This window comes from Mobula birostris, chromosome 6 (assembly GCF_030028105.1).
Source record: "Mobula birostris isolate sMobBir1 chromosome 6, sMobBir1.hap1, whole genome shotgun sequence".
NCBI classification, from domain to species: domain Eukaryota; kingdom Metazoa; phylum Chordata; class Chondrichthyes; order Myliobatiformes; family Myliobatidae; genus Mobula; species Mobula birostris.
The window spans coordinates 23,854,674-23,926,762 of NC_092375.1; the positions used below are offsets into that span (position 1 = coordinate 23,854,674).

The window sequence follows — 72,089 nt, forward strand, 5'->3', positions numbered from 1 at the left end:
AAGTAATTTTTTCCACCGAAACTGTATACATGCTCTTGTGCATATGACAATAAAGTCAACTTCTGCCTGTTACGTACCCCGTAACGGGTTCAAGAACCAGCAGAAATAGAAAAACACCTGGAGTCTGGTATTGCTATTCACTAAAGCTCGTTTACTAGTAACTACGCAATACAGTAATATAAATTCAGACATATCAACCAGGTTAGCAATGATTATATATAAGTGTGAAAATAATAGAGCCAAGCTTCTTTGAGCTTAGGAGCTAATTAGATACAGTCTTACGATGATAGGTAAAGCTCAGTTGGTATTATCGAGTTGAGTAGTGTTGGAGAGAGAGAGAGGTGTTTATTTCTTCAGGTAAGCAGATGTCGTCAATTCATTGTTGTCCTCCGAAATCCTTTAAAAGTCACCGAATGTGACCACAGCAAGGAGACCATCTTCTGTGGGTAAGTTATCAACCCAGGCGAGGGTTGGCACACTCATCACTTCCCACCGGTCACCCCTTCTCCACACTGCGAGAGCCACTGATCGATTCTCCCGATCAATCCTCCAAAAACCCACCCCTCTGTGGGCACAACAAAGCTCATCCAGTGTCCAAAACTCTATGTATCTGTGTGTCAACCAGCTGACCTTGTATTTATCTCAGCAGCTGAACACCAGCTGTCCATCACATAATGCCGCCCTCGGTTACCATGGCGACTCACCAGCTGCTCGTTGCTCTCTCTCTGTAAGACCTGACAAGCAGGCAGTGTCCTTGTATATTCAAAACAAGCATTAGAGTTCATATAAACACCATCTCAAGGCAGGCTTCATCCCTCTCTCTCTCTGTAACAGCTCAAACAGTATCCAAAAGTCAGTCGCATTCACCCGACATTTTAAAGTGACAGTCCACAAAAAATATGAACCCAAGGGGTACAAAATATGTCCTTTAATGCCCCTTTAGGAATTCTAGTCTGTTGACTTCACAATATTTATGTATTACCTTGTATTGCCTTGTACACTTGCCAATGTCCATGTTGGCTTAGTTTTGGAAGTATCTTTATTTTTCTCTTTGGCAATATATGCTGAATGACCACTTTATTACATCTACATATGTACAGCTCATTAATGCAAATATCTTTTCTTTTCCAATATTTTTATTAATTTCTACATTGAAGAATACAGAGACCAAGAAAATATATATTATAAAACAAAAGAAAAAATTTAATAATACCAGATACATTATATTGAATTGCATTAACGAACTCCTTACCCTATATTCATATAGATTAGATTAATCTGTATGTTAGAATATAAACAATTTTATATTTAAAAAAATCTATACCCACTACCAAAGTCGAAGCTGTTTGGAAAGAAAAACAAACCTTATCAGATAATAAAATATGCTATTAACCAGCTTCTGTACTTTAACGAGAAATCAAAGATTATGAAAATAATTTAAAACTGGCCCCCACAAATTTTGAAAACCTTGGTTAGATTCAGAAATTGAACAACAAATCTTTTCTAAATTTAGGCATGCCATAACATCCCGTAATCACTGATCATGGTTAGGCAGAACAGCATCCATCCATTTAAACAAAAACGCCCTCCTAGCCATAAGAGAGATAAAAGCCAGAATGTTCAGATCAGATTTCTTCAAGATGATATCTTTCCCTCCAACAATACCAAATAAAGCAGTCAAAGGATTAGGCTTAAAATTTATTTTAAAGAGTAAGAAAAAGTTTGGAATACTTCCTTCCAATTTTTTCAAGACTTGGACATGTCCAAAACATATGAATATTTGAAGCTTCTCCATTGTTACACCTATCACAGTAGGGAGATATATCCCTATAAAAACGAGATAACTTATCCTTGGTCATATAAACCCTATGAACCATTTTAAATTGTAGGAGGGAATGATGAGCACATAACGATGAAGTATTAACCAATTTAAAAATGTCATTCCAAGTTTCTTCAGAAATTGAAGTCTGTAAATCTTGTTCCCAAAGATTTTTGATTTTATCTGAAGAATCATTTCTCATTCCCATCAACATATCATAAATATTGGATGTTGAACCATTATAAAAAGATTTCATATTAAGAATTTCATCTAATAAGTTATCAGGCCTATTAGGAAATGTATATAATTGAGATTGCAGAAAGTCTTTAATTTGTAAGTACCCAAAAAATGGGGTTTTGGTAAGCTATAATTAGTCGACAGTTGTTTGAACGAAGAAAGATTTCCTCCACAAACAGATCCTGGAAACATGTAATGCCCAATCCATCCCATTGTTTAAAAACTACATCAGTCATAGAAGGCTTAAAATAAATTTAAAATGGGACTAGAAAGAGAAAATCTCAATAGACCAAAGTGTTTTCTAAATTGTATCCAAATCCTCAAAGTCTGTTTGACTACCACATTTTCAGTTATTTTACTTAAGGATAAAGGAAGTGAAGATCCCAAAAGAGAGATAATAGAACATTTATTAACAAGAGTTAGCTTCTAAAGAAACCCACCCTGGGCAGTCCTCATTATTAATATAATATAACCAAAACATAAGATTCCATATATTAGCTGCCCAGTAATAAACCCTAAAATTTGTTAAAGCTAAATCTCCATTCTTTTTAACTTTCTGGAGATGGACTTTATTCAATCGAGGACGTTTATTTCTCCATATATAGGAGGATAAAATAGAGTCCAGAGAGTCAAAAAAGGATTTAGGAATATGAACGGGTAAAGCCTGAAAAAGGTATATAAAATTAGGTAAAACATTCATTTTAATAGAATTAATTTGACCAATCAATGATAACGAAAGGGGTGACCAATTTGATAATGTTCTTTTTGTATAATTTAATAAAATAATTCTTAGTAATTGTGACACCCAAATAAGTAAATTGGTTTCTTACAATTTTAAAAGGAAGGTTAATATCAGTTAATACCAAATTATTCAAAGGAAAAAGTTCACTCTTGTGTAGGTTCAATTTATATCCAGAAAACTGACTAAAACAAGGGAGTAAAGAAAGTACAGAAGGTAACAAAGTTTTGACATTAGAAATGTAAAGCATTTATAGAGATACCATGAATATTTTTAGCTTCACGAATTATTATAGCCAAAGGCTTCAGTACGAGATTAAATAATAAAGGACTTAATGGACACCCTTGTTGAGTACCTCATGAGAGTGAAAAAAGGGAGACCTGAGATTATTAGTAATAACGGTAGCGATAGGGTTCTCTCTTTATGCAGATGATCTTTTGGTTTATATTTCGAATCCTGAAGAATCTATTCCTAATCTTTTGGAATTATTAAATGATTTTGGAAAATTTTCAGGATATGAACTTAATTTAAATAAAAGTGAATTGTTCCCTTTAAATGTTCCTGTTTTTATATTTAATGATATTCCATTTAGAATTGTGAATTCTTTTAAATATTTGGGTATAAAGATCTTTATAAAGCTAATGTACTTCCTTTATTAGACTCTATGAAACAATTACTTTCCAGATGGAATCCTCTTACACTTTGTAAATAGGTCATATTCATGCCGTGAAAATGATGATTTTACCTAGATTTTTATATATTTTTCAAAATATACCTATTTTTCTAACTAAAAAAATGTTTGATCAAATTGATTCTACTATTTCGTCCTTTATTTGGAATAATAAAAAACCAAGAGTTAATAAGTTTCATTTACAAAAATCCAAAAAAGACGGTCGACTTGTGCTACCTAATTTAAGATTGTGTTATTGGGCTGCTAATATTCGACAACTATGTTTTTGGTTATCTTGGCTTGATAAGAGCCAAAATCCAGCTTGTATTGATGTGGAATTAAAAGCTATTAAACAAATTCATTTAACTTCATTATTAGGAGCTCCGTTACCTTTACAACTTGCTAAAATTCCCAATTTAAATCTCTACCCTGTTATTAAACAGTCCTTACGGATTTGGTTTCAGTTTCACAACTCTTTTAATTTTAAACAATTTAAATAGTCCAGCCCTGTATTTCAAAATTTGCTATTTAAACTTTCAATTACTGATCCCATTTTTCTTTTATGGAGAAATAAGGGGATCTGTTCTTTTGCAGATTTATTTAGTGATGATCGATTGATGACTTTTGAAGAGTTAATTAGCAAATATTCTCTCTTTCATACACATTTCTTGCAATATTTTCAGTTTAGACATTTCTTACAAAAATATTTTTCTACGTTTCCGTATATGCAAGAATCTGATTTGTTGTATACTATTTTGAATATGTATCCTTTAGTGAGAGATTCCATTGGTAGAATTTATAAATAATTTTAACTACAAAAACATAACCTCTCACTAAAGATTAAACAAGATTGGGAGAGAGAACTTAATATGACTTTTGTTAATGAAGATTGGTTGTGAGTTCTGAAAATGGTTAATTCTTCTTTGTTATGTGCCAATCATTGTTTAATTCAATTTAAAATTGTTCACCGTTATTATTTAAGAAAGGAAGGGCTATCCAAAATATTTCTTAATATAGACAACTATTGTGATAGGTGTAAAAATGAAGTAGCTACTTTGTCACATATGTTCTGCTCCTGTTACTCATTTGAAATCATTTTGGAAATCTTTATTTTCTACAATTTCTAAAGCTTTGAAAATTAATTTACAACCTAATACATTGACTGTCCATTTTGGAATAATTCCGCATCATGTTCAGGGTATTTCATTTTCAAACCAACGTGTAATTGCATTTGTTACATTGTTGGCAAGAAGGGCTATTTTATTGAAGTGGAAAGATACTTCTGCTCCTACACTAATTCAATGGTTTTCCCAAGTAATGTTATGCTTTAGTTTGGAAAAAAAAATTAGAAGTAGAACTTTTGATCCCCGATTCGATTTTGAGAGCAGGTGGGGCTCTTTTTGCCAAATATTATCATTTAATTTGAATTAATTTACATGGTTTCCTTCCAATTTTATGTTATATAAATGTGATTTGGTGGTTGCTGTTTTTTCTTTATATATATATATATATATATATATATATATATAGATGATTGTAAGATGTATTGCTCCAGGAGTTGGTTTCATTTTTTTTCTCTTTTGTAGTTAGTGAGTTTTTTTCAGTCATTTGGGGTTCTCTTTTTTGCTTTTTTTTCTTATATAATTTTTTTTCATTAGCATATATAAGTTCTTTTCTTCAGCTTTAATTATATATATACTAATTTGTTGAACTTTTGTATTTTATATCTGTAGAAGATTATATATCAATAAAAAAATTTTAAAAATTAAATGAGAAATGTAAAGCAGTAAGTCATCCGTATAAGGTGAAACTTTGTGGGTAGCACCCTTCCGTAAAATACCAGTGATATCATGAGATTCTCGAAAAGCAATAGCTAAGGGTTCTAAGGCCAGGTCAAAGAGCAAAGGACTCAAAGGGCAACCTTGTCTGGTCCCACGTCGAAGTTTAAATGGTTTAGAATTCTGAGAATTAGTAAGAACCCAAGCAGAAGGAGATAAATGCAGTAATTTAATCCATTGAATAAAGTTGGACCCAAAATTAAATTTTTCTTTCTTTTCTTTTTTAGTCAATCTTTTCATTAGTTTCATAATAATAAACATAGCATAGTATTGATACAAAGTTATTGGGAGTACATTGTTATAAATGACGTAGTTAAGTATAAGCCCAGTTGACACTTCATGTTAAAACTCCCAATCATACAGGATACAGATGAACAATATAAAACAAAAAAAACTAAAAAAAATATCATGAAAAAGGAAAAAAATTAAAAATATAACCCCCCCAAAAAAACTAACCTAAACAGTGTTAATCAACTAAACTAAAAAAAAAAGACATGGGCTGTTATGTAATATCATAAAAAAATAGGAACCATTAGTATCGACGACTCTGTTCCTCTCAACAAATATTACAAAGAAATATTTGTCACATGTGCATGGAAACATGCTAAAACATACAGTGAAATGCCTGCAGTCCAAGGATTGTGCCGGGGCTGGTCTCAAGTATGGCCTTGCTTCTGGCCCCGACAATCACCTGGCGGTAGTTCTACTCCCTGCGCATGGCTGTTCACTGGGACGAAATTCAGACTGAATATATTTTGCAATCACTAAATATAGATTTGGAAGAAAACAGTTTAAAAGTCCCAGAAAATGTGCATTGCTCACCTACAAGAAGTAGGTGGCTAGAGGTAAAATATTGTTCTGTTTGAAATTTTTGCAAAATAGACAATTCCTATATTGAACCTACACCTAAATGCAAACTACTGAACCCAGTGGAAAATTTTCATAATGTTTGAACTACATTGAGCTTCTTTTCACATGCATGGGCTATCAACAGCTATTGCTATTCATTCACTAGTTTATTTAATGTTTGCTATAACTAACAGCAGGATATGTTCTGTTAATGCATGGTCAAGGCCTCACTAGCTTTTTTCAGTCTCTTCAGGCGGTTGGAGAGGAACTGGCGCTTCTCGAAGATACCTGCCTCTTCCATCAGCAACATCTCAATCTGATCCCTGCGCTGCAGCAACAGCAACATTTTACATTGTAGCTTGTCTGCCAACTCCTGCAGCAGGTGAAAGTTAATGGCCATTGGCACTATATCAGCCAGTCGGTTCAAAGCAATCTGAAATATAAAGTGGATCCACCATCAACCTTCTGCAAGTCTTTGCTGCAGGTGAGAACTGAGGCTTTTAAAGATTGGATTTTTAGCTTTATTTGTCACATGTGCATGGAAACATCAAAACATGTAGTGAAATGCCTGCAGTCCAAGGATTGTGCTGGGGGCAGTCTCAAGTGTGGCCTTGCTTCTGGCGCCAACAAAGCATGTCTCCAACTCACTAACCTAACGGCCTGAGCACCGAGAGGAATCCCATGCTGTCACAGGGAGAATGTACAAACTCCTTACAGGCAGCAGTGGAAATAGACCCAGATTAGTGATCAATGGTGCTGTAAAGCAATTGCACGAACTGCTGTGCTACCAAGCCACCCTTTTGAAGTACCTTGTGTACTATGGGTGCACAACATTGTGGTATTATGACGTACTAAGGAAAAAGTAAGAGAGACAATACTCTGTACTACATTAACCAGGTTTATCAGAGTCTTATTTCCTGGTGCCAGAGTCTTTTTGCAGACTCAGGCGACTTTTTCCAGTTCGTCTGCAAAACAGGTTATCCTTCCTCTTTTTTTCAGTCTCTCTTTTCTTCTCAATGTGTCTGGGGTCCTGTTGGAGTCCGTGATCTACAGATTTAGCTCAGACTATGGTTTTCTACGCGCAGTGAATTCCTGTTTTCGGACTCGCCGTGTGGCCTGGTGTTTCGATATCTCCAGGTGCGGCCTGGAAGAGGTGTGCCTTTGGGTGTAGCCCTGTGGACAACCTGAAGGCCCCTGCACTCGATCCCTCTCTTTCTCTTGATGGTGAGTAAAGGTCAGTCGGTCCTCGAGTCGGGGAGCTCAGACAAGCAACATGGCAGATTGTAACATCGAAACAGTGAGCTGTTCGTCTCTCCTCTTTTTGTTGCAGGAGCAATAACTCTCTGCCACTTGCTAATGAGAGGGAGAGCCTGTCTGAGATGTTGAAGTGTTGGGATGGACAGTAGTTTTGATGGACTCCAGATTGTGGCTTCTGGGGGCTTGATATTGCGTGTATGGTGGGGGTGGGGGGGATTTGATGCTTTTGCTGGACAAAGTGGGAGGAGGGGGAAGGGGGGGGTTGATGCTTTTGCTATTGCCTGTGAATGGGGGGGGTGGATTGGGCTTTGTGGTTCTAACATTTTCTGCCTTCATTCTTTGGGGTTTTTTTCTGTTCTGTGTGACTATCTGTGAAGAGTAAGAATTTCAGCCTGTATATTGTATACATTCTCTGATATTAAACTGAACCACTGAATCAGAACAGTGTTTCATAAACCTTCTCAACAACAATCCAACCACACATTTAGGATGGGTGAAGAGGTTTCTGCTAAAAATAACTTGGGCATCTTTGGTCTTTAACAGCAGTTTATTTTGTTCCTGGAAGCACTTGCTGCTCCATACCGTTAGGCTGTGGTGACCTTTGCCCTCCTCATGTTCAGAATGCTGTGTACATGCAGAGCAATCAATCTAGACCTACTGAAGGGAGTAGCACTGTAAGATTATTGTTAAAAATCTAGTTGTATTAGTTGGCTAGCTCACCTTAAAATAGGCCTTCAAATGAATTGACATTCTGGTCATTTCTTTGTTTTTAACAAAATCCTCTGGGCTTTCCTCGTCTTCATCTGATTCTTCATATGCGTCCTGAATCTCCTTCAGCTTTTTGCAGTAAATGAAGTCCTGAGTATAGATCAGGCTTTCCATTTTGAACAAAGTCTTCAGCATTTTCTCCGCTTCCATTTCCTGCTCCTCCTGAATATCATCGATCATTTTCTGCAGAATACAGGTTGTTTGTAAATATTGGTTGAGTACCCCTTAACCAAAATGCTTGGGCCAGAAGTTTTTTGGATTTTAGATTTTTTTTTGAATTTTGGAATATATAATTAAATAGCTTGGGACGGCCATAATTTCCAACTCTGAATTTATGTGCTACTAGTAAGCAGTCTTTGTCTTACACTTGTTCATCACACGTCCTGCTGCAGCATTAGATTTTCATCAGCGGCAATCTTATCAATAAATTTCTCTGCTGTTTCATGATCAGCATACACTTTATCACCACAAATCTTTAAAAATTTAATACTGTGCCTTTTCTTAAATTTTTGCAAAGAGCTTGTTGAATATTCACAATTACCTTCAATTTTCAGTTTACCATGATAGAATTTTGCTTGTTTCATGATCAGCATACGTTCACTCTGACTCAGCGTTTTTCTATTTTTCATTATGTTCTGTTCTTTACAACTGTGAGGTCCCTTTTCAAAGCTGTCTGTGGTGTGCAGACATCTCCACAATGTCTGGGAACCTTCCCAGCACCTTGGGGAATTTACCATTTGTGACATCATGTCAACACACAAAAAAACTTTGGACTTCAGAGGTTTTTGGATTTTGAATTTCAGATAAGGGGTACTCAACATGTACTTTGTTGGTACTCTACAGATGGTTTGTGTCAGTGCCAGACTTGGCTATGGGTCAAAGTCCACTGCCGGTGTTATCCACTCCCACTCAAGTTAGTCCTGGACTTGGAGAGTGTTGCTTCTACCTGAGGTATACTGAGTGAGAGATGTTGGTGCATATATCACCCTCCATTGCTGGGCCATGTGGAACTCAACAGCAGAGTCTCAACATGCTGGGATTCCCCTTCATTATCCAGTGAAAGCTGCTTCTCCCAGACCTCACCAGGCGAGCATGGCTTCAGATCACTACTTTCTCAGTGATAGGAATGGGGATTCTGCACTACCAATTACAGGGGAAAAGGTAGATAGCAGTGTTGTTTTAGAACTTATTTCATTTCATGTTACTAGTACCATAAGATGTATGAGAAGTAGGCCATTCAGCCCATCATGTCTGCTCTGTCATTCAATCATTCCTGATTTATTCTTCCTTCTCGACCCCAGTTTCCTGCCTTCCCTCCAGAACCATTGACATCCTTACTAATCAAGAACCTATCAACCTCACTTTAAATATACCCAGTCACCTGTCCTTCACAGCCACTTGCGATAATGAATTCCAGAGATTTACCAACTTCAGCCTAAAAAAAACCCTCATTATGTCTGTTCTAAAGGGATGCTCTATTCTGAGGCTATGCCTTCTGGTCCTAGACTTCCACATCCACAATATCTATGCCTTTCAATACTTGGTAGGTATTTGATAGTTGATTTTCTGTCCCCTTCGATGATATTGCTTTCCCACATGCTCTTTCAAAGTGCATTATTTACATCTCATTAAACTATACCGAGCAAGACTTTTCTCTCTAAAACTACAACTGTTCTTTTGAGTTACTCTAGTTGCAAACTGAAGAATACACTGAGGTATATGGAACGAGCTGCCAGAGGAATTAGTAGCGGCAGATAAAATTGCAATATTTCAGAGACATTTGGACAGGCACATGGATGGAGGGAGATGGGTCAAGCACAGCCAAAATGTAACACTCCACACCCGAATTAAATTCCACCTGCCATTCCTTGGCCCACTTTCCCAGTTGATCAAGATACAGCTGTACCTTGCATAACCTTCACTGTCCACTATAATACCATTCTTTTCAGTCGTGATGAAGGGTCTCGGCCTGAAATGTAAACTGTATACTCTTCTCCATTGATGCTGCCTGGCCTGCTGAGTTCCTCCAGCATTGTGTGTGTGTGTGTGTGTGTGTGTGTGTGTGTGTGTGTGTGTGTGTGTGTGTTAGTTACTCAGTTTTCCAGCACCTCTTGTTTGTACCATTTGTTTTTTTTGTCATCTAAAAAGCTACTAAGCATGTCAACTACATTCTCATCCAAATCCACAACAGTGGGCTAGGAATCGATCCTTGTGGCACATCACTAGGCAGAGTTTTACAATTTTCCAGGTGTTTCATTGTTACCATTACTTAGGTTGTTTTTTTTAATTACTCCATATTTTGTTTAAATTAGCTGAGTTTCAATTCTCCAGTAGCTGAGGTGAGATTTGAACTCGTGCCATTAGATCACCGATCCCAACCTCTCGAGCTGCTCAATTCTTTCTAAATATTACCAGTCATTTTCCCTGGGAGATTCTGCTTTCCAGATTCAGCATCCTCTAATGGATTTTAGACACATCACTTGTTCCCAGCCCTTCGCCAATGGAAAAACAGATGTCAACTATCCACGTACCTGGACAGATCTCAGTAGGTTCGGCAGACCTTCAAAGTGCCATAAACACATATTTTTAAGCACTGACTGGACCAGGCCTATAAAGAAAATAAGAGTGAAGTCAGTCAGAGAATTATAATGTCTTGATTCTGTTTTAAATGACTTACAAGTAAATCCTGCTTAAAAGGCAAAAGCACTCGCACTCAATGGCCACTCTGTTAGGTACACCTGTACGCCTACTCGTTAAAGCAAATATCTAATCGGCCAGCTCAATGCATAAAGCTTGCACACATGGTCAAGAGGTTCAGTTGTTGTTCAGACCAAACATTAGAATGGGGAAGAAATGTAATCAAGTCACTTTGACCACTGAATGCTTGTTGGTGCCAGACCGGGTGGTTTGAGTATTTCAGAAACTACTGATCTGAGATTTTCACACACAGCAGTTTCTAGGGTTTACAGAGAATGGGCGGCAGATCAGTGTGCAAACACACCTTAATGACAGAGGTCAGAGGAGAATGTCCTCTGAAACTGACAGGGAGGTGACAGTAACTCAGATAACGACGCGTTCAACAGTGGTGTGCAGAAGAGCATTTCTGAATGCACAACATGTCAAACCTTGAAGTGGATGGGTTACAACAGCAGAAGACCACAATAATACACTCACTGACACTTTATTAGGTACAGGAGGTGCTTAATGAAATAGCCACTGAGCGTTAGTCCAGAGATAAATATAAACAACATAGGATCATTCATTTGAACTTTAGAGTTCTAATGGCACAGCCTGAACATTTGGAAATGATGAACACAATAGGTTCTGCAGATGCTCGACATCCAGAGCAACACATGCAAAATGCTGGAAGGACTCAGCAGCTCAGGCTGTTCTGTCTATGTACTGGGATAAACCATCGACACTTTGGGCCAAGACCCTTCATCAGGTCTGGAAAGGAAAGGAGAAGAAAGCAGATAAAAGAAGTGGGGAGTGAGGGGAAGGAGTACAGGTAGGCAGGTGTCTGGTGAGACCAGGTGAGGAGGAAGGTGGGTGGGTGTGGGAAGGGAATGGAGTAAGAAGCTAGGGAGTGATAGGTTGAGTAGTAAACGACTAAAGGAGAAATAATCAGATAGGGGAGGACAGTAGACTCTGGAAGAAAGGGAAGGATGAGGGGAACCAGAGGGAGGTGATGAAAGAAGAGGTAAGAATGGAGCCAGAATGGGGAATGAGAAAAGAGAAAAGGAAAAGAGGGAAGAAATTACCAGAGATTAGTGAAATTTCAGGGCCTGAGCTCCGGAGTTCTCCCAGTATTTTGCATGTGTTGCTCTGGATGTCGAGCATCTGCAGAACCTATTGTGCTTATGGTTTTCAGCCGCTTCCAAATGCTCAGGCTGTGCTGTTAGAATTCTACAGTTCAAATGAATGATCCTGTGTTGTTTTTATTTATCTCTAGACAAACGCTCAGTGATGAAATTCCTCTCATCAGGTTCCCCCTTCTCCAGCCATAAGACCATAAGACACAGGAGCAGAATTAGGCTATTTAGCCTGTTGGGTCTGCTGCACCATTCTATCATGGCTGACCCCAGATCCCACTCAACCCCATAGACCTGCCTTCTCACCATATCATTTGATGCTCTGACTGATCAAGAAGTGATCAGCTTCCACCTTAAATATACCCACGGACTTGGCCTCCACTGCAATCTGTGTCAGAGCATTCCACATATTCACTACTTTATCTCTTTTACCAATCAACTTCCCAGCTCTTTACTTCACCCAGCCCCACTCCCAGTTTCACCTATCACCTGGTGTTTCTTCCTCTCCCCTCCACCATTTTTTCCTGACTCATCTTTTTTTCTCCAGTCTTGATGAAGGGTCTCGGCCTGAATCGTCGATTGTACTCTTTTCCATCTGATGCTGCCTGGCTTGCTGAGTTCCTCCAGCATATTATGTGTATTGGTTAGAAAAATTAATGTTGAATCCATCGATTTGGAGGCTACTCAGACGGGATATGAGTTGCTGCTCCTTCAGGGGGCAGGTACTCTCACCATATTTAACAAGGACTTAAGCGAGCACTTGAAATGCTGTGACATATAAATCTACAGTGACAGTCCAGGACAGAGATGTTATTGTGGTTAGGTTCTTGATGGCTAACACAGTCCATTTCTATAATGTATGATTCTTTGAGAAAGAGGCCATTCATCCTTTCAGCTTAATGTTGGCAATCAGTTTTGTTTAATCTCTCCACTCTTTTGTTCTATCCTTGTGAATTATTCACTCTCAGCTGACCATCCAATTCTCCTTATAAGGAGTAACTGACAGTTCAAAACCACTGTGCAAAATTGAAAATCCTTACATTGCCTCTTATATTTTCCCCTCAATAACCTGAGATCTTCCACCCCTGGTCCTTGAGCAATCCCCTAATGAGTCGGTTCCCCACCATGTATTCCTTCTCGCCAGTCAAAATCCTGCTCCCTCTATGAAATCTCTTCTCACAACAAGTACAGGATTCATCATTGTTCATTGTCATTCTTCAGTAAGTGACCATGGAATGATTGTTGGTGTCAGAAGAGAATGGCCAGACCAGTTCCAGCTGACAGGAAGGTGGCAGTAACTCAAATAATCATGCATTACAACAGTGGTGTGGAGAAGAGCATCTCTGAATGCACAACATGTCAAACCGTGCAAATGGATGGAATACAGCAGCTGAATACCACAAACATCTAGGAATACACTCACTCAGTAGCCACTTTATTAGTACCTCTTGTACCTAATAACGTGGCCACTGAGTGTACAGATGAAGCAAGGCATTATTACATGAGTGTTCAAAGCTTTTCTGTTTCATGGTTATGGCTTGCTGTCAGTTGTACATATTACCTGATATTTCTTTTAACATGATTAGACAGTAAGGTTGCTTCTTCAGGATCAGACTCTTGGCGAGTGACTCAAAGATCTTGTAATTGGTAAATCCAGGTAATTCTCTCCCACGGGACATTGCAAAGTATTCTGTTACTGTAGCTTTCATCAGCTTTTCGGCTGGAAAGACAGAAGATTGGAGAATAAAGCCTTTTTATGGCTTACTTTTATATTTTGACTATTGTTTTCTTTAAATTTAAAATGTTTGGTGAGCCTGACCTCTGTTCTTGCCCCTTCCCACAAGCAAATCTATACGTCTTTGGAACGTAAAAGGAAACTAGAGCACCCTGCGGAAACCCACGCAGTCACGGGGAGATGGTACAAAGTTCTTACAGGCAGCAGCAGGAAATGAAACCCATCACCAGTGTTGTAAAATATTACACTAGCTTCTAACTACCATGACACCCATAACAGTAACTCATTGGCCTTTGGGCTCACAGAAAGCTTGGTAAACTATCTGTGTGCACTTTCAAGTGCATACCCCATAACATTATGGATGTCAGTTTTAATACTTACACTCAGCCTGGTCTGAATTAAGCAGCTCATTCCATTCGCCAAAAGCCCTACTTGCCATGCTGTACAGTCTATCGTTATCACTGTAGTCCTTTGTGTACTCTCCTTTTGTTACATTAACAACGTCCTCAATATAGCCTCTAATTTTCTGCAATTGATGCAAAAAGTAATTTCTCAGTTGCATTTGGGCACCACACTTGTACCAGCACTTTCCATTCCCTTGACAGCTTTACAACAATCGTCCCCATTACATGCATTTTGTGATTTCTATTGTAGGTTTTCATTTATAAAATGACAGAGACATTTTAAGTTTAATGCAAACCATAACAACTGACTATATTGTCAACCAAACACAGAACATACAGCGCAGTAAATAAAACTCCGCATCGTTACATCAGACCATCCTCTTAAAATGAACCCCAATTCAATGTCGGTGCCTATGAATTATGTGTAGGTTTCTAGCCCTTACTTTGCTTATGTTCCTTTTCATGCATTGGGCAGCATTTTTTTTTGCTGTTTCCTTAGCATTTGTCTGTTTTTTTAACGAGCTGAGTTGCAAGCTCAACACTCAACACTCAACCCAGATGAGAGGTGTGCAAGGAGCCAGGCAGATCCGAACCCGGTCCTCAAAGTCCAGTGCCGAAGCCACTACACTATCAGCCAGCATAACCATACCCCTGCCTCCCTTACATTACCCTGAGCAATTGCTTGAGAAAAATATGTCGTCACAGTGGAAGGTAACACTTTCAGCACTTTATAGAGTAGGTAATTCCAAAGATTCATAATCCTCTTTCTGAAGAAATTCCTCTTAATCCCAGTCTTAAAAGGAAACCACTTATTCCCATTTTCTAAATTTCCACCTTGGGGGCAACATCTTCACTGCAGCTACCCTGACAAGCCTACTCAGAACAGATAAAGCCTTGTACTTTATTGTTTACCTGCGCTGCACTTTTTCAGTAGCTTTCATATTTTCTTCTGCATTGTTACTGTTTTACCCTATTTTAGCTCAGTGCACTGTATAATAATTTAATCCATATAAACAGTACGCACATAAACACAGGAGATTCTGTGGATGCTGGAAATCCAGAGCAACACACACAAAATGCTGAAGGAAATCAGCAGGTCAGGCAGCTTCTACGCAAGGAATGGATAGTCCACGTTTCGGGCCAAGTCCCGACAAAGGGTCGCAGCCTGAAATGTAGACTGTTTATTCCTCTCCATAGATACTGTCTATCAGCCTGCATGAGCTGTATGGGGCCTCCAGGGAGGGGTAGCACCTCTGGTGAAGGGGCTTGATGTGTCCATTCTGGGGCTGCTCATTCCCCACTGGACACCCAGCTCTCACCTTTGGCTCCTAGTAGTTATTGACATGTGAGAGTGGTCACACCCTGGTACAGCGTTTCGACAGCCAGGTGAGGGTAAGTCAGGGGTGGGGGGTGTCTTATACCCCAGTGAGATATGGACATAACTGCCCTAACATTCAAAGTCAGCTCCAGCATGGCAGACTGAGTGGATGAGATCTACACTGAGACCCAAAGGCCAGGATTTATAGCGCTCTGTGGAGAGCAAGGGCAAAGGAAGATTCCAGTGTGACAGCTATTCGTACCACTGGATCCGGATGTCCGAGATTAAGAGAGTGGAATCACCCCAGTGCCATGGCTTTTCCACTTGAGAACTCTCCCACACAGGTTTCTCGTCGCCTGTGAATGCGACAGACAACTATCATCAGCCTGCACACAGCCTATATCCACTCATCCCCTGTCTGTTCATGTGCCTGTCTAAGTCCCTCTTGAACATTGACACTGGCAGCCTTCTCTGGGCACCTACCCCTCTCTGTGTGAAAAAACAACTTGCCCTCATAAATCTTTAAACATTGCCACTCTCACGTTAAAGTTATGCCCTTTAGTAGCTGATATTTCCACCTTGAGGAAAAAGACCATCTCCTGTTTCTACTCTCTGGCTAAAAAAATTCCTCCTTACCTCTGTTCCAAAGGGTCGCTCCTCAATTTTGAGGCTGTGCCCTCTAGTCTGGATACCCCCACCACAGGAAATATCCTCTCCTCGTCCACGTTATCGAGTCTTTTCAACATTTGGTAGGTTTCAATGAGATTCCCCTACATTCTTCTAAATTCCAGTGAGTACAGGCCCAAAACTGCCAAACACTCCTCATATGTTAACACCTTCATTCCTGGAATCATCCTTGTGAACCTCCTCTGCACGCTCTCCAATGACAACACATCCTTTCTGAGGTATGGTGCCCAAAACCATTGACAATACTCTAAGTGCGGCCTGACTAGTTTCTTGTAAAACCTCAGCATTATCTCCTTGCTTTTATATTCTATTCCCCTTGAAATAAATGCCAACACTGCATTTGCCTTCTTTACCACAGACTCAACCTGTAAATTAACCTTCTGGGAGTCTTTCACAAGGAGTCCTAAGTCCCTCTGCACCTCTGATCTTTGAACCTTTTCCCAATTTAGAAATAGTCTGCAGTATTGTTCCTTTTACCAGAATGCATTGTCATACATTTCCCAACACTCTATTCCAACTGCCACTTTTTTGCCCATTCTTCCCATTTGTCTAAGTCCTTCTGCAATCGCATTGCTTCCTCACCAATACCTACCCCTCCACCTATTTTCGTATCATCCGCAAATTTTGCCACAAAGCCATCAATCCCATTATCCAAATCATTTTCAAACAAAGTGAAAAGTAGCGGTCCCAACACTGACCCCTGAGGAACACCACTAGTCACCGGCAGCCAACCAGAAAAGGCTCCCTTTATTCCCACTCACTGCCTTATGGCTGTCAGCCATTCTGCTATCCATGCCAGTATCTTTCCTGTAATGCCATAGGATTTTATCTTGTTCAGCAGCCTCATGTGTGGCACCTTATCAAATACCTTCTGAAAATCAAAGTAAATGACATCCATTGCCTCTCATTTGTCCACCCTGCTTGTTACCTCCTCAATGGACTCTAACAGATTTGTCATGCAATATTTCCCTTTACATAAGCCATCCTGACTTTGACTTATTTTTTCATTAGTCTTGAAATACCCCAAAACCTCATCCTTAGTAAAAGACTCCAACACTTCCCCAATCACTGAGGTTAGGCTAACTGGCCTATAATTTCCTTTCCTTTGCCTTCCTCCCTTCTTAAAAAGTGGAGTGACATTTGTAATCTTCCAGTCCTCTGGGACCATGCCAGAATCAAGTGATTCTTGAAAGATCATGACCAATGCATCCATTATCTCTTCAGCAACCTCTCTCAGGAGGTTATGGAGTGTGATGCTTGGAAGTGGGCACAACTGAAAATCAAAGCACTACGGATGGTGAAAATCTGAAATTATAACAGAAAACACTGATAACACTCAGCAGATCAGGCAGCATCTATGGAAGCAGACAAAGAGCTATATTTGTTCTCTGAAAAAGGCTCTTTGGCCAAATATATTAAAAGTATCTTATGCTACCTGACCAGCTGAAAATTTCCAGCACCTTCTGCTTCATTTCATTACTGAACAATATCTGACATCACCACCATCTTCTTCCCAATGCTAAAAGGAAAACATGCAGTGTAGATTATATTGTTGGTATAGTGCCTCTTAGTCCACTGGGACAAAAATAATTTATCACAAATTAAATTATAAATGAGCTCACTGTGAGCCTACAGGCTGAGTCTTGAGAGAAGTTCTGAACGATTGCCTTCTGTTCCCTAGCTCTCCTGTCAGCCTGACTCCTATCAAATCAAAATGGCTCAAACATTTTTGTCACAAAGCTAAACGTTTTTTTGGAGAAGATCCCTGAGTGAGTTGTCTATTGTGAAACACCCCGGTTTCCTTGGCTGCGCAAGTCAAGGGAAGACAATCTCCGGCCCCGCTAAACTCGTGAGATTGAGGTGCACCTGATCCCACCCCAAACCCCGGTTTGTATGGATGCCGTGTCATCTGCTACTCCGTTACAAATTAATGCCACGAAACAACAAACGGTGCACTGCATACGATTAAAGGAATTATGTTTATGAATCGTAACTGAAGGGGTAGTAAAGAATAACAAAAAGAAAAGGGCCCGTTCTAATTAAACAGTGAAATGTACACAAGTTGGAGCTCATCTTGAACTTCTCTGTTACTCACACGCTGGGCCCTCGGTCCATGTGAAAGCACACACCACCTTCCGAATGTCACTCGCAATCCATCTCGAATGTACGGGTCTCCCACCGGACTGTGTGCTACGACCGGTTCTCCCCAGCGTCTTCTCTCTTCATCTCCTCTCCAACAAAAGCATCAAGCCCATCCTTAGTGTCCCTCACCAGAGAAACCTCCCCATAATCTGACCATCCTAATTGGATGGCACACATTTCTCCTGAGCTCTTACCTTCGACAGTCGCTGAAAACAAGCAGCTCGCACAGAACAGCACAAAACGAAATACATACAGCATAACAGGAAAAAATATGAACCAGGCCATTACAATTGTACTTACATCAAGGAGAAAGTCCGTCTTTTCCTCATCATCCACAGGCACTCTCTGTCCAAGCCTCTCCAATTCCTTATTGGTATCGGCAATTTTGCGCTGAATTTCATTCTGAATATTTGGTAACGTTTTCTTCATTGTGGAGAGAAGTTGAGAACATGTTATTATACGCTACAAAACTATCCTGAGCAGGCAGAGTTTACCCTCCAGTGTCTCCTCTTTAACTGAGAAATTGCTCCTAAAACTTATTTTCGTCTCCTGGGTAGCATTGATTTCACCTTTTTTCGGAGATAAATTTTTATTTATTTAGCGAAGGTTTCCTAACCTTGGATCCACAGACCTCCAAGTGTGGTCTGACCAGGGTCCTATATAGCTGCAACATTACCTCTCGGCTCCTAAATTCAATTCCACAATTGATGAAGGCCAAAACACCGTACGCCATTCGAGAAGAAGCAGAAAATAGGATATTCTACTGCTTTGAAAGAATTAGACAAAAACAATATAATCATAAGGTCATACAATACAGAAACAGACCCTTCTGTCCATCAATTTCGGGCTATCTACCAGCACCCATTTTCACCACCCTGCACTAAACCCATTACGCTCCCATCAACTCTTGAATATTCTACCATTAATCAATATTACCTGGCCAATTAATATCCCAATGCACACATCATTAGGATGTGGATGGAAGAACAGGGAACCCAGTGGAAACCATACAATCAAGGGGAGAACTTGCAAACTCCACACAGACCACGTCTAAGTTTGTGATCAAGTCTGAGCTCGAGAAGCTGCGGGTCAGCAGCTCTAATAGGTACGATGCCGTGCCACCCAAAGTCGTTCAGCCATGAAGTCATACTGCACTTACCAGGTCCTTCGATCCATCAAGTCTGTACTGCCCATTGTACCCCTGCTTACAACGGATATACTGATAGGATGGCTACTCAGTGTAGGAAGTAGGAATGAAGGGAATGTTACTTTGGCAGATTATGAGAAAGACCATAAAACATAGGAGGTGGGGGAGAGAGAGGGATGGAGGGGGAGAGAGAGGGATGGAGGGGGAGAGAGAGGGGGAGAGAGAGGGGAAGGGAGAGAGGGAGGGAGGGGGAGAGAGGGAGAGGGAGAGGGGAGGGAGAGGGAGGGAGGGAGAGAGAGGTGGGAGGGAGAGAGAGAGAGATGGGAGGGAGGGGGAGAGGGGGAGGGAGGGGGGAGAGAGGAGGAGAGAGAGGTGGGGGAGGAGGGAGAGAGGTGGGGAGGAGAGGGAGGTGGAGGAAAGAGGGAGGTAGGGGAGAGAGGGAGGTGAGGGGGAGAGAGAGGTGAGTGGGAGAGAGGGGTGAAGAGAGATGGAGAGGAGAGAGAGTTGGGGAAAGAGAGAGAGGTGGGGGAAGAGAGGGAGGTGGGGGAAGAGAGGGAGGTGGGGGAAGAGAGGGAGGTGGGGGAGTGATAGGGTTGCCAACTGTCCCGTATCAGCCAGGACATCCCATATATTGGGCTAAATTGGTTTGTCCCATACGGGACCGCCCTTGTCCCATATTTCCCCCGCTAGGGTAGAGCGTTCTTATGAAACCGTTCGTAAGCCGAAATAGCGTAAAGCGAAGAATCAATTACCATTAACTTATATGGGAAAAATTTTTGAGCGTTCTCAGACCCAAAATATATCTACGAAATCATACCAAATAACACATAAAACCTAAAATAACACTTAACATATAGTAAAAGCAGGAATGATATCATAAATACACAGCCTATATAAAGTAGAAATCATGTATGTACAGTGTAGTTTCACTTAACAGAATCAGGAAGTTTAAGCCAAAACCGATTTGTAGAAAAAAATCAGCACGTACACGCATGCGCACACAGGTTCCCGTGCAAGGCTTCATGGTCATGGTAGTCTTTCTCGGGGTAAACACAAGAGTCCCGTATTTGACTGCTACTTTCGTCCCTTATTTGGGAGTGAGAAAGTTGGCAACCCGGAGAGAGGCGGGGAGCGAGGGAGGGAGAGAGATGGGGAAGAGGGAAAAACATATCACGCAAAGCATCAAGGCAAGCAACAGCATTCAGAACGAGAGTGAGTCCATAGACCCAATGCACGGAGCAGCCAGAGTAGGCCAGTAGCCTCAGCCTCAGTTCCTCACACAGCAGGGCAACATTCATGAAGCTAGGGGCATTTTACAGCTGCCTGTTAACCTACTAATCCACATTGTGTTGGGATGTGGTAGGGAACCCTACAGTCACAGGGAGAACATGCCGACAGTGCCAGAGGTCGGGTTTGAACCAGGTCTCTGGTGCTGTGAGGCAGCAGCTCCATCACCGTGTCATTTTGCCACCAATAAGACAAAGAATTAGTCTATCCAGCCCAACAAGTGGCTGATTTATTATCCCATTCTCCTGCCTTCTCCCCATAAACTTTAATGCTTTTACAAATCAAGAACCTATCAAACCCTGCTTTAAATATACCTAAAGACTTGGCCTCCACATTCATCTCTGGCAATGAACGAGCTGCTTGCTGCACTGTTTTTCATGGTTTTACAGCTACTGTGAGTACAATACAGAGTTTTATACTGCATAACCTCCAAAAGGAACACAACCTCATCCTGGCTTGGAGGCTTGCATGCCTCAACAACCCGGAGAGCTACCTTGGCTGGAGTCTGGCCTTTATGCTTTGGCTCTTGGTAGGGTCACCAATGCCAAACAGGTCAAAGGGTAGAGGACAGACTAAGAGTGGTCCACTAGTGCTCCAGATTTGGGGTTTCAGTTCAGGGCTAACAACCCTGACTGGTAAAACAAAATTGTTACGGAAACAGCAATGAAGATCCCTTCTACATCTGAGTGCGATGAAATTCCTGAGTCTTGCATGACTGACAGTAGAGAACACTGAGAGGAAGCTACTGACATGATGAAGGAAGCCCTGGACACCACCAGAGATGGAAGACTTAAATGCCAGCAGTGTAACAGGCAGTAAGTTCAGTATACTGAATGAAATAAAGAGTCACTGACCTGAATGTGCATTACCAGTTCTGTCGACAGTCTAGCAGCCACGCACTGTATTGTCGCCGCTTTGTCGTCCAAGAGTGTTCTAAGAAAAAACAAGAAGGTAAGAGAAAAACATCACAACTGGATTCCTGTGACCACTTAGGTGAGATCATAAAGTCTGCAGATCCAAAGCAACCTACAGAAAGTGCTGAAGGAACTCAGCAGGTCAGGCAGCATCTGTGGAAATTAATAAACTGTTCAAGTTTTGGGCTGAGATCCTTCCTTATTAATTTGTTAGTCATTCTTTAACCCATACAGTTGCCTACTACAAAGACATGATGTGCTTTAATATTCAATATTTGATGTTCCTTGTAATCTTCCCTATTGAAACAATAACTGAAAATATAATGACAAAGGAACAATAACAACCATTTTGTCTTACCTAAAAAACTTATTTTGCTTGAAAAAAGCTTTCTCGTTCTTTAAAGCCTCAGCCAGTGTCAAATTGTCATTAATATCCTGTTGTCCACGGCATTTGACAACCATATAACCTTTCTTCAAAGTAACAACCTCGTTATTCACCAGTTTAAGGATGTTTATTTCTGTTCCCTTGTCAATCAGGTCAGGTTTAGTCAATATACCTGCATATATAAAAAAACAGCAAGACTTCTGTTACAAGCAGCAGAGTCATGGAATGGCAGAGAAAGGCCAATTCCTGAATGATGTCTATATTTCTACACATCAAATCCCACACCCTTGGATCTTCCATCACCACTGAGTGGATCCTAGTTTAGAGTTGATTCTGGGTGAATACCTTCATGTGGATTTTAACGTACTTCTGACCAACTTCAAATTCTTTTCAGGATTCTGATTGGATGTTAGTTCAACAAGCAGCACATCAGCTAGACTCACAGTCGCGTAGTGGCTAGCAAATGCTCTTACAACTCAGGGCATTGGAGTTTGGAGTTCAATGCTGATGTCAACTGTATGGATTTTGTACATCCTCCCCATGAATGCATGGATTTCCTCTCACATCCCAAAGACAGACCAGTTAGTAGGGTAATTGGTCATTGTAAATTGTTCTGTGATTAGGCTAGGGTTAATAGGTGGGATGCCAAGTGATGTGACTCATTGGGCCAGAAAGGCCTGTTCAGTGATGTATCTCTAACTTATATATACTCCGTGACTTCCTTGTTCATTCATCCCTCGCCACTGATCTTCCTCCTGGCACTTATCCTTGCAAGCAGAACAGGTGCTACACCTGCCCCTACTCCTCCTCCCTCACTACCATTCAAGGTCCCAAACAGTCCTTCCAGGTGGGGCAACACTTCACCTGTGAGTCTGTTGGGGTTATATACCGTGTCTGGTGTTCCCAGTGCGACCTCCTGTATATCGGGGAGACCTGATGTAGATTGGGAGACCGCTTTGCTGAGCACCTACACTCTGTTCTCCAAACAAGCGGGATCTCCCAATGGCCATCCATTTTAATTCCACTTCCCATTCCCATTATGATACGTCAATCCATGGCCTCCTCTACTGTTGCAATGAAGCCATACTCAGATTGGAAGAACAACACCATATATTCCGTGTGGGTAGCCTCCAACCTGATGGCATGATTTCTCGAACTTCGGTAATGCTCCCCCGCCCTATCCTTCACCATTCCTCATCCCCTTTTCCCTCTCTCACCTTATCTCCTTGCCTGCCCATCGCCACCCTCTGGTGCTCCTCCCCCTTTTCTTTCTTCCATGGCCTTCTGTCCTCTCCTATTAGATTCCCCCTTCTCTAGTCCTGTACCTCTTTCACCAATCAATTTTCCAGCTACTTACTTCATCCCTCCCCCTCCAGGTTTCACCTATCGCCTTGTAGTTCTCTCTCCTCTTTCCCACCTTTTAAATATATTCCTTATCTTTTTTTTCTCCAGTCCTGCCAAAGCATCTCAGCCTGAAACGTCAACTGTTTACTCTTTTCCATAGATGCTGCCTGACCTGCTGCATTCCTCAAGCATTTTGTTGTGTTGCTTTGGATTTCCAGCATCTGCAGATTCTCTCTTGCTTGTGACTGTAGCACCTTCACCAGTTTCACTGGCAGTTCATTCAATGATACACACTACCCTCTGCGTAAAGAAGTTGCCCGTCATGTGTCCTGTGAACCTTTCCCCTTTTATCTTAAACCTACACCTTCTAGTTTTTGATGCCCTTTCCATGGACTGTGTGCATTCACCCAATCTATACACCTCTAACATCATCTGCGGTGAAGGGGAAAGATGACAATATCACGGCCTATCAAGCAGAAAGAGAAATGTTGAGTTGAATGTTACAGGTTCACAAGATTACATCAGAACTTGAGGAAAATGGGGGAAAACACTGTCTTTGACCTCCTAAACACTTCCAGTGAAGCCCAATACAAACTGGAGACTCAGCCCTCAGGCCTCCGTATTGGATTGATTTATTCCATGTAAGTAGTCTACCAAGATACAAAGTCATCCATCTATCAGTCACAGCAAGGAAACAGGCCCTGCAGCCCAATTCCTCCTTCCAACTATGAAGCCTTTCTGAGCTGGTCCCATTTGCTTACAAACAACCCATGTCCATTTAAACTTTTCCAATCTATGCACTGCCCAAATATCTTTAAAACACTGCAATTGTAATCTCCTCTGGCAGCTTGATCCATACTCACAGCACCGTCTGTCTGAAAAGCTTGCTTGTCAGGTCCCCACTAAATCTTCTTCCTTTTCCTCAATCCTTGGCCCTCTAGCTTGAGACTCCCCTGCCCTGGGGAAAATGACTCTGGTCCCTCACCTTATCCATCACATGCCCCTCATGAGTTTGTATACCTGCATCAGGTTACCCCTCAGCTTCCTACATTCCAGGCCTATCCACTCTCATTATAACCAAAGACAAGCAGCCCCAGCAAAACAAAAGCTCAAAATATCAGCAGAGGCAAAGTTCAGATTACCAGCATATTGTTGCTTTCTGTTTCTCATTCATCTCCCTCCGGAAAGATCAACAACGATCTATTAACTAAACAGCACTCAAAGCAATTTCCCTCAAGAGGACCACGAACTTGTCATTGGGTTTGGAGGCTCGTATGCCTCAACAACCCAGAGAGTAGTGTTGGCTGGGGTCAGGCCTTTATGCTTTGGCTCTTGATAGGGTCACCCATGCTAAACAGGTCAAAGGGTAGAAGCCAGACTAAGAGTGTTCTCCAGGTTCGGGGGTTCAGCTCAGGGCTAACAACCCTGACTGGTAAAAAAAAATTGTTACGGAAATAGCCTCTACATCTGTCTGTGGCAGTATGGACTGACAGAGATGGGGGACCTTCACTGCTGCCTTAAATACCAGTGCATAATGGGTAGTAAGTACCCCAAGCAATTGTGTCTCACAGTACGAGGAACATGAGATCTTAACCTTGCATGCTGTCTGTGTGGAGTCTGCTTGTTTTTCATGTGACAGGGAGATTTCCCACTGCAAATTCCATGCAAACAGAATTGATGCTTGGACCCTGGAGCTGTGAGACAGCAGCACCAACTACTCTGTCATCACAGAATTATCAGCTTGAAGCCGGCCTAGGCCAGATAGGTCAAATGGAATTGAGTCATCATAAGAGATTCCCTTTTTGTCCCATCCTTTCCTCCTTTCTGTGCCTTAAAACATGCTTGTTCTCTCACTTTTTCTCCATTCTGAAGAAAGAAGATTGACCTGCAACATTTGCTGACCTGACCTGCTGAGTACATTAACCATTTTCTGTTTTAATTGCAGGGGGAAAAAGATTATCCAGTAATTTTCATGCTCTTTTCAGAACATCTAGATCACTTCACAGCAAATGAAATGCTTTGGATACAATAATAGTAAACATGGTAACTTATTCACACACACTAAGCACTAACATCAGAGAAATTATTGCATGTCTGCAATACTAGCCCTTCCATGCACAACCTACTTCCTTAGCTTCACCAATGACCCTTGTATTTTCAACTATATGTTCTTGTCCTCAGACATTTCCTTGTACAATCTCTCCCTCACTCAATTCACCTTTAAGACATCCACAGAACATACCTCCATGACCTGAGATCTCGTTGTAAGACTCACTGTCAAATTTTCTTTGATGAAGTTCTATGATAATGTGTTAAGGGACCATATATGGCTATGCAAACCCTTGATGTTTAATCGGAGGCTTGGTGCACTATTAATACAGCAACCTTCGAAAAGTGGGAAGATTTTTTCTTACCCAGTGTTCTTTCTCCAGTAGGATCAGCTTCCTGGGCCATTTTCAAGGCCTCTGTGGTCGCAATGTCAACATTACATGGTATGACAACAAGGTTAATAGTCTTATCCTCCTTAATGTAGGAGCCAATTAGTTGCTTAATCTGAATGAAGAATGAGGAAACTTAATTCATTCAACAAATTGATTGATTGATTTAATATTTACAATTTTTCTCCATCTCTTTAAACAGAAATGCAACAGTCAATGTCCTCATGGCAAAGAAGAAGTTCAACAGTATGATTTGTTATCTTCCAATGTTAGTTAGCATATTGGAAATTTTTTCTGTTTCTTGTCCAGATTGGGACCAGTTGGGTTTAGCTGGAATGATTTGAAGAAGGCACCCCTAATGAAACACTAACAGTTCACTTCTGGACAGAAGGAGAAGATGTCGCCATTTTGGAATAAATTGTGTAGCTGAAATGTAAGCAAAATATTTAGAAAGTATCTAAAAGTGAATGGAAAAATGCAGAGCATGTGACATAGAAGATCAATATCAGAAAAGCAGATAGATGAAGTAAAGAGTTAACAAAAGGGGTATTAATTCCCAACAGAGATTGAGAGATTGCTTTGCCGAGCACCTTTGCTCCATCTGCCACAAAAAGCAGCATCTCCTGGTGGCCACTCATTTCAATTCTACTTCCCATTCCCATTCAAACCTGTCAGTCCATGGCCTCCTCTACTGCCGCAATGCGGCCACATTCAGGTTGGAGGAGAAATAACTTATATTCCACCTAGGTAGCCTCCAACCTGATGGCAACACATTAAATGCCGTCTGGGTAGCCTCCAACATGATGGCATGAACATCAATTTGATGAACTTTTCGTAATTCCCCCCTCCACCTTCACCATTCCCTATTCCTGCTTCCCTCTCTCACCTTTTCTCCCATCAACACCCTCTGGTGCTCCTCCCCCTTCCCTTTCTTCCATGGCCTTCTGCCCTCTCCTATCAGATTCTCCTTTCTCCAGCCCTTTATCTCTTTCACCAATCAACTTCCCAGCTCTTAACTTCACCCTTCCCCCCCACCCAGATTCACCTATCACCTACCACCTTGTACTTATTTCTCCCTTCCCTCCCCACCTTCTTGCTCTGACTTTTCCCCTTCCTTTCCTGTCCTGATGAAGGGTCTCAGCCTGAAATGTTGACTGTTTACTCTTTTCCATAGATGCTGCCTGGCCTACTGAGTTCCTCCAGCATTTGGTGTGAGTGGCTTTGGGTTTCCAATATCTGCAGAATTTCTTCATATTTGTATTGACTGTTTCCCCAGTTGCTTTCTGGCCTTCTGAGAACTTATGCATTGTCTAGTTGAGAGAGAAGAAAAGAGCAAGGGGGCAAGACATAAAGTGAGGAACAAGAGAAATGTAGAGAAAGCAGACAAGAGGAATGGAGAGAGATGACTAGTAGGAGTGAAAGAAGAGGAACAATATGTGAGGACAAGTTTCACCTACAACACAAGGATGAGTGGGAAGAAAGAATAACAGATATGCTCAGGTGTGAAATAAACTCTCCCTTTAATTTGCTGTAAATAGAAAGTTCAAGTAGCTGACTGGGATCCAGAGATTACATTGTCACATAATAATTTCCTACCGCACAGCCAGTTTCTGCCTTACTTGGTCTCCAATATCCCGTGGCTGGTTACCAACAGCAACCCTAGTGATGCCTGGAAGGTCAATTAACGTGAGGTCGGGTACGTTGTCGGACTCCACCTCCAGACTGATGAGCTCGGAGCTGATTCCCAGGTTCCCGCCGGCCATGGTGTCCTGAGCTGTGACCCAAAAAAACCCATTATCAGATTCACTGCACAACTACAAGGATTCTGCAAAGAGACACATCCCTCTGGTGGCAACCTCACCAGACAAGTAAAGAACATGAAGACTTGAATTCAAATCCTGCTGAGACAGCTGTGGAGTTCAAAAGGAGACAAATAAGTAAATCAGGAATCAAGAGGCTGGTTCAGCCGCATTTATTTGGGGAAGGGAAAGCCCAGGTCTGACCTTTAAAGCAACATGCCATCATACACCAGGGAAAAGGCCCTTTGGCCCACAAAATCAAGGTTGGATAACTCAGGGTTGTTTTCTCTGGAATGGCAGAGGCTGCATGGAGCCTTAATGTAAGTTTATAAAATTACAAGAGGCAAAAATGAACAACTAGTATCTTTATCTCAGGATCAGAAAGTTTCATACCAGAGGATAGGCTTTTAAGGTGAGAGGGGGTAAGTTGAAAGGAGATGGGTCGGTCAAGTATTTTATTTTACACAGAGAGTGCAGGGTTCCCAGAATGCAGTGCCTGGGATGATGGTTCAGGCAAACAAGATAAAGGTGTTTAAGATGGTGTTAGATAAGCAAGTGACTATGTTGAGAATGTTGAAATATGGGCCAAGTGTCGACAGAAGGGAATTCGTGTCATTAACTTCAACTGTTTGGCACAACATCGCGGGTGGAATGGTCTGTTTGTGTGCTGTACTGTTCTCTGTTCTATAAGTCCATGCTGACCATCAGTTACCAGTTTACATTTACTTTATTGCATAGAACATAGAACAGTTCTGCACCGTACCGACCCTTTAGGCCACAATGTTGTGCCGATCTTTTAACCCACTCCAAGATCAACCTAACCCTTCCCCCACATAGGCCTCCATTTTCCTTTCACCCATGTGCCTACTAGTTTCTTAAATATCCCTGGTGTATCTGCCTCAACCACCACACGTGGAAGGGCATTCCATGAACCCATCACACTGTGTAAACACCCCACCCACCCTAAAATAATGTCCTCTTGTATTAGCCATTACCTGGGATAAAAGGCACTGGCTGTCCACTCTATCAACACCTCTTTTCATCTTGTATGCCTGAGGCTCAGAATCAGAATCAGCTTTCCAATCACTGACACATCTCATGAAATTTGTTGCTTTGCAATGTGTGCCCCATCACTGAACTGATCCCACAACCTACAGACTCAGTTTCAAGGACTTTTCATCACATGTTCTCAATATTTGTTGCTTATTTATTCATCATTATTACTTGCTTATTTTTGCAGTTGTCTTCTGCACACTGGCTGAATGCCCAGCTGGTGAAGTCTTTCACTGATTCAATTATGGTTATTATTAGATTATCGATTTATTGAAGAAAATTAGCCTGCAAGAAAATTAGTCTCAGATTCGTATAAGGTAGAACATAAACAACATAGAAAACTACAGCACAATACAGGCCCTTCAGCCCACAAAGCTGTGCCGAACATGTCCCTACCTTAAAAATTACCTAGGGTTACCCACAGCCCTCTATTTTTTTGAGCTCCATGTACCTGTCCAGGGATCTCTTAAAAGACCCTATCGTATCCGCCTCCAACAACATCGCTGGCAGCCCATTCCACGCACTCACCACTCTCTGCATAAAAACTTACCCCTGACATCTCCTCTGTACCTACTTCCAAGCACCTTAAAACTGTGCCCTCTTGTGCTAGCCATTTCAGTCCCGGGAAAAAGCCTCTGATTATCCACACGATCAATGCCTCTTATCATCTTGTACACTTTTATCAGGTCACCTCCCATCCTCCATCGCTCCAAGGAAAAAAGGCCGAGTTCACTCAACCTATTCTCATAAGACATGCTCCCCAATACAGGCAACATCCTTGTAAATCTCCTCTGCACCCTTTCTGTGGTTTCCACATCCTTCCTGGAGTGAGGCAACCAGAACTGAGCACGGTACTCCAAGTGGGGTCTTACCAGGGTCTATATCACTGCAACATTACCTCTCGGCTCCTAAATTCAATCCCATGATTGATGAAGGCCAATGCACCATATGCTTTCTTAACCACAGAGTCAACCTGCGCAGCAGCTTTGAGTGTCCTATGGACTCAGACCCCAAGATCCCTCTGATCCTCCACACTGTCTTACCATTAATACTATATTCTGTCATCATATTTGACCTACCAAAATGAACCACCTCACACTTATCGGGGTTCAGCTCCACCTGCCACTTCTCAGCCCAGTTTCACATCCTATCAATGTCCCGCTGTAACCTCTGACAGCCCTCCACACTATCCACAACATCCTCAACCTTTGTGTCGTCAGCAAAGTTAGTAACCCATCCTTCCACTTCCTCATCCAGATCATTTATAAAAATCACAAGGAGTAGGGGGCCCAGAACAGATCCCTGAGGCATACCACTGGTCACCGACCTCCATACAGAATATGACCTGCCTACAACCACTCTTTACCTTCTGTTAAATGCCTTGCTGAAATCCATATACACTACACCTACTGCTCTACCTTTGAGTCACAGCCTCAAAAAATTCAATCAGGCTTGTAAGGCACGACCTGCCTTTCATAAAGCCATGCTGACTATTCCTAATCATATTATGCCTTTCCAAAGGTTCATAAATCCTGCCTCTCAGGATCTTCTCCATCAACTTACTAACCACTGAAGTAAGACTCACTGGTCTATAATTTCCTGGGCTATCTCTACTCCCCTTCTTGAATAATGGAACAACATCCGCAACCCTCCAATCCTCTGGAACCTCTCCTGTCCCCATGGATGATGCAAAGATCAACGCCAGAGGCTCAGCAATCTCCTCCCTCACCTCCCACAGTAGCCTGGGGTACATCATTTCCGGTCCTGGTGACTTATCCAACTTGATGCTTTCCAAAAGTTCCAGCACATCCTCTTTCTTAATACCTACATGCTGAAGATTTTCAGTCCGCTGCAAATTATCACTACAATCACCAAGATCCTTTTCCATGGTGAATACTGAAGCAAAGTATTCATTAACTACCTCTGCCATCTCCTCTGGTTCCATACACACTTTTCCACTGTCACATTTGATTGGTCCTATTCTCTCACATCTTATCCTCTTGCTCGTCACATATAATGTCTTAGGGTTTTCCTTAATCCTGTCCGTCAAGGCCTTCTTATGGACCCTTCTGGCTCTTCTAATTTCTTTCTTAAGCTCCTTCCTGCTAGCCTTATAATTTTCTAGATCTCTATCATTACCTAGTTTTTTGGACCTTTCATATGCTCTTCTTTTCTTCTTGATGAGATTTACAACAGCCTTTGTGCACCATGGTTCCTGTACCCTACCATCTTTTCCCTGTCTTATTGGAACATACCAATGCAAAACTCCACGCAAATGTCCCCTGAACATTTGCCACAATTCATCCGTACGTTTCCCTGAAATCATCTGTTCCCAATTTATGCTTCCAAGTTCCTGCCTGATAGCTTCATATTTCTCCTTACTCCATTTAAATGCTTTCCTAACTTGTCTGTTCCTATCCCTCTCCAATGCTGTGGTAAAGGAGATAGCATTGTGATCACTATCTCCAAAATGCTCTCCCACTGAGAGATCTGACACCGGACCAGGTTAATTTCCCAATACCAGATCAAGTACAGCCTCTCCTCTTGTAGGCTTATCTACATATTGTGTCAAGAAACCTTCCTGAACACACCTAACAAACTCTACCCCATCTAAACCCCTCACTCTTGGGACATGCCAGTCAATATTTGGGAAATTAAAATCTCCCAGCACAACAACCCTGTTATTATTACACTTTTCCAGTATCTATCTCCCTATCTGTTCCTCGATGTCCCTGTTACTATTGGATGGTCTATAAAAAACACCCAGTAGAGTTATTGACCCCTTCCTGTTCCTAACTTCCACCCACAGAGACTCTGTAGACAATCCCTCCATGTCTTCCTCCTTTTCTGCAGCCATGACACTATCTCTGATCAACAGTGCCACGCCTCCACCTCTTTTGCCTCCCTCCCTGTCCTTTTTGAAAGAGTTGGTGGCTGAAGAGTTGGTGCAGGGGACAGGGGTTCAGATTTCTGGATCATTGGGACCTCTTCTGGGGAATGTCTGACCCGTACAAAATGGATGGGCTGCACCTGAACTGGAAAGGGACCAATATCCTGGCGGGCAGGTTTGCGAGAGCTGTTGGGGAGGGTTTAAACTAGTTTGGCAGGGGGGTGGGAACCAGAATGTGAGTGCAGAGATGAGGGCAGAAGGACAAGGGCATGATGCTACGTGTTCTGAGTTGGTGGGGGAGGACAGGCAGGGACAAAACATAAATGTAGCCAGTTAGAGGGGTTGAAATGTGTCTATTTCAGTGCTAGGAGTATTAGGAATAAAGAGGATGAACTTAGAGCATCGATCAGTACGTGGAACTACGATGTTGTGGCAGTTACTGAAACTTGGCTGAAGGAAGGGCAGGATTGGCTGATGCAGGTACCGGAGTTTAGGTGTTTTAAAAGGTATAGGATGGGATGTAGAAAACAGGGTGCGGGTGGTGGCGGGAGTAGCATTACTGGTGAGGGATAGTATCATGGCTATAAAAAGGGAGGACGCTGCAGAGTCGGTGTGGGTGGAAGTCAGAAATAGGAAGGGATCAATCATTGTGCTGGGAGTAGTCTGAAGGCCCCCAAATAGCCCTCGAGATACTGAGATTTTAGAATGGTGCAGGAAATACAGGGTTGTAGTTATGGGTGATTTCAACTTCCCTCATATTAACTAGCACCTCCTGACTGCAAGGGGGATAGATGGGGCTGAATTTATCAGGTGTGTTCAAGAGGATTCCTAACACAGTATGTGGGCTGGCCGACGAGAGGAGAGGCCATACTGGATCTAGTTCTGGGTGATGAACCTGGTCAGGTGGCAGACCTCTTGGTGGGGGAGCATTTTGGTGAGAGTGACCACAACTCCCTTAGCTTCAGCATAGCTATGGAAAAGGATACAAACAGACAAAATGGGAAAATGCTTAACTGGAGAAGGGCTAACTATGAAGGGATGAGGCAGGAACTAGTGAGAGTAAATTGGAAACAGATGTTCAAGGGTGAAAGCACAGAAGTAATGTGGAGGAAGTTTAAGGACCACTTGTGCTGGGTTCAGGATAGGTTTGTCCCACTGAGACAAGGAAAAAATGGTAGGAAAAGGGAACCGTGGCTGATGAAACATGTGAGGCAACTTGTCAAGAGGAAGAAGGAAGCATATGTTAGATATAAGAAGCAGGAAGCAGGAGGGGTTCATGAGAATTATAGGGTAGCTAGGAAGGAGCTTAAGAAAGGACTTGGGAGAGTTTAAAGGGGGCATGAGAAGGCCTTGGCATGTAGGATTAAGGAGAACCCCAAGGCGTTCTATGTGTATGTGAAGAACAGAAGGATGACAAGAATGAAGGTGGGGCCACTAAAGGATAAAGAAGGCAACATGTGCCTAGAGGCGGAGGAAGTTGGGGAGGTCCTAAATGAATACTTTGCTTCAGCATTCACAAGAGAAAAGGATCTTGATCAGGGTGGGGTCGAAATAGAACAGGCCTGTGCGCTGGACAATGGGGAGATTAAGGAAGAAGAAGTGTTGGATCTTCTTAAAAACATCAAGATTGATGTCCCCAGGACCGGACATGATATACCCCAGGTTGCTGTGGGAAGTGAGAGAAGAGATTGCTGGAGCAGTAGCAATGATCTTTGAATTCTCTTTGGCTGCAGGGGAGGTGCCAGAGGATTGGAGAATGGCAAATGTAGTTCCCTTGTTTAAAAAAGGCAATAGGGATAATCCTGGGAACTAGAGACCTTACATCGATGGTCTGCAAACTATTGGAAAGGATTCTTAAGGATAGGATCTACAAGCATTTGGAGAAGTACATTTTACTCAAGGATAGTCAACATGGCTTTGTGAAGGGAAAGTCGTGCCTCATGAGTCTAATTGATTTTTTTGAAGAGGTAACAGAAGAAATTGATGAAGGTAGGGCAGTAGGTGTGGTCTACATGGATTTTAGCAAGGCATTTGACAAGGTCCCCCACGAGAGACTCATCCAGAAAGTCATGAGGCATTGGATCAGTGGAACCTTGGCTGTTTGGACAAAAAATTGGCTTACAGGAAGAAAGCAGAGGGTAGTAGTGGAAGGAAAGTATTCTACCTGGAGGTTAGTGACTAGTGGAGTGCCGCAAGGATCTGTCCTGGGACCCCTGCTCTTGTGATTTTTATAAATGACCTGGATGAAGAGGCAGAAGGAGGGGTGAGTAAGTTTGCAGGTGACACGAAGATTGGAGAAGTTGAGGATGGAGCTGTAGGTTGTCGAAGGTTACAAGAGGATATAGACAGCATGCAGAGTTGGGCAGAAAAGTGGCAGATGGAGTTCAATCCAGATAAGTGTGAGGTGATGCATTTTGGAAGGACAAACCAGAAGGCTGAGTACAGGGTTAATGGTCGATTACTTAAGAGTGTGGATGAACAGAGGGACCTTGAGGTTCAAATCCATACATCCCTCAAGGTTGCTGCACAGGTTGACAGGATAGTTAAGAAGGCCTATGGGATGCTAGGCTTCATTAATAGGGGGATTGAGTTCAAGAGTAGAGAGGTCATGTTGCAACTCTTCAAATCTCTGGTGAGACCGCACTGAGAGTATTGTGTTCAGTTCTGGTCACCTCATTATAGGAAGGATGTGGAAGCTATGGAGAGGGTGCAGAGGAGATTTACCAGGATGTTGCCTGGATTGGAAAACAAGTCTTATGAGGCAAGGTTAGCAGAGCTGGGACTTTTCTCTTTGGAGCATAGAAGGATGAGAGGGAACTTGATAGAGGTCTACAAGATTATGAGAGGCATAGATAGGGTGGATAGCCAGTATCTGTTTCCCAGGGCACGAATAGCAAACACCAGAGGGCATATGTACAAAGTTAAGGGAGTGAGGTTTAGGGGAGACATCAGGGGCAAGTTTTGTTACACAGAGGGTTGTGGGTGCCTGGAATGACTTGCCAGGGATGGTGGTGGAGGCTAAAACATTAGGGGTATTTAAGAGCCTCTTGGACAGGCACATGGATGAAAGAAAAAAATAGAGGGTTATAGGGTAGTGTGGGTTTAGTACTTTTTTTTTAAGGAATATATGGGTCGGCACAAGATCGAGGGCCAAAGGGCCTGTACTGTGCTGTAGTATTCTAGTGTCTTCTAGTATCTAAAGCCTGATATATATATGTACTTTGATAATAAATCTACTTTCAGCTTTAAAATGACAGCAAGCAGAAAACGATAGCAACCACATTGCTGCTTCCTTCTGCAGCCAGCGAGGCTGATGGAAAGAATCTTGATCAATTTCTGATGTTGCAACAGTTGATCAGCACTTAAGTACTATTCATATCTCTTTATAAGACAGAAAGAGGCCAGCACTCAAACAATTGTATTCCAAGAATTATTTCCCTGTAACACATTTTCTCTCATCAACCTGCACTGGCACCATAGCCCTCCATACACCTCCCATCCAGGCACCTATCCAAACTTTGAAATTGAGCTTTCATTCAGCATTTGTGCTGGCAGCTCGTTCCACACTCTCACAACCCACTGAGTGAAGAATATCCCCTCATGTTCCCCTAAACTTTTCACCTTTCACACTTAACACGTGATCTCTGATTGTAGTCCCACCCAACCTCCGAGGAAAAATCCCACTTGTATTTACCCCTCATAATTTAGTATACTTCTATCAAATCTCCTTTCAATCTTCTACATTCCAAGGAATAAAGTCCACACTTATTCAATCTTTTCTTAAAATTCAGATTGTCTAGAACCAGCAACATCCTCATGCAGCATTAAAAAAATGTGATGAGCATAATAACACAATAAATATAAATACAAATGCAATCCTAAAAACCACAAAGCACAAGTAACTGTTATACACTGTGCATGGGGAATGAAGGGTGCTGAGGGGCTGAGGAAAGGAGTAACTGAAGTAGAGTTAGTGATGATGGGGTGTGGGTTAGCGTTGGAGCTGTTGATCAGCCTGATGGCTTGGGGAAAGTAAATATTTCTGAGTCTAGTGGCTCTGGTGTGGATGCTGCGTAGCCTTCTCCCTGATGGGAATGGGACAAACAGCCCATGGGCAAGAGTTAAGGAGATCAAGAGAAAAAAATGATGAGAACATGAGTCGGGCTTGAAGTATCGGTTCCCTAATTACAAAACTCAGAATTACTGTACATAATTATAATTATACTGTATATGATTATAATCAAACAACGTGGAATAGACGAGGCATGTCATAGATGTGATCCAGCAGTTACACAACTTCAACTGACCTTTCAGAATTTCTTTGCCCACTTCAGATGGGCCCGACAGTTCTTTGCTGTAGTTGTTGTAACTGATTTTGGCCGTCCATGTATTCTGCATCTCGGTATGCTTCAGCTTCAGTTCCAAAGGACATCTAGTCACAATACCTACCAAATAAACAGAAATGACAGTGTCAGGCTTGCAATAATCAGAAAGGAGAAGGGCATTCACTGAGGTTGGGGTGGGGCAGGATGTGGGTGTCAGAGGATGAGTACTTTTGGTCTGCTACTGACTGTCATTTTTGTTACTAAAATAGGATTAATACTAACCAAAAATGAAATGAATAACTGACTTCCTTATTTCCCTTTAGAAATCTTCAGGCATAACCTATTCAGTCCCTCAAATGCTTACTAGCACTCAAGGTTATTCCTGTTGTTTTATCATCTCTAGTATATTATTACCAACAAGAATCTACCAGTCTATAACTGAGGGATAAGTTCCAGCTTTCTCACTATCCTTACCACAAGAGCTTTTGCAGATGCTAGAAAACCGGAGTAACACACACAAAATGCAAGCCGGGCAGCATCTATGGAGATAAACAAGTAATCAATTATCAGGGTGCAGGCAATTATAGTCTATCCGTGTCCATGACCGTTCTTGGCAAATGTTCTTACCGATGTGGGTTGCCATTGTTTTCCTCTAGCTGCAAAGAGTTGTAGAATTAGTCAGCCCTATCATGGGCACGGACCTCCATAGTACCCAAGACATCTTCAAGGAGTGGGGTCAAAAAGATGATGTCCATCATTGAGGACCCCACCACCGAAGACAGCTCTCCTCTCATTGTCAGCATCGGGAAGGAGGTACAGAAGCCTGAAGGCGCACACACAATGATTCAGGAACAGCTTCTTCCCCTCTGCCATCCGATTCCCAAAGGAACATTGAACCCATGAACACTACCTCATTACCTTTCTATCTATTTCTGTTTTTGCATGACTTATTTAATTTAACTAATATATATACACACACACTGTAATCAATTTTTTTTACTATATTATCACATATTGCATTGTATTGCTACTGCAAAGTTAACGAATTTCATGACATATGACAGTGATATTAAACCTGATTCTTATCTGCCTTAAGTAGATAGCTTTGGTAAACCTAGACTAAATTTGTTCAAAGGGACTGAGTTCATTGTTTGGGTACTTTTCTTACCGCTGCCTCTGGGTAGACCGATCCCAGAGAGTGCCTCAAGGACGGAGCTTTTTCCAGAGCTTTGATCTCCAATTACTGCGATGGCTGGAAGAGACAGATCCTTTTCCAAACCCAATGCTCTCAGCTTGTCAATGAGGTCAATGCAAGGTCGCACTCTCTTTTCATATTGATCGTACAGCACTGCATCGCTTTCCTGAGGCAAGAAACATTGGACCATTGAGTGAGGTACACTTCATAAAGTAATTTTTCTCTGTGCCAAAAGATGAACTTGAAATCAAGTAATAGTGTTCATAACCTCGAATTATCCCAAAGAACTTCACTGGCAATAAAGCATCTATGCAGTATTGTGGATAGGACAGCATGGCAGTTATGAATTTGTTTGTGGAGAGCTGGGCCACTGATGGTGATCATCTAAAGGTCATGGGTTAAAGATGAAAGGTGAAATGTTTAATGGAGCATGAGAGGAAACTTCTTTACTCAAAGGGTGGTGAGAATGTGGAATGAGCTGCCAGCAGGAGGGGTAAATGCAGATTTAATTTCAATATTTAAAAGAAATTTAGATATATATGTAGATAGGAGGTCTATGGTCCGGACACAGGTCAATGGGACTAAGCAGAATAATAGTCAAGCACAGACCAGATTGACCAAAAGGCCTGTTTCTGTGTTGTAGTGTTCTATGACTTGATCATGAAGTTAACTTTCACCATTTTAGCTGGGTGTATAAATTATGAGTGAGGAGACAACTTTAAATGTAAATTTTAATTCACTTCTAGATAGAGTATTAATTTATTTGGAAAGCTCCAAGTTCAATATATATTTCACTCATTGCTTACAACCTTCCCTCATTGGAACATAAGAATATAAGAAAGTAGGAACAGGAGCCAGCTACTTGGATCTTTAAGCCTGCTGCACCATTCCGTAGATCATGGCTGAACTGTCCCAGGCTCCATCTCCTCTTCTGCACCACTTACCCAAAGTTCTCAGTTCCATGACCTTTCAGGAAAACCATCCCACTCTACTTTTTAAATATCACAGCTCAAACGCAATCTATATTAATTGAACTTGATCTCTAGTGGTTTAGCCTTCACAACCTTCTTGGGTAGAGAATTTCATGCATTTAATTTGTTCCTCTACATGTTAGTTTTAAATGACTGCTCCGTAATCTTGTAACCATGTTTCCTTGTCTGAGATTCTCTCATTAAAGGATTCATCTCAACATCTATGCTAAGGATTGTATAGATTCTTCTAAGTTCCAAGAAATGTAGATCTAATTTCTTTAGTCACTCTCATCCTAGAAAATGGCCCGATGAGTCGTTTTTGGACCACCTTCAATGTCAGTATATCCTTTTAATAAATAAGGGGACTAGAATTATGTACAGAGCTCCAGGTGTGGCCTCACTAGCACTATATGCAATTTCAACAACACTGCTTTATTTCTAAACTCCAACCTTCTTGGAATCAAGGTCAGTGTTTCATTTACCTTCCTATTCATATGGTGCAACTATCTGCTCATTTTTGCAAATTGTGCATGAGTACACTGAAACCTCTCTGCACTTCTTCCACCTTCAACGCCTCGCCACTGCTTTTGGAGTTGTCTTTCTGAAGTGCATAACCTCACACTTTCCCACACTCAACTCCATTTGCCAAGTATTCACCCATTCAACCAGCCTGTCTGTATGTAGTTGCAGAGTTGTGATATCTGCTTGTTACATCCTCAATGAGCTTCAGTAAATTTGTCAGACGTGATTTACTTTTCATACATTAACTGGTATGTTGCTGAACTGTGGGAAGAAACTGGAGCACAGGCAGGAAAACCACGTGGTTCACAGGGAGAACGTACAAACCCCTTACAGCCAGCGCCAGAATTGAACTCTGAACTGCGATGCCCCGAGCTGTAATAGCATCATGCTAACCACTACGCTGCCATACCTATTTATTTATTTATTTATCATCGTTATTATTATTTTGCTTTTCTTTTTGTATTTGCACTACTTGTCATCTTTTACACATTGGTTGGTTGTCCATCTTTGGTTGTGCATAGTTTTTCATTGATACTATTGTGTTTCTTGGTATCTACTGTGAATGCCCACAAGAAAATGAATCTCAGGGTAGTATTTGGTGATGTATATGTATTTTGATAATAAATTTACTTTGAACTAAGTGAAATCCCAATAATATTTGCAGACCCACCAAATTATTAGCATGTGTGTCCATTGATGGAAGATAGGAGTCCTTGTTCATCTCCTGAAAGTTTTGTACATGGCTTTGCTCTGAAAGACAGAAGGGGAAATGCAACAGACATGGTCAATCAACATTCCTGAGAGTTAAGCAAGTGCTTTCTATCATAGTCTGATAATGGAAAGGATGAGGTCAGAATATATGCCAAAATTATTTGGAAATATGTCAGAATTATATTAGTGGCTAGTGTACTGGAACAAATCTCCCAAGCCAGGAAATGGTGACCAAATGACATAAGATCAAAACTCACCAGTTGCAGCTACATTTAACATCACTTACTTAAACCCACAAGTGGAATTTGCTATTCTTACTCTCTCCTTCTTCTCAGCAGTCTTTTGCAGTGAATAATGACTCCAAGTCAAGGTACTTATGCGTGTATTCTTTGTGTGAGACAGCTCTTGGAAACCAGCTAGCATGTGGTCCTGATGGAGTGAGGTTTTTGTCCAAGTTGATGTACCCAATCTACACATTGATAGGCATACGTAAGTTCAAATAAGGTTCCTTCTCCATTCCTTCTTCCCAGAATGCTATGACCCTGCCTTGGGCACCTGGATCCTGAACTTCCTGGGGACCCGAGTCACCCCAACCACAACCTATTCCAGCTGCTACCATCCGGGAAATGGTACCGCAGCATAATAGCTAGGACCAACAGGCACTGGGACAGCTTCTTCCACCAAACCATCAGACTGATTAACTCACGCTGATTTGAGTGTAGTTCTATGCTACAGACTGTCCTATTAATTATAAATTATTATAAATTACTATGATTGCATAATGCACATTTAGACAGATGTAATGTAAAGATTTTTACTCGTGTATATGAAGGATGTAAGAAATAATGTCAATACATTCATTTATTCATTAAAAATGTGCTAATTAGGGTTAGAATTTGAATTTAATTTGAGATGGTACTAGTAGCCTGACAGATATTTGTAAAATTCATCATCATTATGTGCTATGTCATATGACAAAGGCAATCCTTGTATTTGACCATAATTGTTCTTGGCAATTTTTTCTACAGAAGCAGTTTGCCACTGTCCTCTTCTGGGCAGTGTCTTTACAAGATGGGTGACCCCAGTCTTTATGAATACCCTTCAGAGATTGTCCTTGGTCACATAACCAGGACTTCAGATATGTATCAGCTGCTCACACGGCCATCCACCACCTTCTCCCATGGCTTCACATGGCCCTGATCTGTGGGTGGGGGGGTTAAGCAGCTGCTACACTTTAAATAAGGGTGATTTGCAGGCTAGCAGAGGGAAAGAGAGCCTTACTCCTTCTTTGGTAGAGATTTATGTCCACCCTGCCACCTCAATGTGTAAAATTATTGAGAGGCATAGATAATTGGGGCAGACATTGTCTTTCTCCCAACATGGAAAAGTCAGATACTGGAGGTCCGGGCTTCAAGGTGAGAAGAGGAAAGTTTAAATATTTGTGAGGCAAGTTATTTTACACAGAGAGTGGTAGATGCCTTGAACACACTGCCAGGGTAGAGGTAGAAGCAGATATGGATTATGGAATAATCCACATCGATTTGGATTCTGGAATTGATGGCTTTGTGGCTAAGCTTGCTGATGATATGAAGATAGGTGGAGGGGCTGGTAGTGTTGAGGAAACAGAGTCTGCAGAGAGACTTGGATAGATTGGAAGAATGGGCAAAAAAGTGGCAAATGAAATACAATGTTGGAAAGTATATGGTTATGCACTTTGGCAGAAGAAATAAACGGGCAGACTACTATTTAAATGGGGAGAGAATTCAAAGTTCTGAGATGCAACTGGACTTGGGAGTCCTCCTGCAGGATACCCTTAAGGTTAAACTCCAGGTTGAGTCGGTGGTGAAGAAGGCAAATGCAATGTTGGCATTCATTTCTAGAGGAATAGAGTATAGGAGCAGGGATGTGATGTTGAGGCTCTATAAGGCACTGGTAAGACCTCACTTGGAGTACTGTGGGCAGTTTTGGTCTCCTTATTTAAGAAAGGATGTGCTGACGTTGGAGAGGTTACAGAGAAGTTTCACTAGAATGATTCTGGGAATGAGAGGGTTAACATATGAGGAACGTTTGTCCACTCTTGGACTGTATTCCTTGGAGTTTAGAAGAATGAGGGAGGACCTCATAGAAACATTTCAGATGTTGAAAGGCATGGACAGAGTGGATGTGGCAAAGTTGTTTCCCATGATGGGGGAGTCTAGTACGAGAGGGCATGGCTTAAGGATTGAAGGGCGCCCATTCAGAACAGAAATGCCAAGAAATTTTTTTAGCCAGAGGGTGGTGAATCTATGGAATTTGTTGCCACGGGCGGCAGTGGAGGCCAAGTCACTGGGTGTATTTAAGGCAGAGATTGATAGGTATCTGAGTAGCCAGGGCATCAAAGGTTATGGTGAGAAGGCGGAGGAGTGGGACTAAATGGGAGAATGGATCAGCTCATGATAAAATGGCGGAGCAGACTCAATGGGCCGAATGGCCAACTTCTGTTCCTTTATCTTATAGTCTTATGATAGCTATGAAGAAGAGGCATTTAGCCAAACTTATGAACAGGCAGGGAATGGACAGCTATAGTCCATGTGCAGGCAGATGTGAATAGATTAATTTGGCATCGTGGTCCGGAGCCTAAGATTCTGTGTCTGTGCTGAACTATGCTCTTTCTCATTTCCTAATATCCCAGAGTTAGGCCTCTTCTCAGATTCCTGCTATCTATGCATCATATTTCAGATCTACTTAAGTATGCTTTGGAATGTTTTGATTATTATTTTTCTCTTTCACTTTCTGTATATCAAAAGTTAAAGTGAAATGTTTGCATCGAATTAAATCAGCAAGGATTGTGCTGGTGGCAGCTCTGGCAGCAATATAGCACACCCACGACTGAATAACACAAACCCGTCGGTCTCTTGAATATGGGAGGAAATCTCACATGGTCATGGGGGAGAATATACAAACTTACAGACCGTAGTGGGAATCAAACTCTGATCTTACAGTGGGCACAGTAATAGTTACGCTATCTCCTCTGGCACCTCTCATTAACAAGGTTTTTTCACCCACAGGACTGCTACCCACTGGATGTAGTCTATTTTTTGTTTTTTGCACCATTCTCTGTAAACTCTAGACTGAAAATCCCAGAGATCAGCAGTTTCTGAGATACTGAAACCTCCCCCATCTGGCACCAACAATCATTCCACAGTCAAAGTTAGTCATTCTTATGTTTGATCTGAACTTCAAATGGATCTCTTGACCGTGTCTGCATGCTTTCCTGAGTTTCTGTCACATGATTGGCAGGTTAGATATTGCATTAATGAACATAAGTACATGTGTACCTAATAAAGTGGCCATGGGGTGTAGGTTCCAATATTGCCACTAATCAGTGGTAATCTCATGATTGATTTAAGCATTCAAACAACACAGAAATAGGTTTTTTGTTGTAAAATATGATGCTTTGAAAACGAGGAAAATGCTCTGTCCTGCATTGACAAAAACCTCGTTGTATCAAGTTCCATCTGTTCTAGAACCACCTGGACTGTACATTTGAAGGTTGAATGTCAAAAATTACTGATGCTGTACATTTAAAATAAAGCAGAACATTGATCTTGCATTTCTCCAGGCAGCAAGCCTATCGGACTTGTGTTCCCAGCTGCCCTCTCATCCCAGTGCTGATCAGGTCTGAGCTGAGAAAGTGAGAGATTGGTGAACATTAGTCAGAACATAGAACAGTACAGGACAGGAACAGACAATTAGGCTCACGATGTTGTGCCAAACCAGCTAAAAATCAAATCAAAAACACCTGAACACTATTCTCTCATACCTACACAATGCCCATATCCCTCCAATATATCCTCTCCCACCATACCAGGCAGTGCATTCCAGGCACCCACCAGTCTCTGGGTAAAAACCTCACCCCTCACATCCCCTCTCACCCTCAGTGCATACCCTCCAGTGTCAGACATTTCAGCCCTGGGAAATAGATAACCCCTGTCTACCCTATACCTCTCATAATCTTGTAAACCTCTGTCAGATCTCCCCTGTCTTTGACACTCCAGAGAAAACAACCCAACTTTATCCAGCCTCTCATGATCACACATGCCCTCTGAACTGGGCAGCATCCTAGTAAACCTCTTCTGCACCCTCTCCAAAGCCTCAGCATCCTTCCTATAGTGGGGCAACTACAACTCACATATGCCTCACATATTCATAGACACATACACACATTCTATCATAAGCCAAGTAATGAATAGGCAACTGTCTGTGCAACAGAGACATGCTCACAATAATATACATTCATTGGACAATTTATCAGGTATAGGGGGTACTGACTAAAGTGGGCTCTGAGAGTACAGTATGTTCAGGGTCTTTTTGCTGCTGTAGCCCAGCCACTTCAAGGTTCGACATGTTGGGTTCTTCTGCACACCACAGAGTCATAGAAAAGTACAGCACAGAAACAGGCCCTTTGGCCCATCTAGTCCATGCTGAACAATTTAAACTTCCTACTCCCATTGATCTGCAGTGGGGACATAGCCCTCCATACCCCTACCATACATGTCACCTGTCATCCTTAACCCATGACCTCTAGCTGTAGTCCCATCCAACCTCAGTGGAAAAAGCCTGCTTGCATTTACCCCTCATAATTTTGTGTACCTCTAAAATCTCCGCTCCATATTCTGTGTTCCAAGGAATAAAGTTCTAAACTATTCAATCTTTCCTTCAGGTCCTTCAGTCCCAGCAACATCCTTGTAAATTATTTACATCTTATTTACATATTTCCTGTAGGTAAGGGCCAATGTACCAAAGGTTTTCTTTATGATCCTAGCTACCTGTGACACAACTTTCAATGAATTGTGCACCTTTATTCCCAGATCCCTTTGTTCTACTGCACTCTTCAGTGCCCTACCATTCACTGTGCAAGACCTACTCTAGTTGGTCCTACCACTGTGCGAAACTTTGCTCTTGTCTGCATTAAATTCCATCTGCTATTTTTCAGCCCATTGTTCCAGCTGGTTCCAGATCCCACAGCAACCCGTGATAGTCTTCCCCTCTATTCACTACACCCCCAATCTTACCGTCATCTTCAAATTTGCTGATCCAGTTTACCACATTATCATCCAGACAATTGATATAGATGACAAACAACAGACCCATCACCAATCCCTGTGGCACACCACTAGCCACAGGCCTCCTGTCAGGGCGGCAACTGAATACTGCCACTCTCTAGGTTCTCTCACAAAGCCAATGTCCAATCCAATTTACTACCTCATCTTGAATGCTGAGTGACTGGACTGTCTTAACCAAACTCCCATGCTGGAACGTGTCAAATGCCTTACTAGAGTGCACGTAGACAATATCCACTGCCATGTCTTCATCAACTTTCCTGGTAACTTCCTTGAAAATCTCTATACCTACCTTAATCACACGGATGACACTCAGATTTTTAAAACAGTGTCAACAAGTGACTATGATCCCATACAATCACTAAACACCTGTATTGAATAAATCAGTGATTGGATGAGCCAAAATTTCCTCCAGTTAAACAGTCCAGCTATACCAAAACCATGGCGAAAGTTGTATCAACAGACGGAGAAACAGCAGTGTTCGAGCTCCTAGCTGGTGTGCTGCAAGGAGACACTCTGGCACCCTACATCTTTACAATCGTCCTTGATTACGCTCTGCGTCAAGCTACCAAAGATCGTGACAAGCTTGGTTTTACCATAAAACCAGGACAAACCAAAAGGGTCAGACCAGTTACGCTCACAGATCTTGATTTTGCAAATGACATAGTCCTGCTCTCTGACCAGATGGAGGAAGCACAGCAGCTACTGACATAAGTGGAAATTGAGTGCAATAAAGTTGGACTTCATCTAAACGCTAAAAAGACAGAATACATTGTGTTTAACTGTGACAAAGGTACTCTCAAGACCGTAAAGAATGATACCATTAAGAAAGTCTTTGACTTCAAGTACCTTGGGTCAAGAACGATGAGTTTGGAGAAGGACATAAAGATATGGAAGACGCTGGCGCGGAGGGCTATGAACGAGATGAAGGAAATCTGGAAGTCGAACCTGACCAGGGGGCTTAAAAAGAGGATTTTCATAGCAATCATACAGTCCATTCTCACATAAGGATGCGAGACGTGGACACTCACCAAGACTATGCAGAAGTCTCTAGATGTTTGCTGTACATGAATGCTCTGGATGGCTCTTGACATGAGTTGGCAACAGCACATGACAAACACCGAGCTTTATGATGACCTACCGATGCTCACCACTAAAATCGAGGCGAGAAGACTGCAACTAGCGGGGCACTGTCTACACCACCCCGAGCTACTTGTCAGCCTAGTCATCATATGGGAGCCCAAGCATTGGAGGATGAACCCTGGGCGCCCTCCCAAGACTATGGTCAACACGCTCCTAGAAGACAGTGGCGCGGCTAATGTAGATGAACTGAACACACTGATGAGGGAGAGGGAGAAGTGGAGAGTCCGTCATCGTGCCCAATGCCGGACCCTAGGCCTGAGTCAACGTAGTAGTAGTAAACAAAGAGAAAACTGAAATAATTGTTTTTGGTGCCAAGAAAGAATGATTAAAAGTCAGTGCGCACTCACAATCCCTGTAGTTACAGACCATAAACCAAGCCAGATACCTTGGTGTAGTGATGGACTCGGGGTTAAATTTTAACTGCCACATTAAGACAATTACAAAGTCAGCCTACTACCGTCTGAAAAATAGAGCCAGAGTTAAAGGGCTTAAGTCACAACAAGATCTGGGAAAACTCATCCATGCATTTATTTTTAGTAGGCTTGACTACTGTAACGGTGCTTTCACAGCTCTCTGTGGAAAGTCCCTCAGACAACTGCAGCTCATTCAGAACGCTGCTCCTGGAATCCTCACTAAGAACACATCACTCTCGTTCTCAGATCACTACACTGGCTTCCTGTCTATCAGAGGACTGACCTTAAAATATTACTATTAGTTTACAAAGCACTGACTGGTCTCAGGCCAAAATACATCTCTGATCTGTTGCTGCATTATGAACCTTCTTGAGCTCTCAGGTCGTCTGGGGCAGGTCTGCTTACCGTCCCCAGGGTCAAAACTAAACACAGTGAAGCAGCTTTTAGTTACTATGCTCTACATATCTGAGGATCTGAAGTCTGCCCCAACTTTAAGCTCTTTTAAATTGAGGCTTAAAGCTTTTCTTTTCACTGTAGCTTTTAATTAGAATCTCCTGCAATGTAACTTCTATTTATCATATCTATTCTTGGTGTGATTTTATTCTCTTATTTAAATATTGTCTGAAATCTAATGTTTGATTTTTAAATCTTGTTCTATATAAAGCACTTTGAACTGCCTTGTGTTTGGAAAGTGCTATACAAATAAACTTGCTTGCCATAAGTTTGGTTAGACACTGCCTACTATACACGAACTCATGTTGACTATCCTTAATCAGTCCATATCTATCCGAATACTCATACTATATCTAGTACCTCAGAATACCTTTCAATAACTTTCCCACTACTGATGTCAGGCTAACTGGACTGTACTTTCCTGGCTTATTTTTAGAGCCTTTCTTAAACAGTGAAACAACAATAGCTATTCTCCAGTACCTCACCTGTCACTAAGGATGACTTAAATAGCTCTGCTATGGCCCCTTCAATTTATACATTTGCCTCCCATAGGCTCCAAGTGAACACCCTGTCAGGCCCTGGGCAGCAAACACCTCCGCCTCTGTAACTTGTACAGGGTCCATGACCTTGCTGACTATCTTATCTGACTTTGGGCACAGGAGCCTCAATTCCATAGACTATGTCCATCTCCTGGGTAAATACAGATGCAAAAAATGCATTTAAGTTCTCCCCCATCTCATTTGGTCCATGCACGAATTACCATTCTGAACCTGCAGAGGATCAATTTTGTCCTTTGCAATCCTGTTGCTCTTAACGTATCTGTAGAATCTCATGCCTTGTCTGCTCGGGCAGCCTCATGCCTTTTAGCCCTCCTGATTTCTTTCTTAAGTGATCTCTTGCATTTCATATACTCCAGAAGCACCTCATTGTTCATTCCTGCAATGCAGGTTTTTTTCTTAAGCAAGGCACCTGTTATCTTTACCTTTTATTGCAACAGGCACATATAAGCTCTATACTCTCAAAGTTTCACTTTTGAAGGCCTCCCACTGACCAAGTACACTTTTACTGGAAAACAGCCTGTCCTAGTCCACACTAGCCAGCTTCTTACTGACGCCATCACAATTGGCCTTTCATTAATTTAGAATCTCAACTGGCAGACCATACCTATCTTTTTCCATATTTACTTTGAAACCAATGACATTTTGATCATCAGATGCAAAGTGTTGCCCTACACAAACGTTTGTTACCTGCCCTGTCTCACTCTCTAATAGCAGACCAAATATCGCACACTCTCTTTCGGAAATTCCATGTACTAATTAAGGAAACTTTTCTGAACACATTTGACAAACTCTTTCTCATCTAGTTCTTTCACAGTATGGGAGTCCCAGTCAATATGTGAAAAATTAAAATTACCTGTTACAACAATAGTCTGCGATCTCTCTACAAATTTGTTCCTCTAAATCCTGTGCACTCCTGTGTGGTCTGCAATATGGTCATACTTTTCTTGTTCCTCAGTTACACTCATAATGACTCACTAGACAAGTTCCCCAGTCTCTCCTGACTGAGCAATGCCGTGACATTTTCCCTGACTTGTAACACCCCTCCCCCAATCCCTCCATATCTGTCACATCTATAACAATGGAACCCCAGAATGTTGAGCTTCCAGTCCTGTCCCTCCTGCAGCCAAGTCTCACTAATGGCTACAATATCATAATTCCATGTGTTGATCCATGCCCTGAGCTCAACTGCCATACCTCTGATACTTCTTCCATTGAACTATACACGGCTCAGGACATTAGGCACACCATACTCAACCTTTTGATTCCTGACTTTGTCTGAGGTTTTAACAACATCTGTCTCCACAACCTCTCCATTAACTGTTCTGGCACTCTGGATCTCATTCTCCGACAACTCTAGTTTAACCCCACCCCTATGCAACACCAGTAAACCCTCCCACTCGGATATTAGTCCCCCTCCAGTGCAAGTGCAAACTGTTTCTTCTGTACAGATCCCACCTTCCCTGGAAGGGAGCCCAATGATCCAAAAATCTGACACCCTCCCTCCTAAATCAACTCCTTAGCCACATGTTTACTTATATGATCTTCCTATTTCTGGCCTCACTAGCACGTGGCATGGGTAGCAATCCTGAGATCACAATCCTGGAGTCCTGCCCTTAACGTAGCACCTAACTCTCTGAACTCACTTTGTAGAACCTAATCACTCTCCCTACCAATGTCACTGGTACCTCCATGGGCCACAGCCTCTGGTTGCTCACCCTCCTACTTAAGAATGCAGAAGACTTGATCCGAGATATCCTGGGCCCTGGCACCTGGGAAACAACATACCATCTGGGAATCTTATTCTCATGCACAGAACCTCCTTTATGTTTCCCTAACTAACAAACCCCATATCACCACAGCTTGCCTCTTCTCCTCCCATTCACTTCCGAGTCAAAGAGCCAGACTCAAGGCCAGAGCCCTGATCACTGTGACTTTCCTCTGCTAGGTTATTTCCCCACCCCACCATTGTTGTAATATGTGGTTACTGGAGTTACAGTCATCTTCCTGTCAGCTTGAACCAGTCTGGTCAGTTTCCTCTGATCTCTCTTATTAACAAAGCATTTTTGCTCACAGATCTACCATTTACTAGATTTTTTTTGGTTTATCATACCATTCTCTGTACACTCTGTTGTGTGTGAAAATCTCAGGAGATCGTTAGTTTCTGAAGTACTCAAACCACCCCATCTGGCACCAACAATCATTCCACAGTCAAAGTCACTTAGATCACATTGCTTCACCAATCTGTTGCTTGGACTGAACAACACCATGTCTTGACCATGTCTGCATGTTTTTATGCATTGAGTTGCTGCCAAGTGATTGGTTCAATAGAAACCATAGAAACTACAGCATAGAAACAGGCCTTTTGGCCCTTCTTGGCTGTGCCGAACCATTTTCTGCCTAGTCCCACTGACCTGCACACGGACCATATCCCTCCATACACCTCCCATCCACGTATCTGTCCAATTTATTCTTAAATGTTAAAAAAGAACCCGCATTTACCACCTCGTCTGGCAGCTCATTCCATACTCCCACCACTCTCTGTGTGAAGAAGCCCCCCCTAATGTTCCCTTTAAATTTTTCCCCCCTCACCCTAAACCCATGTCCTCTGGTTTTTATCTCCCCTTGCCTCAGTGGAAAAAGCCTGCTTGCATTCACTCTATTTATACCCATCATAATTTTATATACCTCTATCAAATCTCCCGTCATTCTTCTACGCTCCAGGGAATAAACCTATTCAACCTATTCAACCTTTCTCTGTAACTGAGCTTCTCAAGTCCCGGCAACATCCTTGTAAACCTTCTCTGCACTCTTCCAACCTTATTTATATCCTTCCTGTAATTTGGTGACCAAAACTGAATACAATACTCCAGATTCGGCCTCACCAATGCCTTATACAACCTCATCATAACATTCCAGCTCTTATACTCAATACTTTGATTAATAAAGGCCAATGTACCAAAAGCTCTCTTTGCGACCCTATCTACCTGTGATGCCACTTTTAGGGAATTTTGTATCTGTATTCCCAGATCCCTCTGTTCCACTGCACTCCTCAGTGCCTTACCATTAACCCTGTATGTTCTACGTTGGTTTGTCCTTCCAACATGCAATACCTCACACTTGTCAGTATTAAACTCCATCTGCCATTTTTTAGCCCATTTTTCCAGCTGGTCCAAGTCCCTCTGCAGGCTCTGAAAACCTTCCTCACTGTCTACTACACCTCCAATCTTTGTATCATCAGCAAACTTGCTGATCCAATTTACCACATTATCATCCAGATCATTGATATAGATGACAAATAACAATGGACCCAGCACTGATCCCTGTGGCACACCACTAGCCACAGGTCTCCACTCAGAGCAGCAATTCTCTACCACCACTCTCTGGCTTCTTCCATCGAGCCAATGTCTAATCCAATTTACCACCTCTCCATGTAATTTTCCTAACTAACCTCCCATGCGGGACCTTGTCAAAGGCCTTACTGAAGTCCATGTAGACAATATCCACTGTCTTCCCTTCATCCACTTTCCTGGTAACCTCCTCGAAAAACTCCAATAGATTGGTCAAACATGACCTACCACGCACAAAGCCATGTTGACCCTCCCTAATAAGTCCCAGTCTATCCAAATGCTTGTAGATTCTGTCTCTTAGTACTCCCTCAAATAACTTACCTACTACCGACGTTAAATTTACTGGCCTATAATTTCCCGGATTACTTTTCGATCCTTTTTTAAACAAGGGAACAACATGAGCCACTCTCCAATCCTCCGGCACCTCACCTGTAGACAGTGACATTTTAAATATTTCAGCCAGGGCCCCTGCAATTTCAACACTAGTCTCCTTCAAGGTCCGAGGGAACACCCTGTCAGGTCCCGGGGATTTATCCACTTTAATTTTCCTCAAGACAGCAAGGACCTCCTCCTTTTCGATCTGTACAGTTTCCATGATCTCACTACTTGTTTCCCTTAATTCCATAGACTTCATGCCAGTTTCCTTAGTAAACACAGACGCAAAAAACCTATTTAAGATCTCCCCCATTTCCTTAGGTTCTGCACATCACCGACCACTCTGATCTTCAAGAGGACCAATTTTATCCCTTACAATCCTTTTGCTCTTAATATACCTGTAAAAGCTCTTTGGATTATCCTTCACTTTGACTGCCAAGGCAACCTAATGTCTTCTTTTAGCCCTCCTGATTTCTTTCTTAAGTATTTTCTTGCACTTCTTATACTCCTCAAGCACCTTATTTACTCCCTGCTTCCTATACACGTCATACAACTCCCTCTTCTTCTTTATCAGAGTTGCAATATCCCGTGAGAACCAAGGTCCCTTATTCCTATTCACCTTGCCTTTAATCCTGACAGGAACATACAAATTCTGCACTCTCAAAATTTCTGCTTTGAAGGCTTCCCACCTACCGATCACATCCATGCCAGAGAACAACCTGTCCCAGTCCACGCTTTTTAGATCCTTTCTCATTTCTTCAAATTTGGCCTTCTTCCAGTTTAGAACCTCAACCCTAGGACCAGATCTATCCTTGTCCATGATCAAGTTGAAACTAATGGTGTTATGATCACCGGAACCAAAGTGCTCCCCTACACAGACTTCTGTCACTTGTCCTAACTCGTTTCCTAACAAGAGATCCAATATTGCATCCTCTCTAGTTGGTCCCTCTATATATTGATTTAGAAAACTCTCCTGAACACATTTTACAAACTCTAAACCATCTGGACCCCTAACAGTATGGGAGACCCAATCAATATATGGAAAATTAAAATCCCCTACCACCACAACTTTATGTTTCCTGCAGTTGCCTGCTATCTCTCTGCAGATTTGCACTTCCAATTCTCTTTGACTATTGGGTGGTCTGTAATACAATCCCACTAATGTGGCCATACCTTTCCTGTTTCTCAGCTCCACCCATAAGGACTCAGTAGACAAGTCCTCTAATCTGTCCTGCCTGAGCACTGCTGTAATATTTTCCCTAACAAGCAATGCTACTCCCCCACCTTTCATTCCTCTGCCTCGATCACATCTGAAACATCGGAACCCTGGAATATTAAGCTGCCAGTCCTGCCCCTCCTGTAGCCAAGTTTCACTAATTGCTACAACGTCATAATTCCACGTGTCAATCCACGCCCTCAACTCATCCGCCTTCCCCGCAATACTCCTAGCATTGAAATATATACACCTCAGAAGATTTTTACCACCACTCACAACCTTTCTATTAGTGGATTTGCTTGAACTTTTAACATCATTTATTTTCACCCCAGCCACACTGTCAGCTCTGGTACTGTGGTTCCCATCCCCCTGCAAATCTAGTTTAAAGCTCCCCCAATAGCATTAACAAATCTCCCTGAAAGGATATTGGTCCCCCTGTAGTTCAAGTGTAACCCATCTCTCTTGTACAGGTCCCACCTGCCCTAGAATAGGTCCCAATTATCCTGAAATCTGAAACCCTGCTCCCTAGACCAGTTCGTCAGCCACTTGTTCATCCTCCAGAGCATCCTATTCCTACCCTCACTGGCACGTAGCTCAGGTAGCAATCCTGAGATTACCACCCTCGAGGTCCTGCTTTTCAACTTCCTACCAAGCTCTCTATGCTCACTCTCCAGGACCTCCTCACTCTTCCTTGCTATGTCATTGGTACCGATGTGCACCACGACATCTGGCTGGTCACCCTCCCACTTCAGAATGTCATGCAATCGATCAGAGACATCCTTGACCCTGGCACCTGGGAGGCAACAAACCATCCTGGATTCTCTGTCACGACCACAGAACCTCCTATTTGCACCTCTAACTATCGAGTCCCCTATCACTACCACTCTCCTCTTTTTCCCCCCTCCCTTCTGCACTGCAGAGCCAGACCCAGTGCCAGAGATCTGGCTACTGCAGCTAGTCCCAGGTAAGTCATCCCCCCCAACAGTATCCAATGCAGTATACTTGTTGTTGAGGGGAATGGCCACAGGGGAACCCTGCTCTGCCTGCCCTTTCCTCTTCCCTCGCCTGACAGTGACCCAATTTCCTGTCCTCTGCTCCTTTGGCGTAACTACCTCCCTGTAGCTACGATCTATAATCTCCTCATTCTCCCGAATGATCCGCAGGTCATTCAGCTCCTGCTCCAGTTCCCTAACGCGGTTTGTCAGGAGCTGCAGCTGGATGCACTTCCTGCAGGTGTCGTTGTCAGGGACACCGGAGGGCTGTCTGACTTCCCACATCCTGCAAGAGGAGAATTCCAACATCCTGTCTACGCTAGACAATCTGAACAAAAAACTTACCAGAATCTACCCTGGCCTCTACCTGTTCTCGCCGAAGCCTGTTTGAGCCAAAGCCGCCCCACTCTGACTCAGTCCACTCCGACAATGGCCGCTACAACGATGGCCGCTGTATATGGTGGTCTGCTTTTTAAACCTTGGCGCGCTACATCACGCGCCTGCGCAGTGCAGACCCTTCTCCCTGAGCAGTTTTTAAAAAGAAAACACGACTTTTTCGACCCGAATTCTTCCGCTCACTTCTTCAGCTACTTGCTTCGACTGAAATAGGTATTTGCATTAACTATCTACCGTGCCCATGGTCTGTTCTTCATCAAATTACGGTATTGCTTTGCACTGTTGTAACTATATGTTATAAATATGTGGTTTTTGTCAGTTTTTTTAGTCTTGGTTTGTCTTGTGTTTCTGTGATATCTTTCTGGAGGAACATTGTATCATTTCTTAATGCATGCATTACTAAATGACCATAAAAGAGGACTGTGTGTCCTCAAAATCTAACCTAATCTAATCTAACTAGCATGAGTACCTAATGAAGTGGCTACTGAGTATATATATTGATATCAACAAAACAAACTATGTTCTCAAACCTTCTTACTATTGTAGTATCATTAGGTTCATTTGCAACCACTGAACAAATATAATCAAAATTATTTAAAATCCTGCCCTTCTGTTTTTGTTGTAATAACTTTCCACAAAATTATTTCATCAGGATTTTGAATCCTGCTACAGACAGCTTACAGTACTGAATCTACAATTAAGCAGACTCTTTTGTCATTTGCACTTACTTTAAAGCCTAATCAGAAAACAGCAATAATTGTTTGAAGTGTAAAGAAATGTACAGTTTATTAATTTATATTTCCCATGGACAGTACCTGTTCTACAGATCACAATGGTGATGCCTTGGTAATGTCTTACAGGGACAGAATGGCATTGCTCTCCAAATAGTCAACACGTTTGCCACTTTACTGCATACTGCCCTGGTGACTGAAGCAGACATAATTTTTTTATTGGATTCTGGAAATGGACGTCTAGCAGCAACTAACCTGTACTGGATTCTGCTCAGACTAAAGCAAAACCTGTCAATTATGTTCGAGTGTCCTTTAATTCATGTACACACTCATTGTTTGGCAGAGAACTAATTTGCTCCATCTAGAGCATTTCCATCGAGGGCTGGTGTCCCATTAGACCTCGGAACAGAATTAAGCCATACAGCCCAACGAGTCTGCTCCCCATTTCCATCATAGCTCATTTATTATTCCACTCATTGTTTTGCCTTCTCTCTGTAACCTTTGACACCCTTATTAATCATGAACCTATTCACCTCTGCTTCAAATGACTTGGCAGCCGTCTATGGCAATGAATTGTACAGATTCACGTCCTTCTGACGGAAGGATGAATGAATGATACTATATGCTCCAGTTCCTTGGCTCCTATCCCTCAGTCATCCAACAACCCTTTTCCATTCACTTCTCCCAGTCAGTACATACTTTAATTGCTGCTTTTCAAGCTCTAACCTTATTATAGAGCATTCAAATTTATGCCTTGGACAGCGACTGAAGCTTAATACTAAGAGTGTTTTTCTATTGCGAGACCCAGGTGATATTGCAAATATTTAGAAGCAACTCTGAACTAACCTCCGGTATAGTACTCTCTTATTTTCGAGAGCATGCTTAAACCCGATGCTGATCTCGTGTGTGGTGGAAGACGTCCTCCTGGTGTTGGTGGCTCTTGAAACAGGTGTGACAGTCAAGTGACTGTGTCCCGGTTCGATGCCTATCTGTGAGAGTCTTTGTCAACCAGTCAGTAGGGCGAGGAAATAAAAGGAAGATAATTAGATGAGAGAGTACGTGGCTTACTGCTACCATCTTCAAAACCGTGATGCTCACAAAGCTGACGTCCATCGTTAAGGGCGCCCACCAACCAGGGAGGCTCTTTGCTTATTACTACCATCAGGGAGGAGATATAGGAACAGTTCCAACATTTCAGGAACAGTTTCTACCCACTATCATCAGATTTCTGAACGGACAATGAACCAACCTAAGAGCACTACCTCACTATTTTTGCTCTCTCTTTGCACTCTTATTTAACTTGTATAACATTTCTTATTGTAATTTATTGTATTGCACTGTAATACTGCCACAACACTACAAATTTCATGGCATGCAATATGTCAGTGATATTAAACCTGACTCCGCTTCCATACAATCAGAGATGCAGGAGGCGTCAGATTCATCTGAAACTTCGGGCTAGCCTGAGATCTGATACAAGTCCTGAATGTTCAACGCCTACACGATAGAACAAGTTTCTCAGGGTTTTGTGGGAATTATCTGTTTGATAATTGGCAAGTTGGATTGGCTTATAATATTTTCCTCATACGTGGGGCATTTTCTTCCTCAAGTCCTGACTCTTACCTGTGTGCTACCTGGTGCGCTTGTAACCGTCATCGAGCCACCGGCGTTCGGCGGGAGGGAACCGTTACGTCTGTAATGGGGGTCGGGGGCGGTGAGAGGATCGCCGCGACTGGTCGAGCGGATCCGTAGATGGGGTTGCGACCATTAGGAAGGGGTGAAAGGAGCCCAAAGGACCCCAGAAGAGATGGGCTTCCACCACCGGAAGTATCAAAACCATCGGGAACAGACTATCCGGCCCTTCAAACCCGGTGTACCGATAAAATCAGACCTACCGTGAGGAACTCGAGTGCTTTGGGGTCGACAATTGGGGACAAATATCACAGCATCGGCACACCTGCACGTTGCTTCTTCTTGGGTGGGCTGGACAACACATAAATCAGTGGTTGCACTCAATAGTCTCCTACACTGGGACTTAGAAGGCTTAAGAAAACATCGCTTGAAGACCCCATCGCCAGTTGCAAATTAGTTTTAAAATTATAGGGGGAAATAGCATCAACCAAACTAACTGCGGAAGTTAGAAGTTTCCTGTTATTGAGAGATGAAGTGGGAGGCTTTATCGAGTTTACGCCTCTGGGCGCGATTGATTCGTGTGCAAGCATTAGCGTAGCGAGATGAATTTGGAGTTTGGAAGGGTTTGAAACTACGGTTCGAAAGGCATAGGGTTTCGCCAGCAATGTTTAAAATACCTTGCAGTTGAGAGCTCTCCTCGCAGCCGAGACCGCCAGCAACAGGAAGGGTAACACTACTGAGGGGTTTTCTGCACCGCTATAACTTATTTCTCTTTTGATTTCACTTTCCCCACTCAGTCATCTCGCGTCACGTGATTTTTTGTAACTACCCGTTTCTGGCTCTGAATTCAACCTCCTTATCGACGATGGGATTAAGGAAATTCTTGAAAGAATTTGCAAAGTCATTCTTAAAAAAAAGACTCGTGGTTAAAGACGTCTGAAGTCTCCAGGAAAAGTTTCATGGCTGTCTATGCACGCTATTATCATATTTAACATGACAATATAATTAATGTATTCAACATATTAATTGCACAAAAGAAATTTAAGATTCAGATTTATTTATCACATGTACATTGAAACATACAGTGAAATACATCACTTGTCTTAAGAACCAACATACTCACTGCGACAGCCTGCAAGTGTTACCACACATTCCAGCGCCGTCATAGCATGCCCCCAAATCTCGACAGAACCCAGAATTCATACGGAACAAGGTACAAAACAACAGCAAAACAAACCACTTTCCTCCCTCCCACCCACCCACAGACACGGACAGTCCCCCAATTCCATGACAGCCCGCTGGGCATCCAGTCTCCAGGCTTCAGCCATTAGGCTTTGACTTCCCATTGAATTATGGGCTCCGATCTTCAGAATAAACCCCCAGAATAGCTGATGACGGGACCCCAAACTTCAGGCCCTGTTTCCCTCTGGCAACAAGTATTGCCAATACTCCCATAGTTTCTACTTTAGGTTTAGATCTGAGGACAAACACGGAGGACCCTTGTCAGGGTCAACCCACGAAAAGCGGGAGGTCCCGACAGCATCCCTGGACGTGTGCTCAAGGAATGTGCTGATGTATCAACAGATGTCCTGACAGACATTTTCAACATCTCCCTTAGTCAAGCCATTGTCCCCAGATGCTTCAAAACCTCCACAATCATCCCTGTAGCAAAGAAATCAGTTGTAGCCTGTCTGAATGATTACCGTCCCGTTGCCCTGACTCCCATAGTGATGAAATGTTTTGAACGGCTTGTCAAGCCTCATGTCACAGCCAGCCTCCCCTCATCGCTGGATCATCTACAGTTTGCTTATCGTCCAAATCGCTCTACGGAGGACGCAATATCCACCACACTGCACACAGTTCTCTCTCACTTGGACAACAAAGACACTTATGCCGGAATCCTGTACATTGATTTCAGTTCAGCGTTCAATACCATCATCCCGCAGAGACTAGTGGAGAAACTGTCGCTGCTTGGCCTTAACACTGGCATGTGTCGCTGGATTCTGGATTTCTTGACAGAGAGACCAGTCAGTCCGTGTTGGCAGGAACATCTCTGACTCCATCACACTGAGCACTGGATTCCCACAAGGCTGTGTGCTTAGCCCATTGCTGTTTACACTGCTAACACATCACTGTGCAGCCAGATTCAAGGAGAACCTGATCATTAAATTTGCTGATGATACCACAGTGGTGGGGCTCTTCAGCAAAAATGATGAAACAATGTACAGGGAGGAGGTCAAACACCTAGAGAGCTGGTGCAGTGATAATAACTTGATGCTTAATGTCACCAAACCAAGGAGATGATCGTCGATTTCAGACGGTCTCAGCCTGAGCACACACCCCTCAGCATCAGCGGCTCCACAGTGGAGAGAGTGGAAAACATCAAGTTCCTTGGGGTGCAGATCTCGGACAATCTCACCTGGTCCAAGAACACCACTGGGATTGTGAAACGGGCCCAGCAGAGATTGAACTTTCTGAGGAAGCTTAAACAAGCATCACTCCCCACTAACATCTTAACTACATTCTACAGAGGCGTGGTTGAGAGTGTGCTGACCTTTTGTATCACAACCTGGTACTCCAGCCGCAGTGCTGTCGACAAAAAAAGCCTTGCAGAGGGTGGTTAGGGGAGTAGAGAAGGTTATTGGGGTCTCCCTACCTTCTGTCCAAGACCTCTTTCAGAGTCGATGCTTCCATAAGACACGGTACATCATTAAAGACCTCTCACACCCTCTTCATGAACTGTTTGTTCTTCTGCCATCAGGCAAACGTTATAGGAGCGTCAAAACTAAAACCACAAGGCTACTAAACAGCTTCCTCCCACAGGCAGTCGGACTGCTAAATAGCTGCTCTACCTGACTCTGCTTTGGACACTTTTAACTTGCACTGGACACTTATAACTTGATTTGAACTGACATGTGGCTGTTGTGTTTTACTATTTATTGTTATGTTTATTATTTAGTGTTGCGTTTCTTATGTTATGATTGCACTGCTCCTGGGAAATGCTGTCTCATTCTGTTCTGCAGAGCTGATGTACGGTTAGAATGACAATAAAGTTTTTTGAATCTTGAATCTTGAACGCCTCAGATCAGTTTAATACATACAACTCTCCTCCCTTTCCATCAAAATCAGTCTCACACTCTGATCTTGTGCGTGATCTTTATCATTCAGAGATTTAGATTCATAGAGCTTATCCATGCTAATCAAGTTGCCCAACTCAACTAGTCCCATTTTCCCATGTTTGGCACATGTTGCTCTAAATCTTTCCTGTCCATGTACCTGCCCAAGTATCTTTTCAATGTTGTTATTGTACCCACGTCAATCACTTCATATCTGCACCACCCTCTCCATGAAGAAATTGCTCTCGTGTCCCAGACGGAGATCAGAAGATCAGACTTGTCTCACTCAGGTTCACCAACTGAGTAGAAAAAGCAGCAGTTTAGGGCTTTGAACAGCGGCCAATCAGCTTTCGGGATTGATCGGCAAGAACAAATTAAAGTAAGTCAGGGGCAAGAGGATCAGCCATTGTTGGATCAGCCATTAGTGGAGTGGTCAGAGTTAGACTGGGGTTTTTGAGGCTTTAGCTCTTCGTGGCTTCAGCCAGGAGAGGCTTGAGAGAGAAAAGGCAAGAAAAGCCTTCTTCCCCACAGTTTATCATTTATTTCATTCTTTGTAGTTGCTCAGTTAGTAACAGTAAAGGTGCCAGGCAGGAGAGTGAAATGCTCCTCTTGCAGAATATGGGAAGGCAAGGAGACCTCCAGTGTCCTTGACGACAATATTGCGAGAAGTGCATCCAATTGCAGCTTCTAACGATCCACTCAGGAGTTGGAGCTGGAACTGGAAGAACTCTGGATCATTCAGAAGACTGAGGGGGTGACAGATAGGACATACAGAGAGGTGATTAAACCCAAGGTGCAGGACACAGGAAATTGGGAAAAGGGTTATACAACCATTGCAGAGTACCCTGTGGCCATCCCCCTCAACAACAGGTATATCACTTTGGATACTGTTGGGAGGGGGGATGGCCTAGCAGAGGAAAGTCACAGTGGTCAGGTCTCTGGCACTGAGCCTAGTTCTGTTACAGAGAAGGAAAGGAGGGGAAGAGGCAAGTTGTGGTCAAAGGGGATTTATTTGCTAGGGGAACAGAAAGGAGGTTCTATGGACAAGAACGAGAATCCTAGATGATATGTTGCCTCCCAGACGCCAGGTCCAGGACATCTTGGATCAAATCTGAGGTGAACAGCCTGAGGTCGTGGTCCATGTACTGTAGATACCAATGGCATAGGTAGGATAAGTGACAAGGTTCTGCAAACTGAGTTCAGGGAGTTCGGTGTTAAGTTAAAGGGCAGGACCTCCAGGGTAGTGATCTCACGATTGCTACCCATGCGGTGTGCTAGTGAGGCCATATACAGTTTAACACATGGCAAAGGAGTTGGAGCTGATTTTTGGATCATTGGGCTCTCTTCCAGGAAAGGTGGGGCCTGTGCAGAAGAGACACTTTGCACCTGAACTTGAAGGGGACTAATATCCTAATGGGAAGGTTTCCTAGTACTGCACAGAGGTGGGTTTAAACTAGGATTGCAGTGGGGTGGGAACCAGAGTGGAGAATTTGTTAAGACCTCAAACAAAGTCAGGAATCAAAAGGTTGAGCTGTGTATATTTCAATACAAGAAGTATGGTATGAAAGGTAGATGAGTTCAGGGCATGGATCAACACCTGGAATTATAATGTTGTAGCCATTAGTGAGACGTGTTTGCAGGAGGGGCAGGAATGGCAGCTCAGTATTCTGAGGTTCCACTTTCTTAGATGTGACAGAGCAGGAAGGATTAAAGGAGAAGGAATTATATTACTAGTCAAGGAAAATGTCATGGCTGTGCTCTGTAAGGACAGACTGGGGAACTCAACCAGTGAGGCATTGTGGGGGAACTCTTACGTGACGCAACCAAACACGCCAGCTTTAAAGAGTTAAATGCTCTAACTCTTCGGAGTTTGGATAGCTGGGATGGGCTCTTTAAGGGCTGAGGACTTCCCCATTAATTGATGATCATGTTTTATGATCATAAAATGTAAGAGCAGAATTAGGACACTTGGCCCATCGAGTCTGCTCCGCCATTCAGTCACGGCTGATCCTTTTTTCTTCCCCTCCTCAGCCCCACTCCCCAGACTTCTCTGTGTAACCTTTGATGCCATGGCCAATCAATACTCTTATCAATCTCCATAAATGCATCTAACGACAGTGGTAACAAACTCACCATCCTTTGGCTAAAGAAATTTCTCTGCATCTCTGTCTTAAATAGACATCCCTCTTGTCCTAGACTCCCCCACCATGGGAAACATCCCTTCTCATCTACTCTATTTGGCTGTTCAACATTTGAAAGGTTTCAACGAGATACCCCCTTATCCTTCTAAATTCCAGGGTGTACAGGCCCAGAGCCATCAAAGTTTCCACATATGGTAACCCTTTCTTTTCTGGAATCATCCTTGTGAACCTCCTCTGAACCCTCTCCAATGCCAGCACATCTTTTCTTAGATAAGGAGACCAAAACTGTTCACAATACTCAAGGTGGGGCCTCACCAGTAATTTATAAAGCCTCAGCATCACATCCCTGCTCTTGTATTCTGGACCTCTTGAAATGAATGCTAACATTGCATTTGCCTTCCCCACCACCAACTCAACCTGCAAGTTAACCTTTAGGGTGTTCTGCACAAGGACTCCCAAGTCCCTTTGCATCTCAGATTTTTGGATTTTCTCCCCATTTAGAAGCAGTCCGCACATTTATTTCTACAACCAAGTGCATGGCCATGCACTTTCCAACATTGTATTTCACTTGCCACTTACTTGCCCATTCTCCTAATCTGTCTAAGTTATTCTGCAGCCTTCTTGTTTCCTCAACAATCCCTGCCCTCCATTTATCTTAAAACTTGGCAACAAAGGCATCTAATCCATCAACTAAATCATTGATACACAGAATAAAAAGAAGCGGTCCCAACACTGACTCCTATGGAACACCTCTAGCCACTGGCAGCCAACCAGAAAAGGATCCTTTTATTCCCACTCACTGCCTCCTACCAATCAGCCAAGGCTCTAATCATGTTAGTAACTTTCCTGTAAGACTGTGGGCTCTTAATTTGGTAAGCAGCCTCACATGTAGCACCTTGTCAAAGGTCTCCTGAATAGTCCGAATATACAACATCCACTGCATCCCTTTTATCTATCCTACTTGTAATCTCCTCAAGGAATTTCAACAGGTTCATCAGGCAGGATTTTCACTTAAGGAAACCATACTGACTTTGTCCTAACTTGTTCTGTGTCACCAAGTACTCCATAACCTCATCTTTAACTTTAACAATTGACTCCAACATTTTCCCTACCACTGAGGTCAGGCTAACTGGTCTATAATTTCCTTTCTGCTGCCTCCCTCCTTTCTGAAGGAGTGGAGTGACATTTGCAATTTTCCAGTCCTCTGGAACCATGCCAGAGTCCAATGATTCTTGAAAGATCATTACTAACGCCTCCACAATCTCAACCGCTACCACATTCAGAACCCTAGGGCACAGTTCATCTGCTCCGGGTGATAATGCACCTTTAGGTCTTTCAGCTTTTTGAGCACCTTCTCCCTTGTAATAGTAACTGCACTCACTTCTCTTCCCTCACACCCTTCAATGCCTGGCACATCACTACTGTCTTCCACAGTGAAGACTGATGCAAGATACTCGTTTAGTTCATCCGCCATCTCCTTGTCCCCCATTATTATTTTTCCAGCCTCATTTTCTAGCGGTCCTATATCCACTCTCATCTCACTTTTATTTTTTATATATACTTGGAAAAGCTTTTTCTATCCACCTCTGTATTGTTTGCTACTTTGCTTTCATATTTTATCTTTTCTCTCCCAATGATTCTATTAGTTGTTTCTGTAGGGTTTTAACAGCTTCCCAATCCTCTGTCTTCCCACCAGCTTTTGCTTTGTTGTATGCTCTTGTGATGGGGTCCTGAATTACCCCTATGAACTGTGTTTTTGAAAAGAGAGAGAGAGAGTTATTTAACACCGACATGTTGTTTTGAAAAGAGAGAGAGAGAAGAAGACTGCTCACAGGTTGTTTATACTTTCTCCAAGGACATTGCCTGCTTGTATTCTTACACAGAGAGAGAAGGGTGAAGTTATTTGAGAGACTGTTGGTGCTCAGCACGGGAAGATAAAATACAAGGTCAGAAGATATAGAGCTCAGACACATGTTTTGGACACTGAATGAGCTTTGTTGTACCCGCAGAAAAAGTGGGTTTTTGGAGGATCGATCAGGCAGATCGATCAGTGGCTCTTGCAGTGAAAAGAAAAGGCAGTGACTGGTGGGGAGTTGTCCACGTGTCCACCCTTGCCTGGGTGATAGCTCCACCACAGAAAATTGGTCCCCTCTGTTGTGGTCACAGTCGGTTACTTTTAAAGGATTTTGGAGGACAACGAGATGGACAGCGTCAGCTCAGCTGAGGACTCAGATCTCTCCCTTTCTCTCTCTCCATCACTACTCAACTCAATACCACGAACTGAACTGAACTGAACTTTACTCATCATCGTAAGACTGTATCTTTTTACCCCTAGACTTGAAGAGGCTTGATTTTCATATATTTCCACACTTACTGATTTACTTACTTCTATAATCATTGCTAAGCTGTTTGATTTATCTACATTTATATTACTGTATTGTGTAGTTACTAATAAACATTATTAGTTAATAGCAATACTGGACTCCAAAGTGTTTTCTATTTCTGCTGGTTCTTTACTCTTGTCACGGGCTACGTGACACTCTCTCTTTTGGTTTTACATTAGCTTTGACTTCCCTTGTCAGCCACAGTTGTACTATATTCACATTTGTGTATTTCTTCGTTTTTGGAATACATCAATCCTGCAGCTTCTTCATTTTTCCAAGAAGCTCAAGCCATTGTTGTTCTGCTGACATCCCTGCCAGCATCTCCTTCCAATTTTCTTTGGCCAACTTCTTTCTCATACCACTGTAATTTCCTTTACTCCTCTGAAATACTGCTCCGTCAGACTTTACTTTCTCCCTATCAAATTTCAGTTTGAACTCACTCATATTGTGATCACTGCCTCTTAAGTTTTCTTTTACCGTAAGCTCCCTAATCACCTCAGGTTCATTACATAATACTCAATCCAGTATAGCTGATCCTCTAGTAGGCCCAATGACAAACTGAAATGAAATACCTTTATTGTCATTGCATAGTACAATTTGTCATGCACCAATACAGTGAAAATGAGTTTGCAACTCTCGTACTCAATGCTATAAAACAACAAATACAATAAATAAAATCAAGTAACCAACTAGTAAAAGCAATGTCCAGCAGTACAAAAGCACAATTTAGATGCATGACAGCCATAAAACCAGTATTAAAGTAGCAATATGACAAACTTATGGATGATGCTTGATCGATTGGTTCAAAGCAATTATAGCTTTGGGGAAAAAGCTATTTTTCAGTCTGGAAGTACGGGCATAGAAAATCTTATAACGTCTGCCAGGTGGAAGAAGTTCAAACAGATGATTTAATGGGTGTAACACACATAAAAGTTGCTGGTGAACGCAGCAGGCCAGGCAGCATCTCTAGGAAGAGATACAGTCGACGTTTCGGGTCGAGACCCTTCGTCAGGACTAACTGAAAGAAGAGCTAGTAAGAGATTTGAAAGCGGGGGGGGGGAGGGAGATCCAAAATGATAGGAGAAGACAGGCGGGGGAGGGATGGAGCCAAGAGCTGGACAATTGATTGGCAAAAGGGATATGAGAGGATCATGGGACAGAAGGCCCAGGGAGAAAGAAAAGGAGGAGGGGGGAAAAACCCAGAGGATGGGCAAGGGGTATAGTGAGAGGGACAGAGGGAGAAAAAGGAGAGAGAGAGAAAGAATATGTGTATGTAAATAAATAACGGATGGGGTACGAGGGGGAGGTGGGGCATTAGAAGAAGTTTGAGAAGTCAACGTTCATGCCATCAGGTTGGAGGCTACCCAGACGGAATATAAGGTGTTGTTCCTCCAACCTGAGTGTGGCTTCATCTTGACAGTAGGAGAGGCCATAGATAGACATATCAGAATGGGAATGGGCCAGAGATAGATTCTCCCTTCTCCAGCCTTGTATCCCTTTTGCCAATCAACCTTCCAGCTCTTAGCTTCATCCCTCCCCCTCCTGTCTTCTCCTATCATTTCGGATCTCCTCCTCCCCCTCCCACTTTCAAATCTCTTACTAACTCTTCTTTCAGTTAGTCCTGACTAAAGGTCTCAGCCCAAAACGTCGAATTTACTTCTTCCTATAGATGCTGCCTGGCCTGCTGCATTCCACCAGCATTTTATGTGTGTTGACCGTGAACTTTTTGATCTCTATTTGGCTGTCTGTTATTTTCATGGGTCGCCATTTCACGGCATTCATTGACCACAAACCCCTTGTGCATGTGATGGCCAAAATATCAGACCCTGGTCTGCGTGGCAGCAACACCACCTGGCCTACCTATCAAAGTTCACAACTGATATACAACATGAAGGGGAAAAATAATGCCATGGCTAATTGCATCTCATGGCCAGCTGTTGAGGCCATACACACAGGAGCTGACTACACTGGCATGGCAGCCGACCAAGTTATTGACACAGAGGTCCAGGCTTACCGAACAGAGTTAATGGGCCTGTGGTTGGCTGACGTTAGGTTTGGGGAAACTGGAGTTTCTCTCCTGTGTGATGTCTCAACCGGTTGTCCTCACCCCATCATGCCTGCAAACTGGAGACGGGTTGTTTTATACATGGCTTCTCACATCCAGACTGGAAGGCCTCACAGAAACTGGCTGCACTTAAGTTTGTTTGCACGGCCTCAGAGAGGATGTGCATGATTGGATTGGACTGCAGCTTGTGTGGAGTGCCAGCGGGCAAAAATTAACTCATGTTCAGGTGCCATTAGCACTTTTTCAGGTCCCTGAGCGATGTTTTGACATGTCAATGTGGACACATCACCTGTGAGTCGGCTGGGGTGATATACTGCGTCCAGTGCTCCCAATGTAGCCTTCTATATATTGGCGAGACCCAATGCAGACTGGGAGGTCGTTTTGCTGAACACCTACGCTCTGACCGCCAGAGAAAGCAGGATCTCCCAGTGCCCACACATTTTAATTCCACATCCCATTCCCATTCTGATATGTCTATCCACGGCCTCCTCTACTGTAAAGATGAAGCCACACTCAGGTTGGAGGAACAGCACCTTATATTCCGTCTGGGTAGCCTCCAACCTGATGGCATGAACATTGACTTCTCAAACTTCCGCTAATGCCCCACCTCCCCCTCGTACCCCATCCGTTATTTATTTACATACACACATTCTTTCTCTCTCTCTCCTTTTTCTCCCTCTGTCCCTCTCACTATACCCCTTGCCCATCCTCTGGGTTTTTCCCCCCTTTTCCTTCTCCTTGGGCCTCCTGTCCCATGATCCTCTCATATCCCTTTTGCCAATCACCTGTCCAGCTCTTGGCTCCATCTCTCGCCCTCCTGTCTTCTCCTATGAATTTGGATCTCCCCCTCCTCCTCCTACTTTCAAATCTCTTACAAGCCCTTCTTTCAGTTAGTCCTGACGAAGGGTGCCGGCCTGAAACGTCGATTGTACCTCTTCCTAGAGATGCTGCCTGGCCTGCTGCTGCGTTCACCAGCAACTTTGATGTGTGTTGCTTGAATTTCCAGCATCTGCAGAATTGCTTGTGTTTGCGATTGCATGGGTGTGTATTGTCCTTACAGATGCTTGCAGCTTTCCTTAGGCAGCATGAGCTGCAGGTGTCCTCCGGGGCTGGGAGCTGTGTCCCGATGATCTTCTGTGCGCTAGAGACGACCCACTACTACTAACTGCTTTAAAAAGCCATCCTGTAGGCCTTCTACAAATTCACTCTCATGAGATCCATTAGCATAATGTACTGGGTGGGCACAGGAGTACATTCAGCCAGAGACTCATTCCACCGAGATGCAACACAGAGCGTCATAGGAGGTCATTCCTGCCTGTGGCCATCAAACTTTACAACTCCTCCCTTGGAGGGTCAGACACCCTGAGCCAATAGGCTGGTCCTGGACTTATTTCCTGGCATAATTTACATATTACTATTTAACTATTTATGGTTTTATTACTATTTAATTATTTATGGTGCAACTGTAATGAAAACCAATTTCCCCCGGGATCAATAAAGTATGACTATGACTATGACTATGACTAACGATCTAACTTTCCCAATCCACCTGCATGTTAAAATCTCCCAAGACTATCATAACATTACCCCTTTTTGACATACCATTTCTATTTCCCATTGTAATCTGTAGTCCACATCCCAGCTACTGTTGGGAGGCCAGTACATAACTGCCATCAGCTCCTTTTACTCTTGCAATTTCTTAATTGAACCCACGAGGATTCAATATCTTCTGATCCTATGTTACATCTTTTAATGACTTAATGCCATTCTTTACCAGTAGAGCCACGCCAACCCGTCTGCCTACCTACCTATCCCTCCAATGCAATGTGTAACCTTGGACATTCAGCTCCCAACTACAACCATCCTTCATCCACGATTCAGTGATTGCCACAATGTCATACTGACAAGCTGCAAAAGTGCAACAAAATCATCCACCCTATTTCTCATCCTCCACGCATTGAGATATAACACTTTGAGTGCTGCATTTGCTATCCTTTTTGATTCTGCATCCCTAATGTACTGATACTCACCCTGCTGGCTGCAATTATGTGCTATCATCTTGCCTGCCCTTCCTGACAGTCTGACTGCACACTATCGTGCATTTTTTACCATCCATCCAATCCTGAGTCCTTTCACTCCAGTTCCCACCCCCCTGCCAAATTAGTATAAACCCTCACCAACAGCTCGAACAAACCTGCCCTCAACATTATTGGTCCCCCACGCGTTGAGGTGCAACCTGTCACTTTTGAATAGGTCATACCTCGCCCAGAAGAGATCCCAATGATCCAAGTACCTGAAGCCCTGCTACCTGCAGCAGCTTCTCAGTCAGGCATTTATCTGCCAAATCACCCTGTTCCTATCCTCACTGGTGCGTGGGCGCCAAGAATTGAGTATTTAAAGAACACCTGAACATAAGTTCAGTGCTCATTCTTAAGATTATCAGTAATTTTGTCTAGGGTTTGGTTTGTACTCAGTTTCTCAATCCCATTTGAGACCGTGTCTCAATCCCAGCCTTGGATACTCCAGCAGATGGATCCAAGCCATCCTTGTCAAGGACTCTCGTCACTGTACGATTTAGCCAACATGGACCCAGAGGGGTATCAGAGACTATCGTTCCGCTGTGACCAACCACAGTGAGATATTTTCACACCGAGCCTGGAGATTCACAAGCTCCAGGTAGCCATTGGTCAACTTTCACAAGGAGGAGGCCAGAGTCGTTTGTGAGAACCAGTCTGCCCTGCTCTGGAGCCAGTAATCTCCCAACCCCGGAGAGATTCGACAGTGACCCGGGCTCGTGCCACAGCTTCCTCATTCAATGCTCATTAGTACTTGAACTTTAGCTGTCCTGGTTCCCTTCGGAGCACAGAAAAGTGGCCTTCATTATCTCTCTCCTGACTGAAAGAGCCCAGGCCTTGGCCAACGCGCATTGGGAACGTAAGTCAGAGTTCTGCGCTGGTTTGGGGGAGTTCATCACCGCCATGAGGAAGGTCTTTCGTCACCACGCCAGAGCCAGCCGATCCTCAGACTGCCTGATGAAGATTCAACAACAGGGGACAGTTGGGCAGCCGACTACGTGATCGAATTTCAGACTTAGCCCAGGAGAGTGGTTGGCACCTGGAGGCTTTGGCCACACTGTGCTGACACAGACTCTGAGACAAACTGAAGGATGCCCTCCACTTGGGAGAACCAGCAGAGAACTAAGACGTTTCCATCGACCAGTCCATCTGTCTCGATAATCGTCTGGCAGAGGAAAGTAGGACCACTTCACGAGGTCAAGGAGTGCTGATCCAAGCCTGGTCCCAACACATCACAGTGCCACTCCCCAATCTTGGACCATGACCAGCCCACCACCTGCTCAAGGTCCAGTCAAACCCGTGCAGGTCGGTCACACTAGACTCTCTGCCAATGAGAGTTCCCGGCGTTGGAGTCAAAGTTGCTACTTTTACTACAGAGAATCAGGTCACCTGTGGGCCAAATGTCCAAAGCTGCAGCCACCTGAGGGACTGCTGGGACCGTCCAGTGTTGGAAGGACTGTGATGGTCGCAGCCACTACCCCCAATCCCGCAGATTCTGGTTCCGCATTGAAGTGGTAAGAACTTGAGGAAGGTGAAGGCTTTTGTGGATGGCGGGGTTGGGGGGGCAGTGGTTAATTTTCTGGACCGACGATCCGTCCGTCAGTTTGACATAGCACTGCAAGAGTTGAGGCAGTCCTTGCCCAGACAGATGAAGCAACAGACTATAGAACTGCAGATGAGGATAGGGGATCATGTGGAGGACATTAGTTTCGACATTATTATCTCTCCAATCATACCCCTGATCCTCGGGTAACCTTTCCTGTCCCAGCATAACAAAGCACATAGAACATAGAACATAGAATAGTACAGCACAATGCAGGTCCTTTGGCCAACAATGTTGTGCTGACCCTCAAACCCTGCCTCCCATATGACCACCCACCTTAAATTCCTCCATATACCTGTCTAGTAGTCTCTTAAACTTCACTAGTGTATCTGCCTCCACCACTGACTCAGGCAGTGCATTCCACACACCAACCACTCTCTGGGTAAAAAAACTTCCTCTAATATCCCCCTTGAACTTCCCACCCCTTACCTTAATGCCATATCCTTTTGTATTGAGCAGTGGTGCCCTGGAGAAGAGGCGCTGGCTATCCACTCTATCTATTCCTCTTATTAACTCGTACACCTCTATCATGTCTCCTCTCATCCTCCTTCTCTCCAAAGAGTAAAGCCCTAGCTCCCTTAATCTCCGATCATAATGCAAACTTTCTAAACCAGGCAGCATCCTGGTAAATCTCCTCTGTACCCTTTCCAGTGCTTTGACATCCTTCCTATAGTGAGATGACCAGAACTGGACACAGTACTCCAAGTGTGGCCTAACCAGAGTTTTACAGAGCTGCATCATTACATCGCGACTCTTAAACTCTGTCCCTCGACTTATGAAAGCTAACACCTCATAAGCTTTCTTAACTACCCTATCCACCTGTGAGGCAACTTTCAGGGATCTGTGGACATGTACCCCAAGATCCCTCTGCTCCTCCACACTACCAAGTATCCTGCCATTTACTTTGTACTCTGCCTTGGAGTTTGTCCTTCCAAAGTGTACCACCTCACACTTCCCCGGGTTGAACTCCATCTGCCACTTCTCAGCCCACTTCTGCATCCTATCAATGTCTCCCTGCAATCTTCAGCAATTCTCTACACCATCTACAACACCACCAACCTTTGTGTCCTCTGCAAACTTCCCAACCCATCCTTCTACCCCCACATACAGGTCGTTAATAAAAATCACGAAAAGTAGAAGTCCCAAAACAGATCCTTGTGGGACACCACTAGTCACAATCCTCCAATCTGAATGTACTCCCTCCACCACCACCCTCTGCCTTCTGCAGGCAAGCCAATTCTGAATCCACCTGGCCAAACTTCCCTGGATCCCATGCCTTCTGACTTTCTGAATAAGCCTACTGTGTGGAACCTTGTCAAATGTCTTACTAAAATCCACATAGATCACATCCACTGCACTACCCTCATCTATATGCCTGGTCACCTCCTCAAAGAACTCTATCAGGCTTGTTAGACACGATCTGCCCTTCACAAAGCCATGCTGACTGTCCCTGATCAGACCATGATTCTCTCAATGCCCAGAGATCCTATCTCTGAGAATCTTTTCCAACAGCTTTCCCACCACAGACGTAAGGCTCACTGGTCTATAATTACCCGGACTATCCCTACTACCTTTTTTGAACAAAGGGACAACATTCGCCTCCCTCCAATCCTCAGGTACTATTCCCGTGGACAATGAGGACATAAAGATCCTAGCCAGAGGCTCAGCAATCTCTTCCCTCGCCTCGTGGAGCAGCCTGGGGAATATTCCATCAGGCCCTCAGGACTTATCCGTCCTAATGTATTTTAACAACTCCAACACCTCCTCTCCCTTAATATCAACATGCTCCAGAACATCAACCTCACTCATATTCAAGTACAGCAAGTACAGACCCAGAGCCATCGACTGTTCCTTGTATGGTAACCCATCATCAAGTTCCCTCTCATTGGTGAATACCGAAGGGAAGTATTCATTGAGGACCTCGCTCGCTTCCACAGCCTCCAGGCACATCTTCCCACCTTTATCTCTAATTGGTCCTACCTTCACTCCTGTCATCTTTTCTTCACATAATTGAAGAATGCCTTGGGGTTTTCCTTTACCCTACTCGCCAAGGCCTTCTCATGCCCCCCTCTTGCTCTTCTCAGCCCCTTCTTAAGCCTTCCATGGACTGGATGGAGGGGAGAATCATTGCTTCTCATTGTAAGAAGCTTTGTTACGGCATGGTGTTCTGACACCTAGACTCTCCAGTGACCAACAATCTATAAGGGGGTAGACTTCAGTACAAGGGGACCTGAGACCTTCTGGAGACCTACTCCAGCCCTCAAGAGCAGACAAACCAGTTTTGGGCAATGGGACAGTGCGAGTCCTGACGCAGCCTAGTTGGAATACCGCAGGAACTAGAGAGGGAATTTCTAGGACGGGGAAGACCAAGGAGATGCCTGAGCAGTCTGGGAGACTTGCCACTAAGCTGAAGGGAACAAGTTGCCATGTCATAAGGAAGGGGAAGACTCCTCTACACTACTCCTTGAAGCCTAGCCCCGGGATGCAAGATCCCTCTGTAACGCCTCACTGCCATCGCCAGTGGATACAAACGGGGAGTCCGACTCTGATTTGGTCTCTGTTCCCATGGATGAACTTTGTGAGCTCAAAGAGAGGACTCTGAAGGCCATTGAATCACCCCGTTGCCAAAGAAGTCTCATCATCGAAAGAAGGTCCGGAGGAGATAGCAACACCCAAACCAGTCACAATCCCCTCTGTTTACAAGGACTTAGAGGAGATCCTCAGCAAGGGGAATGCTTTGACTCTTCCACCGCTTTGACGGTACGACCTGCTGCCAGCTACTTGTTCTCCGCAGGGTCATTTGTACATGCTCTCAGGCCCAGAGAGAAGCACCATGGAGGAGGATACAAAGGAAGTTATTGCCACTGGCTTCATCTGGCCCTCCACCTCACTCACCGGCGTAGGTTTCTTCTTTATATAAAAGAAAGATGGGAGCCTCTGGCCGTGTATTGACTGCACCGGATAAAACCACATAAAGACCAAAAATCGCCATCACGTTCCTCTTATGAATACCGTTTTCAAGATGCTCCAAGGGGCAAAGGTATTCACAAAATTTCAGAGTGCCTGTAAATCAGGTCCATATCAGGGAG

The 72,089-nt window shown here is 43.1% G+C and overlaps 1 protein-coding gene across 3 annotated transcripts; it reads right to left on the reverse strand.

Annotated features, from left to right (window-relative positions):
• Positions 1-4,982: 4,982 nt before the first annotated feature.
• LOC140198861 (interferon-induced GTP-binding protein Mx-like) lies at positions 4,983-56,398 on the reverse strand. Of its 3 annotated transcripts, none has more exons than XM_072260024.1 (15): positions 56,294-56,398; positions 54,831-54,983; positions 39,216-39,295; positions 37,026-37,218; positions 35,840-35,977; positions 27,410-27,564; positions 25,767-25,905; positions 21,982-22,180; positions 21,564-21,642; positions 18,576-18,698; positions 14,106-14,250; positions 13,551-13,709; positions 10,709-10,785; positions 8,130-8,360; positions 4,983-6,585 (listed from the first exon to the last, which is right to left on the reverse strand). In XM_072260024.1, the coding sequence occupies exons 2-15, from the start codon at positions 54,862-54,864 to the stop codon at positions 6,361-6,363; spliced, it is 1,977 nt and encodes a 658-aa protein (XP_072116125.1). In that variant the 5' UTR covers positions 54,865-54,983; positions 56,294-56,398; the 3' UTR covers positions 4,983-6,360. The 3 variants fall into 3 exon arrangements, with proteins under 3 accessions (XP_072116125.1, XP_072116124.1, XP_072116126.1); XM_072260023.1 differs by lacking the exon at positions 56,294-56,398 and adding an exon at positions 55,880-56,108; XM_072260025.1 differs by lacking the exon at positions 56,294-56,398 and adding an exon at positions 55,608-55,846.
• Positions 56,399-72,089: the final 15,691 nt, after the last annotated feature.

What these genes read in the sequence shown, in the direction of transcription:
- LOC140198861 (XM_072260024.1), bottom strand. Translation starts at nt 54,864, where the DNA reads ATGCTCTCGAAAATAAGAGAGTACTATACCGGAG. An exon ending in CGGTCTACCCAGAGGCAGCG is followed by an intron (nt 35,978 to 37,025) that starts GTAAGAAAAGTA and finishes TTTATTTGGTAG; the next exon opens with GTATTGTGACTAGATGTCCT. An exon ending in AAGCAAAATAAGTTTTTTAG is followed by an intron (nt 21,643 to 21,981) that starts GTAAGACAAAAT and finishes GTTTTTTCTTAG; the next exon opens with AACACTCTTGGACGACAAAG.